The following is a 72,089-nucleotide window of genomic DNA, read 5'->3' as shown; positions in this document are numbered from 1 at the left end:
CGAAGCGGACCAAGTGGGTTGCTGGCGTGGTGACGGAAATACTGGGGCGTGTTGTGTACATTATAAAAACAGATCATGGGTATTGGAGAAGGCATAAAAACCAACTCCAGCCACGCTTGATTTCCACAAGTAATGATACAGCCACACAGGAAGTTGCTCAGCCTCAACAGTCCCAAGCTGAGCAACCATTGGTCAGGAATAGGGCACAAGGCCCTGCAGCTAGTCCTGCTCGAACGTCGGGCAGACGTTATCCGCTTAGAATTAGGACCCAAACTGATTTCTATCGGCCAACGTAAATTACCTTGTACTCCTAACTTACAGGGGAGGACTGTTATGTTCATGCATTTTACGTTGGTGTCGTTTGCCTCTTATTTGTCTAGGATTAGTAATTACCGCCAATCATTATTTTTTCGTGTGTTGTGCTTCGTATTTATACCCTGTGTTCTGTTGTATACGGGTCTTTCATTTTAACTGCACTCTGGATCGTGTCGCTGCCGCAAAGTCATACTGCTGATAATATACTGATTTCTTATTGCAACCTCGTCGTATTGAGTTATTGTTCAAGCAAGATCAAGAACATAACAAGTACAGTCGCTAAAGTAAAGCGCTAATTAACAAATGCTCGCACCTCAAAGTACCAATGAAATTGGAAGTCCTACAGACAGACGCACGTATCTTCAAGGATGCCGTAGATTTCACTCTATCGACGAATGCAGTCATCTAATCCATGAACACGAACAGTTATCGCGGAAATGGCAACCAAAACCTTTGAGTTAAATTCGCCAATCAAATCATACTCAACAACAACAACGATGGAGTTCTGTCATCGCATTGATTAGAACGCTTCACAGCTTTGTTTGCTGAATATAACGGATTAATTCTTGCATTTCTTGATGAACGACCGTAAAGTCACGAATGTGCAGAAATGAACTGCGATTCACAGACATACACAATAAAACACTGTCCAATTTCGCACTCCAATTACATAGACTAGCACATAAATCGCGCACGAAGTATAATGAGCACTGGAGTGCGACGCCTATGGCCGCTTCCTTTGAATAAAATATTATTTACGGTGGGCACCCCTATAATAAATAATTAAAGAATTGGTCACCGTCAATACTATTTTATTCATAATCCAAATTTTTCGACGGCGATATCTCCGCTTCCACTGGTTGGAATTGAACCGAATTTGGTGAACATCGTTTCTATAGACAACCTATCACGTTAATGGGGTGAACAGAAAACCTTCAAATTTTTTGTTATTTATTTTTATATAATAAGTATAAACTTTCTTCTCCTGTAGCAATGCGGCTACTGGATGGAATGTACCAAATTTGGTGTGTAGGCTTAAATTAGATAACCTAAGAATTTTATCAAGTAGCCAGTGCGATTTGAGAAAAAAAGTCTTCATTGAAGAGCCCTAATATTCATAATTCTTTTACAATCGAGGTTGATTTTTCTTGTGCGAGTACAGGTTCTCTGTACGCGCAGCCGGCCGTGCCGCACGACCGCAGCTTAGAGGGGAAAGTGCTCTTGATATTTATGAGTCAAGGCATTTCTGAATTCACTTTCACAAAACAAATTAAAGTCCACGACAGAACGATCTAGTATACAGCAGGCGACCGTCGATAAATGTGAGTCAAGTTAGTTGTGATTGTGAATTCCCTTTGACAAAGTGGATCAAAGTCCACGCCAGCGCGATGTGAATAATGCAGCGACTCTCGATATTTATATGTCAACGTATTTTCAAATTTACTTTGTCACAATGGATCTGGAGACCTTCGATAGTCACGAGTCCTGTCATTTGGGAATTCAATTTCACAAAACGAATCAAAGCCCGAAAACGCATTTTCTCGATAGCTCCCCTCTCACTCATGTCCCAGTAATAAAATGAGTGAATCGTACTTATAGGCAGCTCTATTTTATTTGTACAGAACAAACAGTGGCACTTTCGACTCGTCATGTAGAAACCTCGACATGCGAGACGATTGTGTTTAGGAAGTTGCTGTTTTGACAAAACCTATTCACAGCAACAAACATACGCCTACAAAATTGCGTCATTATGTGGAGTCCTGGTGATGAAAAGAATATGCAATCTTTTGATTTTAGCGAGGAAATAACTCGTAACATGGCAATTACGCGTTAAATGTTAATTGGATTGTTTAAAAAATATAAAAATAGGAGAGGATTACGCAGAGTTTAAATTTCGGAATATTTCGCTAGCAAAAGGAAACGGAGCTATTTTACCAAGAGCACTACACGGAATGTTGCGACCAAGCTTTGTAATATCCCATAAACATTTTGGTGTCTTAATAGAAAAGCGTGTCTGGGAGGTAATGTGAATAAAAAATGTAAAAGTGTTTCCTGTGTGTGATTGTTTGGAATAATAACGCTGACTAAATATTATTGTTAATAAATTAACCATCATGTCCCCCTTCCCTCACAGTAACACATTAAGTTACGAGCTTATATGTTAAGAATTCAATTCCGTGCCTTCAATACAGAAATTATTACGAAACTAAGAATTCCTTGACAATACCACGCCTAAGAATAATTTAAGCTTTTGTCGATTTTCATTTGGCACATTGGGTCATATAATCACCCACACTCCTGTAGACAGTTTCTGAGCAACACTCCTGTATCATGGATACGAGGATGTTCTTATCTTCGATGCTGAAGCTAGGGTTCTTCTGCATCTTTCATTGCTCTAAATTTCTATCGGCTTAATATCAAAATGGCTGGTATTTAAGTTAAGAAATAAAGTGCGAAAAACGACACAACGTTTGTACGAAAGCATGAAACAGGATGCACCGAATTTATTAGAAGCAACGCATCCCGCTCGAAGAAAGCTTGCCCTTTATTAATTCTCTCAAGAATGATTCAGAAATGGCAAAGGCCATGAATTCTGTCATCGGGAGACATTTGTTGGATAATTCTGTTTGTGTGAAAAATTATCGTTGTAACTAATTCAAAAGGTCCGAGTCACGAGTCAATTTTACTTTTAAAGTTTTGACTCAAGTCATCTCCAGTCAGTTTTACCACCACCGAGTCAAGTCCGATTCCTAGTCGAGAAAGCAACGGGTCGTGTCCTAGTCATAGTTTCGAGACTCGAGTCAAAGTCAAAGAGTTCACTGCTCATTATTGAAATCGAGACGGTGTCAGCATACTTCTGCGAAACTCTTGGCTGCTAACGAAGGCCTCGCATTCATAATATACTCATTTACTCTCTCTAAACATGTTCATTCGAACAGATAAAAACGATTTATCGTCTATGTATGGTTATGGCTCATACCGTCACGCATGACTTGTGTTCATGCTGACGAAGACTTTTGTGTCATTTCACTGGAGTTGAAGGTAGTGACAAGTGCAAGTTTCAGTTAAGTCTTTCGTTGCTTTATTTACAGCTTAATCATTTATTTGAGTATAAAACTCACTAATAAATGCATAATTATACAGTCTACTCTTCAAGCAGCCAACCGGTCCTGATCTACGAGAATTGAATTATACCATGCGGAATGTCTTGAGCCAAATGACCTGGTCAGGTCATATGGTGACTACAAGTCGAGTCAATACACAAATTGGCTCAAGTCCAGTCGAGTCATTTCCTATATACTTTTGGTTTCTGAGTTTTCGGATGTTAGTCTGAAAACCATCGGATTTTTTCCATGCTAGCGTCAAATGCATGGACAAAAATGCGTGCAGACAGGTATGTCCTCAACTGGGGATAGATTGTTTGTTGAAGAGCACGTGTCCAATACAAATCGAAATGAGTCCAATACTACTCAGCGTATATTTACTGCGCAAGTTGTGTTCATGTCTGCATGAAGAGCCGTCACATAATGACAAATATATCCCGTCGTAGTAATGGCATACATTCCCTAACTTCCCAATGCCGATAGTGGATGCGCAGTTACTTTTTAACGTACCCCACGTTCTAGCAGTAGTAATGTGATAAGAAACCAGGGATATATAGAACTCCGGGATGGCTGACTTCATTTTGACCTTTACCTAAGTAGGTCCAGAAAGTTATCTGCAATCTGCCTCGAAATATCCACTTTTCTGCAAGCTAGTGATATCGCTGTTTCTAGAATAATGATCCTCAACCTTTTGCAGAATAGTTAGTGAGTAAGCTAGACATTCTTCCCATATCACAACCTTACTGCTGTATAGCCAACCTAGTAAAGTATGACACTGCTGTATAGCCAACCAAGTAAACTATGACAACTCTGTATTTCAGTAAATCATGAATTTGTTCAATTTCTACACATCATATAATCTGCATCAGGCCATAAATAACAGTGAATATCGAATAATATCAGCGTCTTCTACCTATTTACAAGCCATTGTCGGAAACCTTGCAGCTGGAAAGGGGGGGGGGTAATAGGATTGATTAAATCAACAGTTTCAATTCGCGTTAATCGACAATTACGATGGAGTATAGGGTTGCATTTAAAACAAACATGATAAATCAAGGCCCTTGTATAAAACATCTTTTTTTAAGCCATGACGTCAAGAATATTCAATAGTGACGTCATATTGGATTGACATTGACAATTGTAAATATAGTGTAAATATAGCTCCTTTGACGAAATATCTGTGCTATTGCTGTTAAACCGACTATTTTGAGGGTTCCAGCCATCCCATATCGATATTAGTCCGCTATATCGGGTGGTAATCGTCCGTGAGCTCATACAACACGTGTTTTGGAAAGTATTTACCCAATTATGGCATAATTTTACAACTTAAAAAGAATTTTTTTCAAAAGGCCCTTGTTTAAAACACTGTTTAAAGCATGTTATAAACATGGCGTTTCAAACACCGTTTGTTTTAAATGCACCCCTACCATGGAGCATTTACAATAACGAAAAGATAGCACGGCCTGTAAGGACTCGAAATTGTGATAGCAGCATTGTCACCTTCTATGTCACTCAATGAAAGTTGATCAAGAAATCAGCACACCATTGATACTTCTCTTCAGGTTCAAATGCAGCTTCGGGGGGTAGAAGTTTGGTACATATCAATATCAATTTGAGAAGCATTTGGTAGACCCAGTTGTTGAATTCAGCTGATATTTTGTTCACCAAGAAATAGTTTCATGACCGCAGTGAAGAAATTACCACCATGGCTTAACGGTACATCATGAATGGGCCTCCTGAAGCATTTCATGCCATTTATCAGTTGAGAAATATTCAGTATCATTGTCTTGCAGATTTTCCGATTGAGCGATAGATGATTCCATGTCAAAAAACATCTCGGTGAGGAGGCACGAGATCCAAATATTCAGATTGTGGCCATCTTTGCCAAGATTTCAATGGGATGTGCCCAGTATAATATATTAGGATATCCACTGTTGACGTGATGCAAATGCTGGAACATCGCGTTTCTTTTTCCGGAATCTGCAACAAAAATGAACAAATGATGTATTTAGAGACACAAATTAACCTTAAGAATATATATATAGATGTATGCAGAGATGGTCAATAGTGAAGAACTTCTACTTCATTGCAGTACTCAAGTAGGTGCTGCGAATTTTCGAAGATACATCTTGTAAATTTGAAGCAGCCATCTCCAAACTCAAGTACCTTGCAAGCATTTCACTTTCTACAGCTACTTGAGGAAGTTCAAATACCAGTACGCCCGGGAATACGACTGGTACTTGAGTAGCAATGCTGACTACTTTAACCACATCAGGATCAATGTAAATCGCTCATTTTATAACGTATCACTAGAATCAGCCAAACTTAACTTGGGCCGACTGAGGAGAGCTCCATGCGTTATTGGGACGATTTGACGAAACCTTGCAAATTGAAAGCAATCTTCAGAGTTTTCTTTTCCTTCGTCGTACAGGCCTATAGCCTCTAGGCTGTAAGTGTTTATATGGTAAAGACAGGCCGTATCTCAGGGTCGTATCGTGTCCTGACGATTATATTGGCTTATCCATTCAAGGGAGTGGGCATCTTCATGGCTTCAGTAAGAGCAAATGGTCAACAAATGTTGTGGCCATATACTGGGAGTCAGCCATTGGCAGTTCACAACAGTGCACGTCTGTTGAAGTATAATTCCAGTACTGTAGCATTAAGGTGCCGTTCATTAACAAACAAACATATGCCTGCCTTGTTTTACTAGACATGTAACTGATGAATAGTATCTGTAACAAGAGATCGGATTCAACAGTTGTTATGGACAATTACAACTGCAACGACCTTGACGTGTTGCGTTTGTATTAGATTCAAATGTTTGGTTATCCCTAATTGAAATGCCTCTTGAATCTTGCACACCGGTAGTGTACTCAGTGGCTCCAATTCTTATTAGGAATAATCCAGCATTGATCTGGAATACCGGTAAGCCTGCAATACCAGTACTACCTGCATATTCACATATTAATCTATAGCACAAGATCTTAACTGACGAAGTCCTTCCTAACGGTCGCCTTCATAGTTCACACGGCACAGTGTAAATGTACACTTGCACTTGTACAATGTAAAGCCTTGGATGGTGACATACATTCGCGAAAAACATACCGCAAGGCGTGATTGAAATCATACTGCGGATATCAATGTTAACGTTGGAAATTATTCTACATTTCGTTATCTTCTCACGATTATCAGCGCAGCAAAACATGTTACATTAGATACTACAGAAGCAGAGATATTCCGAAGGCGAGTAAATGACCGTACCGGCATACCGGTAAATTGCTACTGAAGGAATAGGGCTAATACTGCAAACCCAGCAAACACCCGATCTCCCACGGACTTACGGGTACGTCCACAATTGTGCCCAGTCGTCCCACGTCCCACTTTTAGTGACTGAGGACTTGCTCAGTAGGTCACAAATTGACGTCCAATTATGTAACTCCAAGAGACCCCCAGAGGAAGTAACTTTAAGAGTGCTCCTATGCCAGTCACCAATGACCATTCCAGTGGATGTCATAATAGTGTGATGCCTGGATGCCACCAACACAGGAGTTGATTTGGATGTCCTTACTGGGAAATCGTTTCTATGAACTCAAATGTGCATTATTCTGCAGTCAATGCTGAATAAGTTGTGTTGAATACAGTCATGATACAAGTGAAATCTAGTGGAGTGAAGCCGTGGATGTTGATATGGTGTGACTTTCTCATCGCGTGGAACTTCACAAGCCCGGCTGTCGATCATTGCGGTCGCACAGTGCTAAAGAGGCTCGATATAATGTGCGATACAGAGACACAGTGGCTTATTTTATTGTGACATTACTGGGTCGAAAATGCCCACATCAAGGGCAAATACTCGTAATGCATGTGAAATATTCCGATATCAGAACTTGATAATCGTCATGATGGGATTGTGATGACTATTCCTATCACGGAACAACGCAGTAAGCAATCCTCTCGGCTATTTCGATAATGGAGTCGAACACGCCTGTTGCTTCAGATTCATCCAACCATAAAACCAGAAGCCTGCCTTCTTCTATTTGGCGAGCATCGCGCATGCGCCGCGCGTGTAATTCAATTTGATCACCGTATGTAGCAATGGCGGAGGGACGAATTATCACAGTAATGGTTTAGTTCATCATTGAAAACGTTAGCAGCGTGGACTGTGAGATGTCTCTATCATGAGTACCGGAAGGGTAGGGAGCTTGGTATTTGAGTGCCATATTTAATAAACAGCAATAGTCTCGATCATCATGAACTGCTGATGCGATATAATGAATTCGATTATATGATTATAGTGACACGGCTGTAATATCACCTACAGACGGAATTGATCGACCCGCTGCTAATTGGTAACTCATGCAAGCCGATAATTCTTGTAGTAGGCTACATTTGATACTATATGATAATGTATTGATCATAGAAGTCTGATTTATTGTGCTCTGTTCCATAATGTCTCACAAGCAATAACTTGCCATTTCATGTGCATCCTGTGAAAAGTTTTACAAGGATTTCCTAGGACTGCAGGACCCAATCAGCAAACCAGATGCCGCATAAAGTAATGTACCGGTATTTTATAACATATCGGTAATACTGAATTTTGAAATGTTATGTATAGGCTTACAGAAATGTGGAATGTTCCTTTATGGAATGTGAGATTGCTGAATTTGTGGATGCATGAAGATTGTAGCATCACATTAACATCCATTTTCGTATTTTTGTGTCCACAACAGTATATAACCATAACCATCTATAATAGCGTTAATAAAATAATTGAGGCTTTCAGTGAACATGTAAGAATTTTTGGCAATATTGGTTTATATTTAGGGTATTTTAGGAACAACATTATAATAGTTTGTTAGCTCATCTTCAACCTCGCTCTAATCAAAGGATACTCAAACACTATACCAATTATAAACTCTATAAACTTAACATGTTCATGGCCTGGTGCAGACGGGTTGTTGGCAATGTTACCGCAATGTTGGCACGGCCTCCATGCATACTGTTATTGCTTGATTATAACTTTCGATATTAGTATATATACACGGAAACATTGCCTACATTGTAGCAGTATCAAAAAAGTAGGCTATGGATGGGCCCTAAGGAAGGCTGATTGCTCATGGTCATCTTGCCGTCGATAAGAAAACACAACCTTATTATCAATGGATTCTTACTATATATGGATGGGACATATCTGTGTTTGTGTATACAAAGTTACTTCATTTCTACCAGGAGACTAGATATTGAACAGGCAATGTTATGTAGTTCCAAACTTCAGAGGAAGGCGCCGCAGTGGTGCATTGTTCATGGATCAAGATGTTAAATTATGTAAGTTGAAGTTACGAACTATATATGATGATTTATGATATTTCATTAATTAGCAATTTATTACCCTGAAAAAAGTGCCATCGATGATGCGGAAATATACAATTGACGGTGGTTCGCAATCGGGCTGCTAAAACGTGCTGGGTGGAACTATAATTTTATTATAAACTGCATTGTTACAGTGGCACAGAGCGTGTAATTTCATTAGGCTGTCTTGAAAATAGTCACATACTTGGCTCGAATCATAAGAATTGATACTCGTTCGAGATTTGAGTAACCATACCAATGTGCTCAGCCCTACTGATTAGTCATTGTAGTGAGTAGAATGTGCAAATGGTCCAGCTTGAACTTCATTGTCTTTTTTTTTTACAGGATATTCTAGATTCCTGGCTTGGCTTCTTGACAAATGGCTTCACTACAAACATAATAATATCTTTGATTATTTAGATCGGCAATGTCTTCAATTGATAGTGCTCAACAACGTCAAGAATACTGTACAAAGTATGTCTTGATGACTGGAACCAATAACGTTCGGAAGAACTACTGCCACATGGAACAAGCGTTGCTGTAAAATCGGTGCTGCGTCATCCTCAGGAAAAAGTCAAAAGGCATAAAACATTGAATACACTTCATGGAAACCAGAGGCTGTGAAAGTAATCATCTTTTGAACTGAAGTAGATGTAATGTTATGGATTTATACACACCTAGAGGTAACAACTTTAAAGTTGCGTTAGATCTACTCGAAATGGAAGTAGATAATGCACTTCTGGAAAGTATACAAATAATAAGTTTGAAAAAGTAGATTTGGTTGAGGTGTTGCGTAGGCATTCTTAGCGTTTAATCATAGTTGGTGGTCAAAGTACATATTGTTTGCACCGGAGTTTAAATAGTTGCAACGACTTGAATTTCTACTGCTGTACAATTAGCCATTTACTAGGCTTGTAAAATTCACTTCAAAATGAAGTAAAAAGTTCTAAAAGAAGATTTTGTGCTCTATTCTATCCCAGGGGTTCTTGAACAGGGCCCGTAGACCCTTTTGTGGTACGATATGCATCGTGGAATTAGACCTATATGCTGTGGTTCTCGTGCTATGCGAAATTTTATGTGAATTGACTATCTGATTTTAATATAGGTACCATCAGAAATTGTGTTGAAAATAAATTTTGGGCTGCTAGAAATCTTATGAGTAGCATGAAGTGTGCGATCGCTAAGGCTAAGAAACAATGCTATTACTATGGCTAAAGTTGTTGATATGTTCCAATAATAATCGAAGCCAACATCTAATTCTTAATTAATTTGACTTTGGTAATGACAGTAGCAACAGCCTACTTATCACGACTATATCAAAACCCGGATTAGGCTACACCGCTCAAATGCTCTGATACCAGATCAAATTTCAGTAGATTTTAAATACAACTGTGACACGTCAAAGGTCCACCAACTGAAATAGTATAACCCAGAGTTTGATGATTTCATGATGCATCCTATTGCATCATCTCTATAACTCATTATTTTAACAAATTATGCCCAGCACAAAAATAATTTTATTGAACTATTCAAAACTGTGATTTTTTTCGTGTCAAACGTGAATAATAAAATAGTAAATTACATTCTCGAGATGTTTGTGGAATGCCTGTCTGCAAGCTCCCGTCAAATGAGGCCTACATGGAAATTATACATTGAATATCCCTATCTTGCTGCGTCGTCAAAAATCCGGAAATTGACCTGCGACCACATTTGAATTTGAAGCCTCTGCTCTATATGATGTGACAACATTATGAACAAGGAAAAGTTGAAATATCTATCTCGTATGCGAATTCGAAGAAAATGAATACTGGCTCTACATCATATCGAAGAATGTTTTTTAGATTTAAGATAATTCCTATTTTATTGTACTTTGAGACAATACATTTGTCATTCACACGATCGTGCGTAGCTACGTCCTACATGTGCCGTGTTCTGCGATATGACGAATCTATGTTTTTACGCCTCGCAGTGGTACATAGAATCGGAATTCTAATTCTTGTTGAATACAATTTATGTACCCTAAAAGATCATCTGTTTCGACTTATCGTTACTCTATTCAGATTCGTGGCAAGCCCTAGTTGTAGTAGGTGATAGTTCCAAATAAAGGTGGTCAAAGTATTCATCGTTAGTACTGTACTAAATAGTATAAATAGCGATTTACAAGACATCAAACTACTTCCAAGTGTCGACATGGTCAAAATATGGAGACTTGAGGAATGTCGTAGTTGTATGCTTTTAAACAGAGATAAGGAAAGCAATCATGTTCAGCACTCAATTAGAAATATTTGTAGCGTCAGTAGTCTAATACAAGTAAGAGTAACGCAATGTATTTCTAGTCGGGTTCAAGCACTCAAGTAGCGATATACACGGCTTATCAAAACTATTTTAGGTAAAGTAGAAGTTCTGGAAAGTACTGAAGTATGTACTGGAGGTGTTTCCACAATATAATTTGATTGACGGGTTTCATACTCTATATCACAACGTCAGAAGCTCCCGCACTCGAGTAGACATTGTAGTATCGTCATAAATTATCACTCAGCACAAGTAGAAGTAGCGGATCACAATTAATGCATGAGGGAATATAAATTAAAGCAGCTCTGACGCAAATTTCATGTGCTATGTCAGCAGAGTGGCTCTACAAATGATTTGCTGACATTGTTGTATATGTTTCAGGCAAAACAAAGACCAAGAAGAAAACTGTTGTTGCAACCAAGTTTATTGCGAATACGCACTCGCGCTCTTAACATGATGCGGTGCAAATGATGCATCGTTTTATAATATGCAATGTAAATTTTACTTGCTCCATGCTTTTCCCTGTTTTAGTTGTATTAGCAGTTGTACTTTTTCAAAGTCATGTGACACGTTTATTTCTAATTTCATGATGCACTTCAATTGAAATGTTTGTAATGGTAATATAAAATTGACTTAGAACTTGCTGTTATATACAAAATCCCACTGACACATTTATTCGTAGTGATTTCCTGATCGATTTCTCATGTAAGCCTGAACTTTGTTTACCAGTAATAGTTCATTAGTTAATGTTGTACTTGTATTTTGCAATTGTCGTTTTACAGTAACCCAATATAAACAGTTCGATAGTTTATATGATGTTGAATTCCATGTAATTGCACCAGGTTAGGAGGGGAGTCCTGATATGGTAATCCTGAGGAATAGAACAGGTGGTAAATGACATATCCATAGGGAGTCACGTCGCGTCCACAGTAGGTCTGACGCATCCATAGAGAGTCACGTCACGTTCACAGCAGATCCAATGAGTCCATATGGAGTCGCTTCACGTCCATAGTAGACCAACTCAGGAAGTGTTTAGGACGCTTCTAGTAGTCGACAAATCCACTCCAGGGAAGTAACACTGGGCGTCCTGCGTCTTTTCCGCAGGAAGTCAACTGGACATCGGGTGTTTGCTGGGAAGTTTCAGACCACCTGAACATCTCATGACCTAGTTCACCTCTAGCTTTATATAAGAACATAAACATGGATATTATATGCCCCTACCGCTCTCAAAAACTTAAAATTACACACAGATGAAGCGGCTGATCGGAACGTGCATCAAAACTGAATGCGTGAAGCTGGACCTACTTAGGTAATACCGCGATGACGCAATTCACGCAGTCAGCCATCCCGGAGTTCTATATATCCCTGTAAGAAACATTTCGTGAAAGGAGGCAGCTGACCTTGTAAGTGCTATATATTTCTCCGCAATGATAAACCTGTATATTAGCACTCCGCTGTCTCGAATAATAAAAAGGTTTTGCCGAAACTAGAATGGTGAGTTCATTTTTTCAAATGACAATAGCGAATGTAGCGACTCGAGTCATCTGACTCGATGAAAATTAAAATGTCCTAGGAGGACGCCCAAATGTCCTCTTTTTCGCATGCCGTCCTCAGTTTTTTGCTTCGAGTGATAGCCGATTAGACAGCGAACAGTAAAAAGATCAACCTGACGAAAACTACACACACACCGCAGAATGGGGCTATGAAACCGTAATCAATGCTTTTATTTGTAGGCAGGAGATTCTGCGATCTTAGAGGTTGCATTCCCCGAGTATCCGGATCGCGCAGTCTGTAGTTTTCGGATCCGGGTTCGACACGGAAGTTACTTTCAATTGCTTCACTTCTCCGTCTGTTACGTGTAAACTTGGGCTCCATTATTCTGCAGCTTGCAAATATACTTGATCAAGTAACATTGTTGGTATGACTCGAGTCAACTTTTTCGTATGACTTGACTTGACTCGAGTCACTTTGCAAAAATGACTTGACTTGACTCGGTACTTGGAAAATGTGGATTGACTCGTGACTCGAAGCAGAATTACAAGTCAATTTCAAGTCATGAAGTAAACGGTGTCGATAAAATATCGTATTTTACGTAGGCTATATTCGGAGTGTTCGCGATACGCCGGTGTCACTTGTGAGAGCAACCAGTCATTCACTGGTTGTACGTTTCACTGATCATCGATTGTTACATCACAAATAAACCGACATCAAACGAAATGATCACGGCTTACGTTGTCGTTGCAGTAGTATATATCCAGTAAAGAATTCCAAAATATTATATCAAAATACATAGATTCCAAAAATTGTAATATTTACATGCTCCTTTGTTTTAGTTCATATAGTTATCATATAGCATAGATCACCCTAGAAGTTATGCTAAAAACCCAATAACCACCCAGGACCGTCGTTTCCTTACTAATTTTTCAGATCCTTGAAAGGGGGATGTCTTTTACCTCATCAAATTTTGCCCCTCCCCCAATTTTCTTCTGGCTACGCTCTTGAGTCGGTGAATACTGTATACGCACAAAAAACATCAATGACAAAATGTGCATACATCTTGTACCTATTCCGGTAGTTCTTTTTTAATGAAGAAGTATCACTCTGTGATGGTTTGGTTGTGGTATTTGGGAGAAGAGAGAGAAAGAGAGAGAAAGAAAGAGAGGGAGAGGAAGAGTGGGGAGAGGGTGGGAGGGAGAGGCAATGTCGATAATCATTCAAGTCCAGAATTGAGACGATTGTTTATAATTGCCTCTCATTCTTTACATGGTATAGAATGAGATACCCAATATATGCGTAGGTCTTTGAGTGTGACGTCACCCGAGCTGATTACCTACACAATTTGACACATCCAACTCGCCTAACGACACATGCCGTAAACATATTCGTTGCTTCTTGCATTACGCATTGATAGCACACCAGTCGTAGTATCCGAAAAGCTCAAATTTCTCTGGGTTATATTTCACAAAAAACTATCGTATAAATATCATATTGAGGAAATAAGTGCTAAATGCAGCAGGAGAATGAATATGCTCCGCCTCCTCACAGGTGTCACATGGGGTGCCGGTAAAGAAACTCTACTAATCGTGTACAGAACGTTTATCCGGTCACTTATTGACTATGCACTTCCCGCGTATTATTTCGCTCCTAAATGCCACCTACAGCGACTCCAGACGATACAAAACACTGCGCTAAGGCTCTGCTGTGGAGCTATGCGTAGCACACCCGTCTGCGTATTGCAAGCAGCGTGCGGCGAAATGCCCTTACACATACGACACAAGTATCTAATTACTTGGACAACAACCGTCTCTACATCCTTGTCTTAACGTAGTAGAAGACTCATCGCATGAAATATACTGCATCACAAAACCGAATTTTAAAGCTTTTAACATCATTTCACGATCGCATATTCTCGACAGCGTGACTGTCGAGACAGAACAGTGGTTAACCACACCCCCATGGACAATACCGATCCCCGTCGCAGACCTGGATCTACTTAAATACACTTCGAAATGCGAAATACTGGAAAACATCAAATCCATATGCCTAGATTTCATGTTGGAACGATATGGGGGCAGTGTGGCAATCTACACAGCAGAGTTGGATCAATTACATTATTTCAGTTCAATTACAATTACAATTACAATTACTTTCATGCATCATTCAATTACATTACAATTACAATTACTCCATGCTGAAAATATCAAATTACCATTACAATTACAATTGCTGCTGTTGAACAAGTAATTGAATAATCATAAATTCAACCGTGCTCCTTGACAACCGTAGCGTCGTAATTAACAACAATTCAAGTATTCATGTTTCATTCATGATGCGCAAATACCTGTTAATTAATAAAAAGAAAAAACGTTTTCGAACTATTCCAGTATGCAGTATGTCGTTGAAAAAAAGTATTATAATATATGCACGTGTTGGATTTGCGTATATAGTATATAATTAAAGAAATAATATTATTTTTATCGAGGGACGTAGGAATTAGGATGAGGAGTAAAAACAAAACCGTGCTTTGTCAGATAAGACGTTATATAATATCCAGTGGTCTGGTTAGTTAGCCAGACGAAGTAACGATGCAGCATCGTGATCTGAAATCGTATTGTAGATTGCCAACCCACGGATAGATGCGCAAGATGTGAGTCACGGATGAATGCACCGATACACGTACTGCAGATCCGGCTAATAGCAGCAAACTTTGTAGTCCTAGAGCTGGCGATCCAAGCGTCAAAATTTGATGCATCTGGTCTTTATCGTAAGCTATTGATGCACTAATTCCGAAAATACAAATTAAAATCTCGTCAGGGCAATGTAACTGCTCCAAAATAGCCGTTTAACGCCGACTGTTCTGAAAAGTGAGAGCGCCGCAGCAGCATGACCACAACAATGACCAATTACGCCCAGCGATTGTTCAGAACAATGCCGATTCCCAGACTTTCACGACTATTTTGGGATGGTACCATTGCCTGGAAACATACTTTTATTGCGGAATCAGTGCGATAATTAGGACCATTCATATCAAATTTCGACGCTTGGATCGCCAGCTATGGGACTATCAATTCTGCTGCTTTTAGCCGGCTCAGCAGTTCGCTTCTCGGCGTATTCAATCGTGAGTCACGTGTGGCGAATCCATCCGTTGGTTAGTAATCTAATAATTGTATACAATGGCAGCGGAGGCCAGCATAGCGGTAAAAATTAAAAAACTTCGCCTGCAAGGACGCAGTCAAGGGCTTCCGCGAATGGATCCATCAAATTCCTTGTCGACATTTAAAGAGAATGCATTATAAGTCAATTATTTTATGTTGTGCTTGTCAGGTCTCAATAGCAATTTAATGTAATTGAAATTGTAATTGAGCAAAATTTTTGTCAAATTACAATTACAATTACACAAAATAAAAATGCTTCAATTACAATTACATTACAATTACATTGAAAAATGTAATTAATTACATTCAGCTCAATTACAAATTACAATTGATCCAACTCTGCTACACAGACGGCTCCAAAAATTCCAATGGCGCTGGTTACGGGGTATATATTCCGGTACATGATATCGTAATCTCTCGTACCTGCTCACCGATATCATTAGCTTTTACAATGGAATTGAAGACGATTCAGCATGCATTATCTTGGATACTGGACCACGACACGCGAAACCACACTTACGTCATCTTCTCAGATTGCCTATCCGCATTAACGACGGTTTCTAGACCACTGAACCGACTATCAAACAACGTGATTGTATCCATATTGGAAATATTTAAACATATACATGATACCGGTATCGCTGTTGAATTTTCTTGGGTTCCAGGACACGCAGGAATTCCAGGTAACGAAAATGCAGACGAATTAGCCCGAGTAGGCTCGTCAACGCAAGATCAATCGAGCCAAACTCCAATCATTACCGTGCCAGACGCTAAAGCCGCGACGAAGAGAGTTACCCGGGAGATCTGGCAATGCGAATACTCTGCCGACGAACGGGGATCCCACTACAAGCAATTCCACAGCACACTCACCACAGGACCCGAGAAAAACGGCAGTCGCCATATCGAACGCATGATATTTCGACTACGGTCTGGACACTGTGGAGTAGCATCCCATTTATTCAGAATCGGCTGCTCGGATTCTCCGATGTGCGAAGAATGCGATGTCATCGAAACAGTTGAACACTTTTTGATATCGTGCATTAAATACGACTTTCATCGATCATTTTTAATAGCCTATTGCAATCAGTTACATAATACATATACCGTTCACCATACGCAACCTACTCTCGTTATCGCAATTGTCCGCCGCCGTCGCTGAGTTTGTGATAAGTTGTAATAAGTTCATTTAGTTACTGCTTGATTTGAATTTCCTGACGACCGTGGCGCACAAGGCCATAATTGGCGAAAAGCACCACTCATGTTTGTAATAATAATAATAATAATAATAAGAGAAGAGAAGAGAGAACAAACAACTCTCCAACCATGACTGCCAATACCCTGGCAACTATGAGACGCTGTGTAATGAAAAAATTATCAGAACAAGAACTCGCAGAAATCGAGAGCGAAATTTGTAACAAAAACACAGAAAACTCTGAGGCACTAGAACTTCAATTCGGCCAAGATGATCTGTATCCGCAACAACCACTTGACGACCTGAACATCCCAGAGGTAGAATCACAAAACACCATCGGGCACCCGAATGAACCAACATCACCTAACGTTGATGACATGGACACGGAATTAGAATTGGAGATCAAAAATCAATTTATTGACCGAATGAACTCCACATTGGATATAAATGACAGAGTGAATTTACCTGACCTATAAATTACAAAGAAACTGAAAACTGATATTGCAGTAGCGAACAAAATTTTGACAGAAACCATACTACCTGCAATAAATAACAAAAAAGGAGAAAGACCACAATGTCCCTTAACGACAATCAACAACCTCATTTACAGCACTGCGGCAGTTATCTCAGAAAGGCACTGCAAAATACCAAGACCTGTCAACAAAAAAAGGGGAAGCCATACGCCAGCTTGGCAACGCAGAATTGAAAACAAAATCGCAAAACTAAGGTGTGATGTTGCGATACTCTCAGAACTAAAAAAAGGAAAGTTTCCCGCAAAGTAAAAAATAAAGTAAAAAAAATAGAACTGGAGCACCAAACAAAACTGCAGTCAACAGAAAAAGTGACAATGTTGCAAGAGGAATTAAAAATGAGAATATGCGCGAAAGCACAACGATTGAAACGATATAAAAAACGAGAAACACAATATCGCCAGAACTTGTTATTTACTCGCAAACCTGGCCAATTTTCCCGAATGATGAAACAAAAGTAAAACCACAAAATTACCAGCAGCAAAATTCCAGCCACTGCAGAACTGGAATCATTTTGGAAGGAAATATGGGAAACCGAAAAATTGCACAACTCAAATGCAACTTGGATACAAGACCTCCACACTGACCACCTACAAACACCAGAACAACAATGGTCAGAAATCACAAAACAAGAAATCAAGGAGGCCCTAAAAAGTTCACTGAACTGGAAAGCAGCTGGTCCTGACCAGATCAAAAACTTTTGGCTAAAAAAACTAACTGCAACACATAATTACCTAGCGGCGACCTACAATGAGCTTTTATCCTCAACCAACTCGCGCGAGATCCCAGCCTGGTTCACACAAGGGATCACCTATCTTATTCCAAAAAATGAAAACACCAGGGACCCCAAGAACTACAGGCCGATAACATGCCTGACAACCATGTACAAAACACTGACCAAAATCCTGGCAAAACGAAGCTACAAACCTTCTTCCGCCCGACCAGAAAGGATGCAAGGAAGGTGCCCTTGGCTGTAAGGACCACCTGATCCTTGACAAAACCATTCTTGAAAACTGCAAGAGGAGACACACTAACCTCAGCATGACATGGATAGACTACAAAAAAGTTTTCGATTCAGTCCTCACACATGGATACTGAAAACAATGCGTATGTACAAAATGAATCCGATCATCATCAGATTTATTGAAGATTCAATGAAAAATTGGCATACCAAACTGTTGATCAAACATGACCAAGGCGAAACAGAAACCTGTACAATTCAGATACGGAATGGTATCTTTCAAGGCGACTCATTCTCACCACTTCTATTCTGCCTCAGTTTAGCTCCACTCAGTGAGTTGCTGAGAAAAAATGAAACAGGATACGTGATGAAAAAAGCAGCAAACTCTGAAGGTCAAAAGATTCATCACCTTTTGTTCATGGATGATCTGAAACTGTACGTGAAATCCGATGCAGACCTGAATAACCAAATGAAAATTGTTCATGAGTTTTCGGAAGATATAAAAATGAAATTTGGCTTGGATAAATGCTCAAAACTTACCATACGACGTGGAAGAGTCACCAGCACTGGCGACATGAACTTCAAACTGGGTGAAACCATAACAGAATTGAATGCCGAAGATCACTATAAATATCTAGGGATCTGTGAAAGCGACAACATTAAACATGCTGCAATGAAATCAAGTCTAAAAAAGGAATACATTAGCAGGCTCAAGTCAATTCTCAAAACTGAACTCAATTCCAAAAACAAAATCAATGCCATAGACAGTCTTGCAGTGCCTGTCTTGAGATATAGCTTTGGTGTGGTGAACTGGCGCAAAGATGAAATTAAAAAATTGGATACAAAGACGAGAAAATTGATGACAATGCACCACATGCATCACCCAAAATCTGATACACAAAGACTGTACATCCCCAGAAAAAAAGGTGGTCGAGGACTACAAGAAATTGAGCAAACTTTCAAAACAGAAATCATCGGCTTGTCACAGTACATCAACAACAGCGAAAACATTTACTGCATACTCATTGCACAGGAAGACAAACAGCGCAAAACAAAATCTCTGAGCTATCGTCACGACAAGTACGTCAGAGAAGTCAACATGGAAACAGCTAACCTGTACACTGCTGAAAACACTGTTGCCAAACCCACAACAATAGCAAAAGCAGCACGAGTTCAGTACAAAGGGCAATGCTCGAAATGAGAGAAACGATATGGGAATCGATGCCTCTTCATGGACAGCACAAGAAGTTAACTTCAGAGCCCCATGTAGACGAGCTTTCATGGACCTGGCTATCCAGCTCTGGCCTGAAACCGGCAAGCGAAGGATTCATTTTCGCAGCACAAGACCAATCGCTTCCTACAAAATACTATCGCAAAAGAATTCTGAAGCAAAACACAGACGGCAAATGCAGAATGTGCCACAACCAAAATGAAACTGTAGCACATCTCATGTCCGGCTGTGGTGCACTTGCAGCTACCGAATACACATGGAGACACAATAGGATTGGTAACTACATTCATCTTGAATTATGCAAACATTTTAACATCACCACTTCGACAAAAAATTGGTACGATTACAGCCCAGCACCAGTGACAGAAAACGAACAAGTAAAATTCTGTGGGATGTACCAGTTATAACAGACCGCGAAATCAGGAGCAACCGCCCGGATATAATCGTCAAACTAAAAAAGAAAAGAGAATGCTTATTCATTGAACTGGCTGTCCCAGCTGATCACAACCTACTGCAAAAAGAATCAGAAAAACACTCCAAATACGCAGACCTCAAAATGGAATGTGAGAAAATGTGGCGATGCAAAATAAACATTGTACCGATAGTCATTGGTGCTACAGGAGTCGTGAGCAAACAACTCATGAGGCATATCCAACAAATTCCGGGTAACGTTCGATTCGACATGATCCAAAAGATCACATTATTGGGCACTGTGCACATTCTTCGGAAGGCCTTGAATGCACCACTGGACTAAAATTACACTTGTGAATCACAGCATAATTTCTGTAATTTCGATTCTTCATCTTCAATCATCTCTACCTCTGCTCTGTAACCCTTGCCAATTCTTCATCTGCTGCAATTCTGTAATCTGACTTCTCCGTGTATTGCATAGGAATAACAATTTGAATGTATTACTGAAATTTTAAAAATTTACTCCAATCTCGCCATTTTCCTTTGGGGGAAGGTTGCTCCCCGGATTATGTGTGTATCTACCAGTTTTACTGTGAATAAAGAATATATTAATAATAATACTATCGCAAAAGAATTCTGAAGCAAAACACAGACGGCAAATGCAGAATGTGCCACAACCAAAATGAAACTGTAGCACATCTCATGTCCGGCTGTGGTGCACTTGCAGCTACCGAATACACATGGAGACACAATAGGATTGGTAACTACATTCATCTTGAATTATGCAAACATTTTAACATCACCACTTCGACAAAAAATTGGTACGATTACAGCTCAGCATCAGTGACAGAAAACGAACAAGTAAAATTCTGTGGGATGTACCAGTTATAACAGACCGCGAAATCAGGAGCAACCGCCCGGATATAATCGTCAAACTAAAAAAGAAAAGAGAATGCTTATTCATTGAACTGGCTGTCCCAGCTGATCACAACCTACTGCAAAAAGAATCAGAAAAACACTCCAAATACGCAGACCTCAAAATGGAATGTGAGAAAATGTGGCGATGCAAAATAAACATTGTACCGATAGTCATTGGTGCTACAGGGGTCGTGAGCAAAAAACTCATGAGGCATATCCAACAAATTCCGGGTAACGCTCGATTCGACATGATCCAAAAGATCACATTATTGGGCACTGTGCACACTCTTCGGAAGGCCTTGAATGCACCACTGGACTAAAATTACACTTGTGAATCACAGCATAATTTCTGTAATTTCGATTCTTCATCTTCAATCATCTCTACCTCTGCTCTGTAACCCTTGCCAATTCTTCATCTGCTGCAATTCTGTAATCTGACTTCTCCGTGTATTGCATAGGAATAACAATTTGAATGTATTACTGAAATTTTAAAAATTTACTCCAATCTCGCCATTTTCCTTTGGGGGAAGGTTGCTCCCCGGATTATGTGTGTGTCTACCAGTTTTACTGTGAATAAAGAATATATTAATAATAATACTATCGCAAAAGAATTCTGAAGCAAAACACAGACGGCAAATGCAGAATGTGCCACAACCAAAATGAAACTGTAGCACATCTCATGTCCGGCTGTGGTGCACTTGCAGCTACCGAATACACATGGAGACACAATAGGATTGGTAACTACATTCATCTTGAATTATGCAAACATTTTAACATCACCACTTCGACAAAAAATTGGTACGGTTACAGCTCAGCATCAGTGACAGAAAACGAACAAGTAAAATTCTGTGGGATGTACCAGTTATAACAGACCGCGAAATCAGGAGCAACCGCCCGGATATAATCGTCAAACTAAAAAAGAAAAGAGAATGCTTATTCATTGAACTGGCTGTCCCAGCTGATCACAACCTACTGCAAAAAGAATCAGAAAAACACTCCAAATACGCAGAACTCAAAATGGAATGTGAGAAAATGTGCCGATGCAAAATAAACATTGTACCGATAGTCATTGGTGCTACAGGGGTCGTGAGCAAAAAACTCATGAGGCATATCCAACAAATTCCGGGTAACGCTCGATTCGACATGATCCAAAAGATCACATTATTGGGCACTGTGCACACTCTTCGGAAGGCCTTGAATGCACCACTGGACTAAAATTACGCTTGTGAATCACAGCATAATTTCTGTAATTTCGATTCTTCATCTTCAATCATCTCTACCTCTGCTCTGTAACCCTTGCCAATTCTTCATCTGCTGCAATTCTGTAATCTGACTTCTCCGTGTATTGCATAGGAATAACAATTTGAATGTATTACTGAAATTTTAAAAATTTACTCCAATCTCGCCATTTTCCTTTGGGGGCAGGTTGCTCCCCGGATTATGTGTGTATCTACCAGTTTTACTGTGAATAAAGAATATAATAATAATAATATTCGTCGCTTCCTTATATGTTATATTTTCTTAAGTAAATTGCGCAAAACTGTGCATGCCTCTTATTTACACGCTCTTGGCCTGTGGTCACTACTGATCAATGCGAAGGGCTACCAGTTACCCCCAGCGTTTATCCATGTAACGTCGAATTTCTTCAGTTAATAATTCAGAGGACTGTATGGCCATTCCCAACCCGGACAACAAAAGTTGGAACCACCACATTCCCAAATCTTCTGAAATTTGGTACATGCATAGACGAGTTAATTTCGAACACAATAAAGTTTATTCGAGGAAAATTGGTCCCAGGGGTGATATGTTATGTCATTTTGAAAAATTGACGATTTTCTGCTCATTCAGCACTGCAGAATTCAGGTTTATCAATGTAAAATTCAAAAAAGGTTGAACAGATGTTGGATTACAGTTGAGATTTGGCACTGGGTCTTCTGAGTAGCTAGTCTATTGGTATATATTCCCATGTGGTATTAGAAGCCATGCAGTGTAGTCTTAAAGGTTAAATTGAGGCGAAACTTGATCGTCGGTCTGAAATCGGTCAAGCGTTACACAATTTAGAATGTGAATTGATCAAAACCCTATAAAAATATTCAAGCAAGTAGGGTATCATATGAAAGCTAGTTACAGAGACAATTTTCCATAGCTTTTTCATTTTGGTTTTTTGACTGTAAGGTGGTGAAATTGCAGTCTCAAGAGTACACAGTATTTGCACATGGAAATGCTTATGTATATGTATGTATAAGGGGTTTCATGGTGCTCGACTACTAAGGTCTTGTGCACCAGGCCTGGGGGAGCTAATAGTTGAATCATATACGTCTACACAATACAACAAATTCTATGACTGGATTAACCATACGCGGATCAGTCAACAGACAGTCCAAGTTAAAGCTCACACTGCTCTGTTCAGCTACATTTTTTAAATATTGTCTCTGGTGATAGTATCGAGGACACGTAAGTAGAAAATGTTCGACAGTTTCTGGTACGCTGCACGTTTCGCAGAGACCACTGTCATGACAACTCATGCGATGGAGGTGATAGTTCAATTTGCAGTGTCCAGTTTGTAGTCGCAATATAATGGATGATTCCCTCCGCGACAAATTTCGTGGACGGGGAATGCACGAGAATGGTGCGTGTAAACGTAGGTACGAAAAGTCTTGCTCGATGTCGTTCAATTCCGACATCCACTTCTCAATACATATTCCATTGGTGTGACTTCATTTCGGCAAGTGACATGATGATTTCGTTTTCGTCGTTGGATCCAGGTGTGCTAGAGGCGAGTTTCGCGAGTTCGTCTGCCCTTTCATTGCCACGTATTCCTGTGTGAGCGGGAATCCAAATGAACGTCACTTGTACTCCCTTTGTTGCCAGGTCTCTGCAGAGTAAGATAATAGTTTCAGTTAAACTATTCGACTTGCCATTATTTTTGATGAACATCAATGCGCTTTGACTGTCGGAGAATATCGCTAACTGTTTGGACGGCATACGTGCGTTGCTCGCCCAGTTTAAACTTAACATAATTGCATATAATTCCGAGGAAAATATCGATTGTTTGGCGTTACGCGTGGCCCAATGAGAATATTGAAGTTCTTCGACCCAAAATGCTGCACCACCGCGCGTATTTGTTTTCGAACCGTCGGTGTATACTTTCGTATAGGTAGTAGGTACGATAGCGCGTCGCAATGTAACGTTCACATTCCTGACGTATGTATTCAGGATGGTGTGCCCCGCAGGTGATACGCGTCTATTTCATATCGACGGCAAGCTGTTCATTCACCCAAGGCGGCACTGTACTCGGTTTGCTAGACTGTAAAATAATATTTTGGATAGACGCGGATCTGGTTTTCATATGAAACGTAATAAACTGATGCGATTCGGAATAGAATTCGTGCCAAGATTCTCGAGTTAGTGATATGCAGGGGTGGTTTGGAGTTGCCATAATAATACTGCGATACTTATAACACGCTTGAAGCTGTCTTATGTGAATTGGTGGTTCACCGCAGGAATGCTGCAAGGCGTAGACTGGCGTGCTCATCATAGCCCCACAGCAGATTCTCAGAGCTGCGTTCTGAATTTTCTGTATTGCTTGTATGATATGGAGTGGCGAAAATAAATAAGCTTCACAGCCATACTCAATGACGGATCTAATGAGTGCTCTATATACAGCTAGAAGGCAAGGTTTGCTCGCACCCCATGATGTCCCGCTTAATAACCTCAGAATGTTCATCCTTTGAATAAATTTCTCCACGACCGCATCCTTGTGAAGTCGGTAGGATAGGCGCGAATCAAAGATGATTCCAAGATATTTATGTTGTTTATTGATTGAAAGTGGTGTACCTCCTATCTGAAGGTTTACTTGTGGTAGGTTCCTACGCTTGGAGAATATCACTACAGCTGATTTATGCACATTGACACGAAGTCCCCATTTCGTTGTCCACTTGAGCACTTCATCCAAGGATTTTTGGATATTTTTCGCCGATGCGGTAATGTTCAGTCCTGTTTCCCACAAACATGCGTCGTCGGCAAACAGATTCATTGTGCTGTTCACTGCTGTGGGGAGATCATTAATCATGACGCTAAATAAAGTCGGACTTAGCACACTACCCTGGGGAGTGCCATTTTCTAGAATGTATGTATCGGATAGACTTTGTCCTACGCGTACTTGGAAAGTGCGATTGCTGATAAATGAATATATCCATTTCAGGATGTTGCCGGATATTCCAAGCTTGTGAAGCTTATAGATCACACCTTCTCGCCATACCAAGTCATACGCTTTCTGGAAGTCAAGAAATACTGCTATTGTTGAGCGTTTGTTCCAAATTCCTTTGTATATTTCATCATGAAGAGTCATGATGCAGTCTGTTGTCGATCTTCGAGCCCGGAAACCACTTTGCACAGGACTAATCAGGTTTTTGCTCTCCAGAAACCAATGCAGGCGATTCGCTATCATTCTCTCCATTACTTTGCACCAGTTTTGGGATCAAATCACTACCTTCGAGTCACGAGTCATCTCGAGTCATTGCACATTTTGACTCGAGTCAAGTCAAGTCAATCGATTTTCGAAGGTGACTCGAGTCAAGTCAAGTCACCTGTTTTTTGGAGGTGACTCGAGTCAAGTCGAGTCAAGTCAAGTCAAGTCACGAGTCAAGTCACAATTCAAGTCAAATTGAATTTCGAAGTATGAGTGATGATTCAAAGTCATTACATTTTGCTAGGTATGTAAAAGACAGATTAATTGGCCATTTATCTTGAGTCAAATAACTAATATAAAGTTTAATAAACATGCAAAAAGACGTTGCATAGCCCACGCACTGTCACACACGTAGAACTGCTATTAGAATACGTGAGTAGCTGTACAGTTAGCCTACATGCTACAGTCAGTTGTTATCAGCCAAAATATAGGACGGAATACGAAGCCCCGAGAAGTTGAAACAAATTGATTTGGTAGGATTGCCACATACCCATCTGCACATCCCTAAGAATATAAACGCACAGACTATATTTGTTCGATTTAAATCATACAAGAGTGTTGGCAAAACTGAGCAATGCGCAACGTAAGCATTGAGCCGCCTAAGAAACAGAGACACATTGCTATTAGATTAATCTACTACTGGTACGACAACGTAAACTGTGATTGTTTCGTTTTCGGTCAATTTATTTGTGATGTAGCAATGGAGGATCAGTGTAACGTACGATCAGTGAATGACTGGTTGCTCTCACAAGTGACACCAGCGTATCTTGAACAATTCGAACATACACACGATACATTGATATATTCGACACTGTTTACTATTAATGACTTGAAATTGACTCGTAAATTTTGCTCCGAGTCACGAGTCAATGCAGATTTCTGAAGCTCCGAGTCAAGTCAAGTCAAGTCAAGTCATTTTTGCAAAGTGACTCGAGTCAAGTCAAGTCATACGAAAAAGTTGACTCGAGTCTGACTCGAGTCAAGTCATGACTCGAGTCATCCCAACACTGCTTTGCACGTGGTGTTCGTTAACGATATGGGTCGATATGACGCTGGGTCGGACCTGGCTTTGCCGTCTTTAAGCAATGGGATGATTATCGCGTGCCGCCAGTGATCCGGGCAATGCCCATCTTTCCAATATCTATTGAAGATTGACAACAGATAATTTCGACTGCGTTGGTTAAGATTTCTTATCATCTGATAGCAAATTTCATCGGGTCCTGGAGCTGTACTTTTTCCTCGATTTAATGCTCTTTCCCGCTCATTCATGGTGAATGGCTTATTAATACCGTCGTCTGTTGTATTTTCTGCTTGCATAATTGGCACAATGTATTCGTTTTTGAACTCTTGTCGTCTGACCATGAACTGCAAATCTAGATTTTGGTCGCTACTGACCGACGCAAATTGTCCAGCAAGCGCGTTTGCTTTATCGGCGTTTTCTGTTAAATTAATGCCTTGGGACTTGAGGCTATTTATGACGTTCCATGTACGGTTCCCCATCATTGATCGTACTGTTCGCCAAACCTTTGTTTATTTCGAATTGCTATTCGGCGATTAACAGAAATTTTCCCAGTGTGATTTTCTGGCAGCTAGAATTGTTTTTCTTGTTTCTGCACGCTGCTTCTTGAACGCGATCACTGAATCCATGTGAAATGATAGTTTCATTTTCAGAAACGCCGCTCGTTTGCGACGAACTGCTCTGGAGCAGGATTCGTTCCACCAAGGAACACAGCTCTTACTGTGGGGTTTTGATACAGGAATGCATGTTTGTGCCGCTTGTATGATTGCTTGGACCGCATGTTCAATAGTATTATCACCCTTTTGAAGTCCTGACATTAATTTGTGTTCAGCAATTCGCCTGTACCTGTCCCAATCCGCTTTGTGGAATGACCATGAGCGAAAGTGATTTTCTGGTTTAGCGATTGGTATATTGATCGTGTTGAATATGACAAAGTGATGGCTTCCTAGTAAGTGGTCCGTGACCGTGGTTTCTATTTTGAGTGCGATATCCTTTGATACAATGCATAAGTCTAACAGAGATGTGGCACCAAAATCCGACGCGATGTTGATGCGAGTGCCTGCCGTGACGTTGGTAATCACAAAATCATTGCTGTCGATCACTTCGTAAAGGTTCCGCCCATATCTGCTTGTGCTGCTGCTACCCCATAATGGATGATGCGCATTAAAATCGCCTACAATAATTGATTTCGAAAACAGAGAGTTCATGCATGCTTCTAGAGTGGCCTTAGAAAGTGATCGATTTGGTGGAGCGTAAATGTTCATGATGTTGATCCCTTCAACCTTGATAAGCTGTGCTTCTATCGGGTCCAATCCGGTCAGTTCAATTTTCTCGTATTGTACCCTTTCCTTGATAAATAAGCAGACCCCACCCCCATATATGTCTCGGTCTTTTCGAATGAGTTTATATCCCCAGATTTTCGGCTGGTAACGGGACACCAAGTGTGACTCTTGTAATGCTATTATCTGCGGCTCTTCCGCTAATTCTTCTAAAAAATGTTTCAGCTCATTGATCTTTCTATATATGCCGCGGCAATTCCATTGCATTATTGTGAAGAACGTCCTTTGTCCCTATCCGACTTTTTTATGACATCTTGTACGTCTTTCGCGAGGAGTGGACCCCCACCGTCAGTCACATTCGTGGTATTCTCGATTGTTGGCTCGCTCGTTTGTTGACTGTTATGCGATTCCATACACTCTAAATTATCCATCTTGTTTCCTCCACTAAAGGTCAGATCGATTGCACCTCCAATATCGACTTGAGGAGTCGTCATCATGGCATTGAGTTGGTTAACTTGGTTGCCGTTACTCTGATTGAATGCGTGATTATTTGTCACCGAGATACCAAGATTTTCCCCCGCTGATTTTTCTATGATTGTTTCAATGTCGATTCGTTTTTTTTTCTACAAAGCTTGTTAGCGTGTTTTTCATTACTTCGGCAATGAAATTGAAGAAACCGGAAATTGGGATAGTGATATGATCCCCTGTCTTCTGCACTATTGAGCTTTGTTGCTGAGATACTCTTTGGCGATACTGGTTTTCATCTGGTAGGCCTGGTAGGGCGTTTTTATTCGACACTTCTGGAGAAATGTCCGCAATTCTATACAAGGTAGCGTTCGGTTTCGGCAATGGTGGGAATTCACTGAGAGGTGGTACTACCGGATCACTAGCTTCGTTTTGCAACGTATTCCGCGCAGTCCAATAGTCTACCTTGGTGTTCGCCATTATTTTCTGAATCCTAATTTCCTGTTGATACCTTGGGCAACCAGTGTATCTAGCAGAGTGAGAATTGCCGCAATTAACGCAGTGGAGAACACTACTGTCACACTTGGCAAGGGTGTGGCGGTTTCTGCATTTAGAGCAACGCTGCGCGCTTCGACAATGCTTCGATTTATGACCGAAGCGATTGCAATTATAGCACCTCGTGGGCGGTTGATTGTATACGCGAGGCCTAAATCGTAATGTATACGCGAGGCCTAAATCGTAAGAATCCTATCTTAACCACGGCTGGCAAGATTGTCGACGAGAAGCACAAAAGCACTGATTTACCGGGTATAGTTTCTCCATCAGCGCGCTAGGAGAATCTACGCGCGAACGTAACATGTTGGTTTGCCAACGAATGCAATATCTCCTCATCCGACATTTCTAGTGGCACGTTTGTAATAACTCCCTTCACTTCTACTGGTCTGGTATTGTATAATTCCGTTCGCACCTCTATCGGATTTGTGCTCGATCCGAGATCGGTGCATGACAGTAACTTCGAAACTTGGTCACTAGTCGCACATTTTGCACATATATATCTCCAGACGGAAGGACTTTCACATCCTTGTAATTACCGCCTAGAACTGCGTATAACGATTTATTTATAGTCAACGGATTGTATTGCCGAATGCGCTTTTTTACACTCTTTATAATCACTGACTCATCAATACCAAATCTTGTAGAATTCCCCGTCGCTACCTCCTTCGAGGAAGGCCTAGGAAGGTCTGAATCTGCGGAGCGCTTCTGCGCCCCGCCACTACCTGACATAACGTGACTGTTTTATATCACACCAATATGCGATACAACTATTGTATACAGAGCTACAGAACGCTTCAGCTGATATAAGCCTACTGCTACGCAACTGTCGACTACGCGGCTAGTCGTTAATTAGGCGTGTCACTATACGAGATCACAATGAGACGTCCTATCTCGACAGCGCTCAACACACGAATGATGTTGGAAATGCTTAAGTTTAAGTTTGGAATATGGTAGACCGATGGTTCCCTTACTTTTTTAACACACCTTGTTAAGCTCAACTTATATTCATCACTACCCCTGAAGACAATATGTCAAGTTTCAACAACCCATTTGAAACCAAGAGCTGTTCCTTAGGTATATATTAATGAGAATAGCTACCTATTGCTCCTGCCGTTTACCCGTCTGTTGCTAAATTTCTCAACTTTTTGAATGTTGATGCGTGGACTAAAACCATATGCTGCATCATCTGGACAGGAAATTCGTTTACTTTGAAGCTTGCTCGTTAATACGCCACGATTACGCTGCCTACGTACCTCGCATGCGTAAACTAGATTCAAAATAAAGTCAATGCAGCAAAGTATAAGAAGCAATAAAAGTCACAAGAAAGCACTCACTTTCCATATAGTTTAGTACAAACATTATTTGTTGCCATTTTCACATTACGCATTATGCGGTCTGTGTTTCAATTGTTACGTGATACATTTTCAACTCCCTAATTTGTAAAACAAGTCAATCAGTGTTCGCGATTACTACATGACTCATCATATCTATCACCCATAAAAGGATGAACGGGCATGTTAAAAAAGGAATCCGAAGGCTTAAATTCAAAGAAGGTTTTGAGCACTAAATATTTGTATAGTGGGGTCAAAGGTAAACCTTTTACTTTGAGCCAAGCATATCACCGAGGCTAAGGATTTTAATTAAAGTCGGTCTTATGACAAAAACACGAAGACAGACATAACTATTTAAGCGGCACATTGCTCAGAAAGTAGCGACCAAGACAATGAGCTTTTAACCATTTCAAATATATTTCAGTGTAGTGGTTCTCGAACCAGGGGGAAAGCATCTGAAGGGACGCGATTTCACCCCAGCTCATTGTTTTTGCTTTATATTGTCCGAATTTCATATGTCAGAATTCTCTTATCAATAGCCATCACCTTCCACCCCTTTAAAATATCCGTTGGGATTGCTATAGCATTCTAGTTGCTCTTTTTTAATATTTTGTGATATCATGATAATAGGGGCCCGAAATATTTCACTATCATAAAGGGACGTGTTTTTGAACCACTGTTTTAGTGTCTTAATAGTAGAACGTGGATACGGGTTTAAAGAGAGTTGAAAATGTATCATGTTTTATATTATTTCGAATTATGACAGCAAATTGATATCTTTTTAAGTAACCGTCACTTTCTCATTACCTAACATCAACACATTCACCGAGCAGCATTTATTAACAATGTAATTTAGAAATAAAATAAAATTACGCTGCAGAATTTAGCTAAAAAAATTACACTCAGTCCGCCAACGTATTTTCTACTACTCATTTGGCCCACGGAGAAAAATAATTGCCCACCCCTGCTGTAAGACGTCCATAAAACCACTAACACCGGCTTCCGTGAGCCTATAGCGATCGGAAAACAGTTCATCAGTGAGGTATTCCACAGGATTATCAAAATCTGTAAGGTACCTGCGTACTTGCTGTAGTCTGTTTCCATTCACTTGCATGTAATATTCTAACATATCTCTGCCAATATCCATATTATCTGAAAGGAATGAACCACATACCGTACACCTATCTTAACAGTTCATACCGAGCGAGCGCCCACTGCACAGTTGCGAATAATGCTAGACATGTTGAGAAAAGACTCAGAACTGGAGAAAGTTCGAAAATGTCTTCGAATACGTAACCTCCACTCCAATGGAGTTGAACCCAGCCTTTACTCCGTTGAGCAAGACTTGAGTTTGAGTTTGCAGTGTGTCTCTGAATACGGGCCAGGGATTTCTATAACTTTCTAGAAATGCCTGATACTGGCCTAAATCTTCGCAAGTGAAATGGTGTCAGTTACATTAAAAATAGTCGATAGATATATTATATGGTCTGTATCCACAGAAGAAAGCCTATCCTTCACACATTATAAACTGGAAAATTTTGGTGCGGTAGGTTTTTCTCAAGTCATAACCCTAGTTTACACCAGAATTGGATCAATTACATTAATTCAGTTCAATTAATATTACAATTACAATTACTCCCTTGCATGTTTCAATTACATTACAATTACAATTGCTTAATGCTAAAAATATCAAATTACAATTACAATTACAATTACTGTTAAACATGTAATTGATTTGGTAGAGAGGCGCTCTTTGCTTACCGTAGCGACACTATTCATGTTTCATTCATGATACGTAGAATACCATTTAATTAAAAAAAATGGAACGTATTCGAACTATTTCCAATCATGAGTGCTGAAAACTACAAACACAGAAACAATTTTCATGCGACTATTAACAATCAAAAGTTCGAGCGACTGGCAACGATTAACAGCGAATAGGCTGCAAGAAAGTCACTGAAATATAATCAAACGAATACTCAGAGCTGAGTAGGGCAAATGAAAATTAATTGGTTATGCGTCAGCGATAAGGATGATATCGAGAAATTGTGTAAAATTAAAATAAATGCAAAGAGAAAGAAGTTCCTGATAACAACGAATTACAAAATTTTGGTTCGTATTTACATTTTCACTTGCTCAAAACCTGTTAGGTTGCATTTGATGAACATTAGGGTGCGTAAATATTCTGGCCCCAGAGAATTTGGCTAAGATTGGAGATAAGACTGCGGGATAACATCTCTACAATTGCGTGAACAAGTTTGACACAACCTTGGTTAAAAACTTGAATTTCTTTTTGCATTTGTTGCAGCAAGCTGGTTAGAGATTTTAAAAACAACTCCGACCGTATAGTGTAGCAAATGATTCAGCACAGGTTTCAGAAGAGATTATTTGTTGTTCATCCATTTTTGAAATATTAAGATTTAGTTCAGCCCACTGGTTCTCAAACTATTTTAGACACGCCCCCTTTATGACAGTGAAATTATTCGTGCCCCTCCTTATCGTGATGTCATATAATGAAACCAGAATGTTAACAATCCTTACAGATAGTGTGATGGTATGGACGGTTATGACTTTTGATGAGAGAATTCTCCAATATGAAAGTCGGACCGTACACAGAGCAATAACTATGAAATGGAGGTAAATCGCGCCAAGCGCGGACATTTTTTTCACTTTACCAGAGCTTCCCAGTTTGAGAACGACTGGTTTAGCCTATATTGTGATTCACTGAATTTTCTGCTGCTACTGAAGTATCGAAAACAGTTTAGCATGGCTGAATTATCTAGTTAACGAGTCACGCATAGAACACCGATGTAAATAGACTAATTACTTTATGTTGTAATTGTCAGGTTTCAATAACAATGGAATTGAAAATGTAATTAGGTATTTTTTTAACAAATTACAATTACACAAAATACGAATGCTTCAATTACAATTACAATTACATGAAAGAATGTAATAATTACATTCAACTCAATTACAAATTACAATTGATCGAACTCTGGTTTACACTGTAGACCAGGGGTGTCTAACAGACGATTCCACCCGGCCCGCGAAGCCATTCTGAGTAGATTGGAAAATGCACCCCGCACATTTCTAACAAATTTTGATTTTCTTTAGAAGGAAATATACTTCCTTCAAACCCCCAAATGCAGGAAATGTCGAGCATGTTCATGGGCAACATATAACCATCCGATAATGGTATTGCAGTTTCACTCAACTAATCATTAAGTCGGCGATATTGAGACCCAATTCCGAGCAGGCAAAAAATGCACAATGAATTTTTAGTTTTACGGAAGAAATTCCCGAAGAGTTGTTGTTCACAGTGGCGAAAACGCCAGTGCAAAGCCGTTATATGCAGGTTAAATGATGAACATTATAGTTACACAGAAATATATTTCAATTATCCGGGACCGCACTATCGCAGTGCTGTATAATTTCTGATTGAAAGGTTCCCGGCCTCCAGAGAAATCCTTATTCCGATTGCGTGATAGCCGAATAATGAGCCAAATTCCAACGACCGCGTTTTCGGTTAATATCTCTATTTTTTCATCATAATGCATACGAAACTTATGTCACCGTTCGAGCCACTCAAGCCACTCGTATTTTGTTTGCAAATTCCATTATTTGCGAACAACGGTGTTGCTATAATAGAACCCCTATGGTTAGTATATTAAAATGCTTAAAGTGAAAAACAAGGCCATGGATTTCGAGGTAACATTATGGAATCATTTGACTGCTTGGGCCCGCGAGTGATCTGAAGGTTTGAATCCGGCCCGTGACGCTCGTTGAGTTTGACACTCCTGCTGTACACTATGCGGCCACAAGGAATATTTCGACACCATATAAAAATACATTATTGCCTCGATTAATGGCGGTTCGAATCAGAGGCGAAATCAATTATACCAGGACCCTGCGTCTAAATGCCCGTATCAGATAGCGTTTGATTGGTCGCTGCGACTCACGCCATTCTAATGCGGTTGGTCATTGAAAATCATGACATCATGCACGTTTCAGTGTGTCGATGCGATATTGTCTGCACACTAGATGAGTCAGACGTTCACACAGCAGGAAGTAGATTAGCTAGTGGTTTGTTCGTACTTTTGCAGCAAACGTATGGAATGTTCGAACGCAGCCGCGGTGGCGATTGTCGGCGGTGCGATCGAAATGATGTCCGTCGAACGTGCTCGCTGTTGCAGAGTAGTCAGACGGTACAGGAACCACAAACAAGTCGACACGCTTACAACCAACATAGTAGCGCATACCGACGATCAAGTTGCCGGAGCTTACGAGTCGTACGAAGCTCAATTTCGTAAACGTATTCCGAAGATGTTTCCACCAAGGCTTCCAAGACATTACAAGAACGTTCAACGTACCAACAAGTCGACGTATCCGCTGGCTCTTCCCACGCAAAATCAACTTCAATACACATCATCACGATAGTCATACCTGTTTTCCAATACTTGATGAGACCTATCGCATTTTAAACGTTGAATAGAGCGACAGTGTCCTTTTCCAAATATGTATTAGGTTTTATTAATAATTTCTTTGCTTCAAAACACCACAAGATTGCAATACAGCGAAAAGATAGGAAACGACTCTGAGTAGATAGTCTTTGAAATAAACCATTCTGGATGCGATGTAAAGAAGGGGCATGTACACTGAAGGGAAAGTTATAGGAGATGACATGAATGAGGTGACAAGTGTGTGAAGGCAAGGTTGAGATGTCAGATCCAGTGATTTGAATCGCTACAGTTTACAGCGCAATAGTTAGCAGAGTGGAGAATTCAGTTCGGTTTATCTAGCATCAGTAGCAAGAGCAATTAACGCATGGTATCTACTTCCTATTGTTGGTGAAAATTTGTTGCGAGAAACCCGATCTAAATAGAGAGAAGTAAGGCGAAATGGCTGACTCAGCATTGTTAAAATAGCGATGGAATGAATGTTGCGTTCGTGGTTGCGAATCGGATAGGATTTCCTCCAAATAGCCTTTGTTGCTATAGTCGCGGTCGATATGGGCCTAGAACATTGTGTGTTCCGGAGTTTTTGTGTTGAACAAGCTGCGTGTCAGCGATCAGCAGATAAACGTGAGTGGATGCGGCAAACGGGGTAAATGAAAATATCTCACTGAACTTGATACAAGTTATTTTAATTTCAGAAATTGTACATGGTTAGCATTAGTTTTCTTGAGTATCAGGTTCGGATTAGCTCAAAGTGCTCCTGCGTACTGGAGTTAGTGCTAGCAATCGTGAAAATAGCAGGTTTGTGTGCATATAAATACTGCTATACGCCTATAACCGATACTTTGCTTATAGTGACTGCTCCGATGGTGGTCGGGCAGTGCCCCGGAAAATGGAAAACAAGCAACGAATCAAACTACGCCACTCCAGTGGATTCGAGTTGCACTTGGACGGCTGGAAAAAGCGGGGGCCAACTTTATCGTATCAAAATGAACGTCTACAACTTGACGAAATTTAGGGAATGCGGGGAATTAAGTTGGTTGTTAAATGATATTATCGACTTTTCCTGACTTTCTCGCTTTAGAGCCATTTACACACACGCGAGACGGATGGAACATTACGTTTCGATTTTCTCAGTGCAGCAGGCAATCCGTGAAATGTGCGGTTACCAGTGGAACTACATTTCCAGAGGGTTTTTTCGTTCAAGTAGGAGAGATAGAAAGTATAGTCGCATCACTTTCCTGTGCAGTAAGTAGTAGCCTAACCCAAAACGCTATCTTCCTGTCTAGGCACCACCGAAACACAGACCAATAGCACGGTGCCATTGCCTCAACAACACAGTTCACTTCCATACGGGGCCATCATTGGAGGTGTAGCGGGTCTGATTGTATTAATTGTGTTGGCAATCATTGCATTTCAGTACAAAAGGTGAGTACGATGTTGGACTGCAGGTAGATAATAATCGCTTGTTGAGTCCTGTAGTAGTCTGACGGAAAAGTAGATTTCATCGCCATAACGCGAAGACTTGTGCAAAAATAGCGATTTGGTCAGTCGGCAATTCTTATTTGAGTATTTCCAGGCAAATAGTTGCGCGATACGACGCGGTTTGTTAGTCGTAAATTGCAGACAGATAACGCTGCGCGATTTCTGTGCAAGGATTTTTTTGAGTCATTTTAGCTATAATTTGAAGGCGCTGAATCCGAATCCGAAATGTAGTGTTGACCAGTGTAATACTTTTTCGGGGCACTCAAGTAGTTCTTGGGTACTTGCAGTACTTATTGAAGTGGTTGTGTTTCCAGAGTATACTTTCACTTCTATCTGACAGTATTTTGTATGAGCTATCTCCTTTTGCAAATTGGATTTTGAAAGTAGAAGGTAGTTTAACGGTATATTATTGAACAGCCGCCACGAGTTCAATAATCATTACATCCCCGGGATCACAGTAAGTGAATATAGTGCGGAAGATTCTGCCAATACGTCCTGCAGCGTATGTGATTATAGTTATTTTACGCCAGACGAGAATGTTAACCTTGCGATTTCGTATGTGGTCACCTCAGAGTCACTGCTAAAAAGTATGCGACTCATCCTTAACCACATTAGCTTTTCAGACCTTTGGTTTGTCAATTGAAGTAGATCAAACGGCCATGTTATTATTATAACGAGAACTGTCGAGGCGTAGGATCACGTCCAACTTACGATATACAACAGCTTTTCATATAATGTGACTAGAATTGATGACGATATTGATTGATATACTTGACTGGGCGTGTTGAAAGACAATTGTTAGCAGCGGAAGGCATTTTGCTTATTCTTTATATCATAGTGAGAGAATGATCCAGCAGACTCATGCATGTCGTGACACCATATGAAGAAGTGATTCATGTGGCGGCGATTATTTCGTTTGGATTTTCACTTGTCTCTTGTGTTGGGCGATTCGTTCAGGCTCGAGTTTGTGACCACGAAACGTTACTCGTCCATCCACACGGCCACTCAAGTATGGTATAATATATAATGAGTAGATTGCGCGGCGACATCAATGACAATACAATAATATAATATAAATATATATAACAATAATCATTGTTCAATATATGAAATCAATTCTTTCTCGCAGGAAAAAAGAAGAAGAAAGTCGATCCGTCGACGACGCGCACCAAACCAACGACAACCCGCTCTATGACATGGCAGTGAGACCCGACCTTGTGACGTCACACGCGCTCCAGCTCGATGATGGGGCGGAGAACGCGTACGATCTGGCGGACGATGCTCGATCGCCCCCGGTGGCAGACACGTACGAGCAGGTCGTACGCGCAGTTCCGCAAGGTGGTGACGTGTACGCGACCGTTCAGAAAGGGGCCGTCGGAAAGAAGACGCGACCATGATGACGTCACAAATGTACGGTGATAGGGTTGTCGTTTTTGTGTTTTCTTTTTTCACGAGATATATATTTCATTTTCAAGCCGTACGGATTTATCGCTCGCGCTCCACTTTCGCATTTCAAATCTTGGTTTTTGTCGGTCGGGCGCTTTTTAAACGAATGTACAACCGCATAATAGAGACCACGGCCGCATTTCATGACGATGGTCGTCAGATACGTCACGCTTTAAATAGGTAGCTTAAAAAGGAAAGTTTTTGGAACAAGGTTCTTCAGAACGTGGCCGCGAAGCCACATTTAGCGTTATCTACGTCCTTGCAAAATGAATGACTTGTAAAAGCCATTAAGTTTTAATGGTGTTTATAGGATGCAATGCGTGGCCAAGTCCTGGTACATGATTCAACATCCCTGGCTATATTTGCACCATGCTTAGTTGATGGATTGGCAAACAGACTGCCGTTGTTTGCAGTGGGATTTGCATGGATTCCGCAAGCCGTGATACAACAGATTTTTCATGTTGCGTGAACAACGAATAGGCCCTGCCCGACAGTCAAGGCCAGAACGAACATATTTGGAAGGGTGTAATTGGATGTATGTGATTATGTTCTGGCCAAACACGAAATGGGCTCGATCGCGTGGTCTAGTGCTCAAAGTATCTATGTCTTTTTTAACCATACTGCACATAACACCGCAAGGGCTCGCCTCTGTGTTAAGTTTCCAGTAGCAGATTTCATGTGAGTATTTGTCGCCCAACAAAAAAGCCGATTTTCACATATGATTACGATTTTTTTCTTGGGGGGGGGGGGGGGGGGTAGGAGGATCTCATGGTTCTTAATAATATTATATCAGGGGCTCTTAACCATTACTAACCTGCGAAACAAAGACATTTGAATGCTGCATGTCAAAGGCAATCAAAAGGTCTAAAACAGCAGGTCCCAACTTATTTTGGTGTCGGAGTCGCATTTCGAATACACTCATTAGGTACAACAAAAATTATAAAGCATGTAAGCACGTACCAACGAATAGCAGCAAGAGAAAAATACACAAATCGATTAAATGTCCAACTCGGCATTGGCTTCGAACTTCAAGAAGTGTGTCAAAGCAAGGCGTGATGGCAGAGAATGCAGTAGGCCTATAGGCACGCAGTAGCTGCTTGAGGTCGATCGCGATATTGATTTTTGATTCTGACCATTTCACTAAAAAGTGCTTCAGATACATAATTTGATCACAATAGAGACACGTTTTTCTGGGCATTGGTTATCAAGTTGGGATACTTGGCCTCTGGAACTAAACTCCACCATTTAAGTATGTCTTCACTTTTAATTGTTTGAACCAGATAAATGACTGTATGTCTAGCAACTCAAGTCGACAATTACTAGGGGCAGTGGCCACATTATATGCAATAGCATTTGAAAATATTTTTATCATGGGCAAGAGAGCATTCATTCCGTCAATGCGGCGGTTGAACCCATCAATGCAATTGCTGATACGCTTGTTGCATGCATCAAATGATCCATCGGTTTGATCGTCAGACACCGTTGGAAAATGTGTTGTAACGCCATCTGCACTTAAGTCTGGTGATGAGCTGACTAAAATTTGAGTACCGATCCGAATGCATTTGAGTGTGAGTATACTTTTTGGCGTGAGTTGAGTAACGAAATCGTTGCTGAGTATAAAGAATCGCTCCCTACTCGACAGCATGGGAATTGATCTCCACCCTTAATTATAAACTCCAGACTCCAAGATAAGCAAGGGTAATTTTTTAATACGAAATCTTTTTTTGTTATTATTGATTTTTAGTATTTTTGTGGGATTTTCAAGCGCCAATGGGAGCCGCAAGAAGGCTAGCTGGGAGCCGCATGCGACTCTCGGAGCCACGGTTGGGAATCTCTAGTCTGAGAGATATTTTCTTTATTTGCATACATTAGCATACCATGGGCTTTTTTTATTGGCATCACACAAAAAGAAGATGACAAGAATCTGAAAAAATTGACCATGTTAAATTAAGCTACCACAGCTCCTTTGGTTCCAAGTAGTGACGACTTGAAATCGATTTACACAAAATAGGTTGAATGATTCCCTGGGCACTTGAGCAGGACTATGAATGATCACTGTTCATCTGATTAGATTTTTATCTGCCCAGACACACACACAATGTACAATGCGAGGTACAAGACACACAACACGATGTAATGAACAGATATGGGGATGCTGAACGACCAACCAGTTGGCGTCTCTTAAAATTGTATCCACCTCGACCTAGTGCCCGATGTCGCAGTCTTCTCCGAAGTTAATCTTCCTTCCTCGATCCTTTTTAGAAGCTATTTCTTGTTGTTTTTCTTTCTTTATTTGGTCTTTTTCTCTGGGATATTTTGTCCCCGTAAGAGCAGTGACACGGGGGACCAGGAGCCTGGGCCGCCTGCGTTGTTACGTAGATGGCGCCAATGCTCACCACTACGCTATCCACGATATGCAAATGTAACAACCGTTGTAAATGACGATTTCCATATTACTGGAGGCCAGAGTTGGATCAATTACATTATTTCAGTTCAATTACAATTACAATTACAATTACTTTCATGAATGTTTCAATTACATTACAATTACAATTACTCCATGCTAAAAATATCAAATTACAATTACAATTACAAATACTCCTTGCATGCTTCAATTACATTACAATTACATTTACAATTGCTGCTGTTGAACATGTAATTTACTAATCATAAATTCAACCGTGCTCCTTGACAACCGTAGCGTCGTATTTAACAACAATTCAAGTCTAGTTCAGATTGTGTAGTAATAAATGCGTTTATGTGCGTACATAGTATGCTATGCGAGATGTCATTGTGGCGTAATATAAGCGTGTTTTGAATGCTCGGTAATTATGGCCCACGTAATTGGAAATGTAAAATGTGATTTACCTAATTTCCTATGGGTTAGGATTAAGGATAGGGTGCAGTATGTCGTTGAAAAAGTATTATAATATATGCACGTGTTGGATTTGCGTCTATAGTATATAATTAAAGAAATAATATTATTTTTATCGAGGGACATAGGAATTAAGACGAGGAGTGAAAACAAAACCGTGCTTTGTCAGATAAGACGTTACATAATATCCAGTGGTCTGGTTAGTAAGCCAGACGAAATAACGATGCAGCATCGTGATCTGAAATCGTATTGTAGATTGCCAACCCACTGATAGATGCGCAAGATGTGAGTCACGGATGAATGCACCGACAAACATACTGCAGAGCCGGCTAAAAGCAGCAAACTTTGTAGTCCTAGAGCTGGCGATCCATGCGTCCAAATTTGATGCATCTGGTCTTTATCGTAAGCTATTGATGTACTAATTCCGAAAATACAAAATATAATCTCGTCAGGGCAATGTAACTGCACCAAAATAGCCGTTTAAGGCCGACTGTTCTGAAAAGTGAGAGCGCTGCAGCAGCATGACCACAACAATTACCAACTACGCCCAGCGATTGTTCAGAACAATGCCGATTCCCAGACTTTCACGACTATTTTGGGATGGTACCATTGCCTGGAAATATACTTTTATTGCGGAATCAGTGCGACACTAGCTTTCGATTAGTACCATACATATCAAATTTCGACGCTTGGATCGTTAGCTATGGGAATATCAATTCTGCTGGTTTTAGCCGGCTCAGCAGTTCGCTTCTCGGCGTATTCAATCGTGAGTCACGTGTTGCGAATCCATCTGTTGGTTAGTAATCTAAAGATTGTATACAATGGCAGCCGAGGCCAGTATAGCGGTAAAAATAAAAAAAAACTTCGCCCGCAAGGGTGCCGTCAAAGGCTTCCGCGAATGGATCCACCAAATTCCTTGTCGACATTTAAAGAGAATGCATTAAAAGTCAATTGTTTTATGTTGTGCTTGTCAGATCTCAATAGCAATTTAATGTAATTGAAATTGTAATTGAGCAAAATTTGTGTCAAATTACAATTACAATTACAATTACACAAAATAAAAATGCTTCAATTACAATTACATTACAATTACATTGAAAAATGTAATTAATTACATTCAATTACAATTACAAATTACAATTGATCCAACTCTGCTGGAGGCATCGTTGAACTGTTATAGATATTGCACATATTGTGTGTTCGTTGTTTACTATACTAGTGAAAAGGATATTCTGGAACCACGATAGATAACCAATAACCATGTCCCCTGGTATGAATGAGTATGACTCATTTTGAAAGTGTTTAGGTTTCTCGGGTAGGTTCGAGTTAATGTTTTTGATACTGTGGTATATTGGTGTAAATCTCACTGCTCTCATGTTAGTACAATGCGTCGGGCTCTTTGTAGGAATAGCGTGTGGTCCGTAGTGATTTAACAAATATATTCTGGTAACAGACCTCGTAACGCACCGAAGAAAAATGGCGTCGCAGTAGATGATGATTAATGATTACATGATTTTATAGTAGAACAATAGTTTTATATATCCCTGAGTTCTCATCGCAGGTTAACAGTCGACAAAATATGTCAAATCTCGAAATTTTTTGCGCGTAAATTTACATCAGGGCTGTTTTCTGCGGGTTTTCATCAATGCAATGGCTTATAATAATTCATGTAAAATAAATTGCGGGTACTTTCAGATCAGTAATTCCCCGTTTAAACCCTCCCGTTGCGCTAGTTCGGGTTATTTTCGAAAAAATGTTTCGAACTAGGCATTTGTATTCAGCAGAGCACAACATGTGGAAACCGAAGAGTCACCGTATACCCAACACAATTAACTTCCCCGCATTGCCAATCGCATAAGTGAATTCTTGGTGCGTACTTCGGGATCGAACCATATGGCACGAGTCTGTACCCGATGGTTATTATAGCAATCTTCATTCGATCCCACATATAGCACATAGTATTGTCATAGCGTTAATAAGTCGAGTGGTGCTCGACAGTCGTTAAGATATGGGTGGCGCCAGACATAAGCCATTTCTGAAAAGGGAACACGAGGTTGAAAGGTGAAGAACCACTATGCGTCAGAGCAGTAAATGCCGTCACTATATTCATCTCCACCACTGTGTAAATTAAGTGATATTATGTTGTGCTGTAAGTAGATTATTTAGAAAATAGTGAAAAATATTCATAGAGTCGATGCATGCGATGGTATGCCTGTGAAAGGGGGATTTTTATATCGGAAACTCGTCATGAGTAGGGCGGTTTTTTTACCTTAAAATATAAAATTTTGACCTAAAAAATCAAAATTTTGACTTTTTTGGACCTAAACAAACTGAATTTAGACCAAACTTTCACCTAACGTAAGCAAATTAGGTGTTTTCCCACATAATGTTAAAATTGTACCACTTATCTTCATTTCTGGTTGAAACTGACTGTTCTACCGAAGCAGTTTGGCCTGAAAAAAACGTTTTTGGGTTAGAAACATGCAACTTTTTACATGAAAAAAAACAACATTTTAATGAAATCTAGCCCTATGAAGAATTTCAGTGGTTACAATACGCATTATGGTAGAAATAATAAAAAAAATTGTAGTACCACGAGATATACTTTCCTACATTCTTGGGTGGAAAGTGCATGTCCTTACTCAGAAGCTTGCCAGGGACGTTCAACAGCAGCAGTTGTTGGCTGACAATACTCAAGTTGTGCGTACACTGCTGGTGACACACCGTGTTGCTTCATTCTGACAATGCTGTCTACATCACAATTTTTCATCATGCGCTTCTTAATATAAGAATGATGCAATGTCCAAGAAGTCTTTCTTCAGTTAGGATATTGCGGTACGTTGGCCATAACACCATGTCTACTTATTGGTTTCCTTTGACCGTTTATGATTCACAATGAGCAGACTATTAGCCATTTACAACGGAAGGCCTATAAAGTAGGCTACAAGCTGTAAAATATCAAATGATAAGTTCACCGACAGTGGAAAATCTGCAATACAAACGAAATGCAGAGGTCAAAAAAATTTTTGACTTTATGAACAATTTTGACAAATTTTGACCTAACGCTACAATTTTGACAGAATTTTAACAAATTTTGACCTGTCAAAAAAAACGCCCCAGTCATGAGCAAAAGTTTATTGTAAATGTCACCACGAATATCGTTATTTACGAGAAATCTGCTTCTATGCGTTGTTTTCAAATGGACCACAGTTAAAGATCGTGATTCACATATAACTGTGAGATATGAGTGAGCGTGCAACATTTCAACATCATCGTGCGCAAATGCATTGGTGACATGCACAGCCATACTCGTAGTCTGGTCAGAGCCCTGTTCTTAGTTTTGCCTATTAGGATTTTTATAATCCCAGCTAGTTGTGGATATAGTAACGAGGATCCCAACGAACCTCGAACATTTCGAAGTGATAGGACCAGGGCTTATGGCAGTCGGAGTCAAACCGAAACCACTGGTGCTCTAACAGGATGTTTTAAATCAATAAAATCATCGGTATTGGTAGAACATACAATAAACTGTTCACTACAGTTGATATTAAATTCGTTTGGCGCGTATGCTGGACTGGACGCGTACCCATCATTGCATGATTCTGATTCGATAAAGTCATTACATTGTCCATGTGAGGATTGAGCATACATTTTGGTACCGATTAATTAAATCCGGTCTTTAGCAGTGAATGAGCAAAGAAAAGCTATTTTGCACTCGAGTATATGACATTTAGGGCTGGGCACAATGATTCGAGTACTCGAATCTGAATCGAGTATTAATTTTAATGATTCGAGTCGAGTAGTAAAAGACGATTTTTTCGAGTACTGAAATTATACGATCCTCGCGACTGAAAGTTAATTAACTAACGAGAATTCTAATTTTGATAATATTTTCCACTGAGGAAGCCTTGAAACCTTGATTGGCCGTGTCGTAGCATAATAGACATAGCACAAAGCTACGATCGTGACTGGAAATAACACATTTCTGAAGTCATGATCGTTCCACGACATTGTCAAGAAGTGCAATGAAGTCGGTATGGTCGAAAAATTACCAAAGTATATTTAATGTGACGGGTAGCAGGCATTATGTTCTGCGTGGTGGCATAAAAGGTAGATATTTGAAATTCGGCATAGTACATTCTGTTGTGACATCATAATGAGTGATACTCGAATACTCGACTCGACTCGAAGCATTTTACGTGATTCAGAATCGAATCACTCAGGTACTCGATTTTGCCCAGCCCTAATGACATTGTTAGTTGCTTAATATATTTCTGAACATCACTCTATGAGTATAAACAAACTTGCGTATAATATATGATTGTTTGTATAGCGTCTAAGATTCCTGTCTCAGGGGAATCTTCAATACTTGTGTAACGTGCATGTGAAGTCGAAAGTGAGACGATCAAATTCGCCTTGCTAAATAGCGAGCGAACAGGTTACCAGATTGAAAGTTACTATAGAGTATGATACTATACCATCAACGATCCTAAATGTTAGTATGGTCATGGTCGTGGTAATTAGATGTGGCAGTCACGATGAGGTTTATTGCAACAGCAATATCAAATACATAAAGTGACAAAGTGCAGAAAAGCAGAAAAGTGCAATAGAAATCAACAATGATTGTTAAATCAATCCCGATCATTTTTATAGCGATTTCGACTTGGCGAATTTCCAGGCCGTTCATTAAGTAAATGTCATGTCCAATGTGTGAAGGCTTTGCATGGTCCTTGGTCATTGACCATATTCACATGATGTAATTTAATGAACAGGGTGAAAGCGAATTTCGTGCATTTATCTCAGATGTCTGTGGCAATGTTATACACTGCAGACCAGCAATTCTTATAGCGTAACATATGTAAACCACGTCGCTCATATCAAGGCATCGGATCAATCATAAAAATTTTGATGGCAATTGTGAGTTTTGATATCTGTGCAAATTTAATTCTTGTCCAAATAATAAAGAATCCGTCGACTATTTTCGGGCAAAATAATTGAAGACTCCACTTCATATTTTAGCTTCTGTAGCACCACGGGAGCCATGTAATCCGATTATATTGTTTACACACTAATTAGCGGGTAAGACCAGATCAGAATCACCATAATCAGTATTATTGCCATCAGATACACTCAAAAGAAAATTTAGTGTACGGTATCTTTGTGCAGCGGCAGTACCATTATCGATGATCGTCTCGTGAGATGTGGTTATTGCTAGTTGAAAACTATTACCAATACCCCGCCTAGTCGACCTGACGGCCGGCGCGGCAATTTCTGTCAGAACTCGAGGGTTCTTCGACAATCGAACGTGTGCTTATCTACTTTGCATGTAAAGCCGATTTTACGCTTAGGGGTACTGAATTCAGCGTAATATATGAAGGCCGTATATGCCAGCGCTACAAACGCCTTTGGTCTGACCCAGCCGGCGATCAAATCGACAACTATCGTATCTTATCCGTAATTCTAAAAATGCTTCAGTCGTAGATATCCTGCTCGAAAGATTGAATTCTCCATTCTCTTGCAATAATAATTATACTAAATATAATTAACACAACCCCTTCAGTTCTTCACGCCGAACGCTGGTAAGTTGAATAATGGTCGCATGCGTCGCTGAACGGGGATTAACGGGGACGTGTGTTTTTTCACGTAAATATTCCTGACAAAAATGTTGCACATCCTTGAGATGTAATATATAATTATTTGGTTTATTCAATATAATATGAAAACGGGTGTTCTGATTAATTCCGATTTTGATTAGTTTTTATAATCCTTACTATGGGGCACTTGAGGTAGGAAGTATTATTTTAAAACGCAACAATATTACAATATTATTTATAAATTTGATAACTTCGAATAGACTTGAACGATAAACTGGTGACGGCGACACTTGAGGTACGCCCAATTCATGTACGAGTACGTAAAAATCTTTGAACGCACATGCATATCTGTATGTTTATTTGAGTAGCTCCTAACTGGGTTTCGCTGAGCCAGTCTAGAGGATTCGGCGGAAGTCATGATCAATCTCCCCTCTAATTTTTCACGAGGCTGCGCGCACTCACTAACTCACCGCGCGGTTCCCTGGACAATAGTGCGTAACGACTTAGAAAAAGTTCAAAACTTTGGCTTTCTTGTTCACGGCACACGTGCTGTGCTTCGTGATTTTGAAAGCATTACGCGGCCGCGCACGCGCGCAGCTGAGAAAGAACAGTGGTCATGATACACACACTGGCAGCATATTAACGAGGAAAGGAAAGGACGTAGTTTATTTTTGTCCTTGATGTTTTTGCGGCATATACACCGACTCGTGAATCATGATATTATACATACACACGATCTGCGTATATGCATATCATGAGTGCATAATGTGCATATGCCGCAGGACAAGGACGGTGCAGATATAGCCTATTTCGGCTTTCTATGTCTTGCACAACCTCTCCATGCTATCCCAGTAATGCATGAGCGCCAAGCTTGGATGTCACGGATACCAGTGTTACCAATCAGGTCTTTGGTCTGCCCCGGCCGAAGATCGAACCCACGACCTACCGACCGAGAAGCCGGACGCTTTACCACTACGCTATCTCGTCGAGCTCGGCAATCAGGAGATGGAATCACTCCAAACAACTTTTCATCGGTGAACTCATTGGAGCGGAAGAGAGAATTCGATTTCGACCCGGTCATTGCAGGCTAAACAAACACTTGCACAAAATCGTCTTACACGAAAGTGGTATTTGTGCGGAATGCGGTGTGCCGGAAACTGTGGACCATTTCGTGCTGTTCTGTGATAAATATTCCGTAGAACGGGCTCATCTAATCAAAGTCGCGCAAAAAGTATCCAAGACCTTACACAGTGTTTTCTCGCACAGTAAATCAGGGAACGATTCATCCGTTAATCGACTTTGTTTTATTGACCGGAAGAGACATATGATTTCAAGAATAAGCAGTAAACACGGTTCTGGTGCACAAATCCTTAACAGCTAAGCACCACTCATCACAAATACTCACCCACGCAAACACCGGAATCATATGATTCATGTTGACACGCCAGTCTTGTTCATCATCGGCAGGAAAGAACTAGGCGCGATTAGCAGTCGAATTGTGACTTTTGTGTCGGTACGTCGTGGGCAATGGCGTACGCAGCGATGCTAATTTCGGAATTAAAACCCTTTCGAAATGCCGATTCTTTCTCCAATATATATTAGCTAATTTCCAATTCATCAATTCGTATCACGCTGTGACGAGGACCTTTTAAAGGTAAAGTCTCGCATTTCTGAATCGTCTACTATAAGGTTATAGCTGCTGTTACACACTGATTCACAGTAGGTGCACTCATACTCTTTTTGTTTTGTGACCGTTCTTGTTCTTTCAGCACTGTTGTTGGTGCACCGAATATTTCGTGCACAAGTATTCTATGGTAATGGATAAGATGTCTAGTACATGTGACATGTGGAAGTGCGGTTCGCCATGTTATGAGACACTGGTTAAGGTAGTTTGATATACAAATACATTCCTGTTTCCAATCGATTGGGAGTTCAGTGAACAGCTGTTGCGATATATTTCCACGCACTGGCACAGGTGTGTGTTCTTCGTGCCCGCAAAGACGTTAGTTCAAAGACTCCCCGGAGTTACTTTTACCGCTAAAAGTAATTTACCCACGAGTACAACATTTAACAAGTCTCCCCTTTTGCACTTTGAGGAAGGTACCGGGTTTAGGGTTTGAGAGCGAGGAGTAGGTCAGGCGTTACCAAAATTGTACTTTCGAGTTTGAAGACGTACTGACTTTAACGCTAAACTGAAAATAAAGTCACGTGACACCACGTGGCTCAGTAAAATAAGGAGGTGATTAGTTACGAAGTAGGCTAGTTCTACTTCTTCGAACTATTCAAGTAGATATTCCCTATTTGCGGGTGGTTAAGATATTAAACTACTTTCATTTCTAGTTAAACACTATTTACGGTAAAACCACTTACTTCGGACTTCAATTCAGACTTTGAAAAGAAGGAAGTCGTTTCGGGATAAGTTTGCTTCACTGGAACTTCGTTGATTACATTACAAACGTTTTTTTCACTCTGTGTAATTATAACACGTACTGGAAATCACTTCTTCGACTTGTAATTAGGTAGAAATTTACGGCGTTGCTTCTATTTCTACTAGAGTAGCGACGAATGGTATTTTTAACTAGGGATGGTGTGAACCTCTGAAAGGTTCAGTTTCGTGTGAACGTGAACCTTTTTGGAAGGTTCTGTGTGAACGCGAGCGTGAACCTCATGGCGTCACGTGACGTCGTATTGCTAATTCCAACACTAGACTTCAGCCTATATTAATGTACACGATGCCAAGCGACGACTCGAGCCACATAATGCCACAATGCTGAAGTCCATATTGACGTTTCAAACGTCGCCAAATGTATCAACTAGGGCAATCAAATGATATAATAATCCCATGAAATCGATATCTTTCGTTGCTTTGCCAACAATTTCGACGACGACTTGAAAAGGTACATAAGCTTCCGCCTTTACGGTCCAGGTCAGACCGGATTGATTAAACCCATTTTTATTATACAATTAACATTTGAATTCAAGATTGACCCCGTACGCCTGCTAGATTTTTATATCAGACAACAATATAAATTTCATTGATTGGTAATTGATTTCATTGATAAGCATCATTCGCTGACTACCTACATTTAGCGTATTTCGCTACTGATGTTGTGTGATTGCGGGTAAAGCTCACAGCAGCGACGAGTAACTAAATATTCACAAACGCTGGATATTTCGAGCAGACTTTTGTAACAAAGCAAGTAGCATTTTTGAGATTGTCAGTGGACCTGCTCATTTAGTGTTTATCTTCTTCACGCTTCCAGCGCCAAGAATATACTAGCCTGCAGTTGAAATGCATTAAATTTCGACCAAAGATGTTATAATGAAGTGAAAATTGTAATATATGAAAAAGTTCCATATTGCAGAAGCTACCAAGGTTCGTTTGTGAACGTCAACCTCTAAATTTCTGAGGTTCACATACAGAACGCGAACGCGAACCTCGCGTTCACATCATTACTAACCTTAATTATCTCTGGTATAATATTCCTGTACCCTTATGCGTAACGCCGGTAGGTGCACCGTGCACAAGCATCCCATTGCGAAAATACAGTCAATTTGTGGTGTTGCATTCGCATTGAACGAATGTGGCTTTGCTCCGTGTGAAATTCCGTTGTTTGGCTTTATCTGTCCTTGAGCGATAAATGCCAAATGTTGGATAATTTCCAGATATACTGAAGCAATGTTTTGAGTGAGTAACTCTCAACTCATTAGTCGACAATAGTTGTCTCTCAAATTTGAAACAAACACTTTTCCCGCGCCGAGCATTGAAGCTCTCTTTATTTATTTCATGGAAAACGCATGCGGGATATTGGCGAGTACATTGTAATTGTTCGAACCCTTCGATCTGTTTCCGATGATCAGGTACCTAGTTGCAGCGAATTAATTCAAGCATTCATTTGTGGTACTATAGTGAAGGTATTTGCCGCTAAATGAAAACTTAGATATTCGCTGTTTCAATCGCAATTACAATAGACTGCTGGTTATACTAGTATTGTGTCACGGAGATTACATCATATTACTGTGTACTTGCCTAGTACAGTGGTTCCTAACCTTTTTTTCCCGATTCCCCACTTCCGATTTATTCCGATCCTTCATTCCCCACCTAAAATCTCTATATCCATATCTACCATTTAAAGTGCTAGGCTACCTCGAATATAATTTTGCAAGACTTTGCTTAGCAAATAGTACGTGCTATTGGTGATTGTTAAGATCCCCGGAATTGATCAGTACACAATAAAAGTAATGCAGCTGTGAACTGGTAACCGTAAACGCACCTCCGTAAATAGATGTAGGCCTATCTACCCGGCGCGCAGCCAACAGAAAAATATGAGGGGTTAAAAGTTATCCAAATGTTGCGGGGTAGCATCAATTTACATACGCAAATGCCGAATAATACATGGGTCAGATAAACTTCGTAATGTTGACAAACTCATGCGTGCGATATATATATAAGCCGCCGTAAACTACACTTTCGCACAATACTAAAAGAACTTAAAACAGTGGTTCCCAAACCGTGGGGAATTACGGGATTTCTGGTGGGGAATAGTCTCAACTTTGAAAAACTTTTACATTAACATTCCCCTTTATTAGATGTCGTTTTGAAATGCCGACCGAATATTACATAGCTTATTCAGTGACGTGCGGTGAGGTTCATGGCTGGTGAGGCACGCCGCTACTGCTATTACTATCTCTTCAAGTAGGCCTTCCGGTATAAATTATTCGAAGAACATCAAAAAAGCATCCTCAGTTACATTTTTTCAGCGAAAAAACACTGGATTTGCCGAATTTCGAAAGAAAATGCACTAGGTCAAGTCAAAATACGCTGGATCTATTGTTTAGGAGTGGAACCACTGACCACAAACAACAACGCAGGCTTTGTAGGTATATGGCTATGGCTATCACATACCACAATAAGGGGTTAAAGGGATTGCAGTCGAACAGAGCATGTAGGACACGAACAACGACAATGATGCATATGCAAGTAGCTATCACATACCACAATTTAACGTAGCTATGTATATGTATGCAAAATACATAACAGCTACATAAGTAAGGGAATGTATTGGCTTCGCATTACGCATTGGCCGTCGCTTCTTATATAATTCCTACTAGACTGTTGGATTCCGAAATCGATAGCACGTTTCAAAATGTTTCTATTGTCCAATTGTTAGCGAATAGTGCATGGAGCAGATTCGTTTGTGCGTCACCTAGACATTGTTTCTCTACTATGGCATTGTCTGTAATAGAGGCGAAGGTCACCTTCCTTGGCGATTTTTGGGGGTTCTGGTGCCCTGACACTGTTAATATTTAGATTTCCGGAATCAGTATGAACATAGCGTTTCATTGATACCAGTTATTAAGAATTCCGAGCTATTTATGATCAATTGCATTGTTGCAGATGAGGCACGACCCGCCCGTGCCTCACCTGAGCCTCACCTCTCTTTTCCCGGTGTATTTTTGATGATAATGATGTAAATTGATGATGTTGGATGAAAAAATGTTCAATTTGAGTTATTTATGAACGTGGATGTGCAACATCAATATATTCATCGACTCATGGAGGGGCTTCACAATTTTCACTTACTCAACCAGACGACAGGTGAGGCACTGCCTCACCTGCCCCATTGGACCGCACGTCACTGAGCTTATTTGCATTCAGCGATTCATATCATCAGTGCCTCCAATTAGCGAGAATCGCCTGGATAGCGACACGCGAACTCCAGAAATGATTTTATTCATTTCTGCACCATCATCGGTCACGACACGTAGTGGTAGAAAAATTCTGATACGTTGTAATAAGAACTCATATTGCTGAATATGAATTCAAGGGAGATTGCAGAGTCGCTAATTGATAGCACATCCGGACTCATTGCAAATGAGATTACATATTTATGTTATTTCAAGTTATTTTAAGTCAGTGGTTCCCAACCTTTTTGTCTTCATTCCTCACTTCAGATTCATGCCGAGTCTTCATTCCCCACTACCCAAAACTATCGTCGTATTCCCTTTTAACTTTTGTCATTGCGGTGCAGCTATTTACTTGTTTGAATACACAATACACACAACACACACCAGTACCCAAGACAATCGCCTATAATGGCAACACAAAACGTAATGTGAACCGATACCGCTAACCCTAAAAATCTAGCGAAAGCGATATTTCACGTGGTACTGGTCGGGATGGATGCGTTTGTGACTCCATCATTGGTTATCTACAGTTAAAAATGAGTTTTTGTGAACAACACGCAATACAATTTTCGTTATACATAAATTAGAGAGCAGTTAACTGGTAACGGTAATCGCGCATGTGTCTCCGTAAATATGTAGCCTATATCCTGTATATAATGTATAACAAATGCGTCTATTTCCCACCAGAAACCATTGAATTCCCCACCATTTGGGAACCACTGATCTAAATGATATTGCACGTAATATTTTTAGCTAATATTAATGAGCAAGCATGAAAACGTTTTTCGTGACGATTATGAGAGAGAATTGAAAGGCATCAAACGGAGCTTAAAGGGTGCGAGTATTTCGCACATTGCAACATCTGTAATTGTGACATTAACCTGGAGGCCTTAGGAAAAACCGCTATTTCAACTCACATTAATACCCAAAAACACAAGAAGTGTGTCATAATGATTAATTCGAGCCAGTCGATGAATAATTTTTTTCACAAGTCGATCAGCACCAACGACCCTAGACTACAAAGGAGCTGCTACTGAGGGTATCTGGGCATTCCATACTGTCAAACACCAGCAATCGTTCCTCACCAACGATTGAACATCGCAATTGTTCAAAACAATATTCCCCGATTCCAACATCGCAAAGCAGTTTGCTTCGGCCAGGACCAAGACTACAAGCACTGTTACTGAAGTTCTTGCTCCATATGCTAAAAAAGATTTTGTCTGAACTTGGTGTAGCTGTAGAGCCCCTTCCCATCTCTGTTGGTGCCTTTGATCACAACGAAGTGAAGGAGTTTGGTTTATCTCCCTATGGGGGGTCCAGGACCAACGTGTTTTTTTTGGGGGGGGGCTGGCTGACGAAGTGTCCTGAGTGAAGGTAAACCTAGACATGAGCTGTCGTGCGATCCATGAAGCACTTTCCAATAACAAGGAGTTGCTGGAGCAGATTATTTTTGACAAAAAGTATGTAATGTGATAGGCCACGGCTCGTATAAGTTTGCAGGAAAACGCTTTTTAATGCCAATCTAATTTTTCGACTGTCCTTATTTTTGTGTCTATGTCGATAACAACCCTGCTTATAGGGATAGTGCGAGCCCCTAGAGCAAGGGTGGGCAAACTACGGCCCGCGGGCCGCATGCGGCCCGCAACACCGTTCTGTACGGCCCGCGAGAGTCTAAAGAAACCTTTTTAAATATTGATAAAATGCGTACTAAATATCGAAATAATGCAGGGACTTGAATAAACTATTTCTTATAGTTTCTTATAGTTTCATATTTCACCGTGATAGTTCTAAGAAAGTGGTTCTCAAACTGGGGGGCGTGAAAGCATCAGAAGTGGGGCGCAAAGCTGAGCTCAACTGAAAATTTTTTTAGCGCTCCGCGCGATTTAACAGTCATTTTTTAATTTTTCCTCTGTATTTAGCCATAATTTCACATTTACAAATCTTTCGTCCATAGCCGTAACCTACCATGCCATCAAACTATCCGTTAGGTCATCATCATCATTGGTTTATTAGCAATTTTATCAGTTCAATACACCACAAAAATGCGATACAATGAAAAGACAGGAAGATGTCGAAGCGACAAGGAGTAGTCTATGGAATCTGACACCCACCTTGGCCTAGGCGATGTAAAGAGGAGGCATGCACACTGAATGAAAGTAAAGAAGATAGTATAGAAGAAGAATGCGACAAGAAATAGGGCGGCATGTCATGGGAAGCGAGATCGATAGGTCAGTCGTGGTCCGGTAATCTTGAGGATGGACTGTATTTATTTAGTAGTAATTGCTTGTATTTCGACTTGAATGTGGACATGCTCGTCGACTGTCGGATGGCCGGCGGGATACTGTTCCACACATCAGGTCCGGCATATTTGATGGAGCGATGATCTTTTCGGTCGATCATATGATATTTGGACGACGTGGACGCGCGTGTGTTGTACTTGTGCGCTTTTGATTCAGAGGTAAAGAAGTCATTGAAATATTCGGGGCAACGACCGCAGTGAAACTGATACATAGCAACCTGGTTGCGTTTTGTGATATGACGATAAGGGGGCGCGAAATCTTTCCCCATCATAAGGGGAGGGGGGCGTGTCTTAAAAAATTTGAAAACCACTGTTCTAAGGTAGATACTTTCTATATTTCTTTTTATGTTTAATTTCAGGTGCGACAGCCCGATCTCAAGGCCCACACGGTTTGAAAGGTTTCAACTGCTAAACATCACAGAAATCCTGGACGAGATTGACATAATTTGGATAACGAGTGGGATTTCAGATTGGCCACTCCAGTTTAAATTATTTCAGTGATGTGCTTATAAAAAGCGATTAGCGCGTGTCTTAGGTAAATTCGTTCTCTGTATGCGTGAATTGTAGCATTTATATTTTATCTACACATAGTATAAGCGTGTTTGAAGCTAACATGTAAGCCGTTTTCATGTCCAGGTTTCGTTGGCAGAGTGACCATATATTGGTTTCTGTGAGCATTGTGTGTCTTGGAACTGAAACAAAAGTGAAATTAGTAAATCTATGAACAAATTTCAATCCCGTTCCAAGAATCGGGACAACCGATCTTCCTCTCTATAGTTTTCATAATTGGTTATTGAGGTCGACCAGCCTATGAAATCTCGCGTGTATGATATCATCAAAGCAATGTTTGGTGTGATTTAAATAAACACAAATATTATCTCCATGTCCTCACTATATAATCAAATACCAATATTGCGTTTCGGTTTATAATCCCATTTTATATAGTGCGGCCCGCGAATGAATTCAGATGTTGAATGTGGCCCGCGAGCTCAAACGTTTGCCCACCCCTGCCCTAGAGGTTCTGGTTTGTGTGAACGCGGGCCTTTTTTAAAGTTCTGTGTGAACGCGAACCTGAACATATGACGTCACGTGACGTCATGATCCCATTTCTAACCCTACCTTTCCGTAAAGTAATATATTATTGTAGCCCACATGATAACTAGTGACGACTCGGGCCTCATTATGCCACAATGCTGAAGTACATGCTTACTTTTTAAAGGCCAGCTAATGTATCAAATGGAACAATCAAATCCTATTATAATACTTCTACAAAACCAATATCTTCTGTCGTTTTCCCAACAATTTCAACGAGGACGCTGCTCGACCGGACAGATATATTCGTAAGAGTGGGGGAGGCGAGTGGCGCAGTGTATAAATCGACTGCGCTGCGACACCAATGGTGGTTGGTTTGAACCCTTGTTCGGGCTAGTTTAGATGAAGGTTCATCTGGGATCCTCATTGCTGATCCCGCTGACTAACAGTGTATTGAAAGAGCCCTGAAACACAGTAAGCCACGCTGCAAAAAGTCGGCATCCGAGACCCGAATTTGAATGCCTGTGAGAGTGAAATGAAGAGTGAAGAATGAAATGAAAGTGAACGATTGCGAAGCGCTTGAAGAAAGATGCAAATGTCAGCGATACCGAAAGATGCAAAAAAAAGACAATGACACTGAACTGTATAATATCCATGTGGTGATGCACATGGCGTGACAAGGCTATAAGCGTCACTGAAATGCATTGAATTCATAATAATAATAATAATAATAATTCGCAAGAGTGAAACAAAGGTTTCTTGACTTGCGCCAGATATTATCTCGAAAGAAGTTATACAGTAGCCAACTCCCACAATCGGGTATTCAATATAAAATCAAGATAAATCCGGTACGCCTGATCGATTTTTACATCAGGCATCGATGCTTTCTTCATATCAATTTCGTTAACGTAGATAATTGATTGGTTGACTAAGCACAATTCGCTGACCCCGTACATGCAGTGTGTTTCGTTCTTATGTTATTGAGTAATTGCTTGGCAAGTTGCATGCTTGTTTAGTGCTGAGATTCATTCCATGCTGCTAGCGCCTTGCCTAGAGTGGTCCCAAGTTTAAAAGCAAATAATTTCAACCAAAGACGTGAATGACGTGAAATATTGTAATAGATGAAAAAGGTTCACAGTGCAGAATCTGACAAGGTTCGTTTGGGAACGTGAACCTCTAAATTTCTGAGGTTCACACACAGAACACGAACCTGAACCTCACGTTCACAACATCCATAGTAGCTTACCATCTCGTCTCCGATTTTCCATTCTTGAGTGTCGATAACTACCAGATCGACCTGGGCCGCTCATTTCACCGTCGCTATCCCCGCCGCCATAAGACGTCGCGGTAAATAAATTGTAAATGTAGCCGAAATCGATTTGTGAAACGTGTGAAAACTTACCGATCGCAAGCAATCCACACAGCAAAGCCAATCGGATGAGAATCATAACTGCTTTTCAAAGTTTATTCTACGTTGTAATCAAATTTTTCACCGTATAGCTCCTTTGTGCACAGAAGTGAAAGCAATTATGCTACGTTCATCGACAATACGAATTTATATAGCGTTGGGGCCGTGCATCGTCACATGTAAACCGGGTATAATTAGACTAAAGATGGCAATTGATGTCCGGCAAAGATGCTAAAATCGAAAAGTATTTCATTTGGTATCTTCGATTACCGAATATTCCTCAGCTATAGCCCATATTTAGAAACCGGAAACAAGTCACTTGTCGAACACTCACGTGCCCGGGGCAATACAGTTGCTTCATGTGATTATGATGACAGACAGGTTGGTGAAAATAGTGTCATTTTTAAATTTGATGCATTTTTCGTGTCTATATTTTGTAAGGTAAGCAAACATTTTTATGAAATAATATTATTTCTTGACGTCGAGTCGTAACCTTTCTATCAGAAAGGGATAAATCACCACTACCTCGAAGTACATAGTAATAGAAATTTAAGTAATCTTGAACGTTGTAGACAAGGTGATTGCCTAAAAAGAATACCAAATCATTTTCTATTATTATTAAAATGTAGTCGTGAATAATATTATGACTGTAATTGAACGAGATTGAATACTATTCCGCTGAAATTGCGCAGTTAAGTGTATTGCTGAATTGTTGTGTTTTTGCTATCATAAGTATATCATAATCAGCCAATTGCGACAATACTCGGTGGATGTCGCGACGCCAATATCCTATTTGAATTCTACTTATAACTTTCGTGTTGGTTCCACATTAACTAATAATGAAAGACACTAACAGAGCTAGCTCATGTTGTGTTATAACCTGAAAGTGACAATTCGATTCGTGTACTTGTACATAAAAACTTACCACCGACTGATCACAAGAACCATGCACTTCCTAATAATCCATGGATTAATCGCAAATCCATGGCATATTTACTTGACTTGTTAGCCTCGAATATTCTAATTGGGATTTTATGGACTCCGCACGGTTAGTCGTAGGACGCCTAGGAGTTTCAAGGACACCAGTTGAGGAAGTAGAAATAAGCGATATACTTCACTGCGTATATTTACGACGTAATAATATTCAAGCCCGCTCCATCACAGTTATATTAGTAATCATGGATACATTTTAATAACACTGGAAAATGATTTGATGGACTTTTGAGGCAATTGCCGTGTCTAGAACGTTCATGATCACGTACTTAAACTCATAATACCGTGTATTTCAAAATAGTGGTGATTCATCCGTTCATAACAGCAAGCTAGGAGTCAACGCCAACAATTAATATTTTGTCTTTAAAAGTTACCATACCTCACAAAATATGGACATGGAAAATACATCAATTCCTAAAATGACACTATATTTACTAACCAGTCTGTCGTCATACTCTTATGAATCAATTGTATTGCCCCAGGCCATGTGAGTACTGGGCACGTGCCTTGTTGCCGGGTTCTAAATATGGGCTAGCCGAGGAACAATTGGTAATTTAAGATACAAAAATACAATACCTTAAGATTTTAGTATCTTTTCCGGACTTCCCTTGCCACCTTTAGTCTAATTATACCCGATACGCGATGTGATGATGCATGCCAAAGCTATATAAATTCGAGTTGTCGATGAACCAAGCATAATCGTTTCCACATCTGTGCACAAAGGAGCTACGGTGAAAGATTTGATTACAACTCAACGCGGAATAAACTTCAAAAATCCGATATGATTCTCATCCGATCGGCTGTGTTATGTGGGTTGCTTGCGATCGGTAAGTTATCACACGTTTCACAAACCGTATTATAATTACACCACTATCTTCTTATGTTTACAGCGACGTCTTATGGTGGAGGAATGACTGGAGGAGACGGTGATAACGTCGGGGAAATGAGCGGCCCAGGTCGATCTGGTACTTTTCCAAACTACAGAATGCGAAATCGGAGAGTAGGTGGGCACGATGAGGGAAAGCTACAATAAATGTCCACGATTACGTCATATACATAGCGTATATTTTATTTAACTCGTCGTTAGTTCCCTATGCGACCATGTTGTTGTTGTTTGTGGTAGGCTATCCAAGAAGCTTGTCGATTACTATGGTCATCTACACCAGGCCAATTTGTCTTCATTTTATTTTGTAAATGCCGACTTGTAGCACGACCCACTTCTAGGCTTTTATAAGACACCGCTTACACGGATGATACGGCGAGGAGGAGCCTAGATATACCTCAAACACTTTGGTAGAAATTCTGAAGCCTAACTCGGTCGGACTCGAACCCGCAACCCATTGGTGTTGTAGCTGTGGATTATACCACTGGGCTATCTCGCCAGTCTATGCGACCATGTCGTTCGCATATCCAGAATTGTGGCAAGGACATGAATTCGCAACTCATCCGCGGCCTTAATAGAACGCCACGTGAATATAATGATGTTTTTAGTGCATACTATAATAGCCATTTCGGGGTTAAGAGGAAATTTCAGCAATCATTCATCGCGAAGGTCCACAAAATGCAGTTTTGAACAGTGGGCTTGAGCATCAATAAAAGTTTAAAACGAATTTTACGGGCCGTAAACATTATATAAATCAAAATCAACGCAATGCAATTAGGTCTTCGACATAATGATGGAACTCAAAGCAAAGAATTGGAACTCTAATTTGTTGAGAACTTTGTTGTTGTATTTTCGATATTACATTTGTTATGCGCAGTTCTATTTTGAAGTTTCTGCAAGGCAACGTCATGTTATAACCATCAGCTCTATTTCGCCTGTTGGGGTTTCTATTGGAAGTAATGCGACTTCGGTATATGACTCGTTCTATCCAGTTGAAGCTAAATTCTAATGTCGAATTTCATTAAATTTGATTTCGGATATCTCCAGCTTTCGCATATTACTGGTCTTCAACTAGTTCTAGTTCAACTAGTTTGGTACAGCAGTGATAATTAAAGATCGATCGAAAGGAATCCATGAAATATGTATAAATAAAGTCAGTGTTCAAGCTGTGTATAAAATTACCGGCGGATAACATTCCCGAATATCGAGTGATATATTTACGATTCATTAGGACATGCGTCACTGGGTCACGAGAAAGCTAACGACGAAGATGATGACGACAATGATGACAGAAAGCGAGGACCTGGACGATTTAGCCCGGGAATGGGAAATCGAAGACGCGGCGGGCCAGGTTAACACTCCATTTCATTACAGACAACATGTCTGCAAAACTAGGGATATGTTACTATAGATTGCAAATTGAATTTCAGGACCGCAGCGTCGCCCTGGGCCAGGTCGGGGAGACAGCAACGGTGATGATGACGATGATAGTCGACAACCAGGTGCATTCGACGGTAATCCGAACTATGGACGTGGACAAGGTAAAATTATAACCGACTAATGTTGCTATTACACGTACGTATCTCGCAGTGTGGTAGAATAGGTCATAAAATGTTATGATCCGAAATAAAGTAACACCCTTTTCCAGGTATTCAAGGACGCCCAAACCAAGCCGGTAGAGGAATGCAAAATCGCAGAAGCCCAGACTCATTTGGACCTCCCGGTAAATACATCTAGTTATCCATCTTCGCATTTGGATCGTACTTAAATTAATCGTTCGTAGGTCAACGACGCGGACCAAAGCAAAGAACGGGCCCCAGAAGACGCCAATCAATGCCGCGTGGATTTTCCGCATCCATCATGAGAAGACGAGGTAGGAGTAACTGTGATACGCGAAACAAATTTATTATTTACCATTTGCTGTCCTGTCAATGATTGAAGATAGCATCACCATGCTGGATTTGTTCCCACCAAATACGCGTTCTAATATCATTGGACACGTGACGGTCATATGTATGTGTACTAAGTTTGTCCTCAAATCAGCCACTAGTTTACTTTTCTGTAGCTAGACTATTTGCACGCTGACATACACTTATTGTATAACCATGGTATTTCAAAATTTATCAGTGCATCGTAGAGATGCGAATATTGCCTAGATTTTAGTACATAACTCTTTCAAAGTGTAAGCCTATTACTATGTAAATTACGAATTGTTCTTTTATTTTAAGAGGATTTCATGCGAATTAGTTATATGGCTTGATAACTGAAGTATATAATGAAATAAGCAACTATTCTCGAAAACTATTGACAAAAACTCCGAATATATGTATTTCAAACTCAAGCAATGTTGAACATAGTTAGATGTGATGGTGCTATGCGAGTCATCACTTAAAACTCAAGACCATATCGACCCACTGTGATTTGCAACTACGTGCAATATTATATAGCTAGATATTGACCAGTTCCAGCGACTAAGGATATGATTTCTAATATAAATCTTGCTGCCTCGATAATGTGTTGGCTTGATGTTCGTTTGCACAGGTCGATTTTCGGAAAGTAAATTTGCATCACCAGTGAATCAGCGAAATGTGCAAGACTTACAACATAGGCACTATATGTAATCAGCATACTTAAAAGTCAAACCACTAATAATGTCGCCTATTTCCAGCATCCATGCGCCGACGACAAAGATCTCAAATGAGATTTAACCGTATGCGAGGACTCGTTCGTCGGTTTGCGAAACGAGTTTCCGATAAGAGACGAGGAAGGCGTGGAGGAAAGAATAATACTGATGATGAAGATGAAGAAGACAAGAAAATGCGAATTGGGAAGTTCTTCTGCAAAGTCAAAGCCATGCTTGACGACAAAGGTAAAATAATACTGTAAAACAATACAGTGACGAGACAAATCAGTGATGAGGTTTCTCCCAAACTATTTTCCGACAAACCGTTTCATCTTTGTACTTTCAATGCCAAATCTAGGTTTTCACGGTCGTGAGTAGATACTAGAATATTAGGTATTCTGTATAATATGAGACTCCACAGCTGAATTTACGTTTTCCAAACTTCCATTATCGGCATCTTCTTTTCTCAACTCTTAGGATATTTCCTAAGGGAATTTGAAGCCGTTGCGATTAACCGAGAGTAAAAACTTAAGAGTGGCTTTGTCTTATTGCAGGCCTTTAAAATAGAGTTGGTAATGGTTATTTTTACGACAGTATACTATCATGGAAAAGGTAGAAATAATGATACTATAGAACCCACTCTAACAAACTTATACTGTCAATAGATATCGAGAATGCACTGCATTTTCATCTACATATCAGATAATAGCCAGGCCTATATAGCCTATATATCTTAGTTTGAACATCCTTAATACCATTTTCATCGAACAGATAATGAAGATAAAAACAAGAACAAATCTTGTGACGGTAAAAAGATGATGGAAGAAGGTGAGCAGACTATTTCTATTTCTGAGGGATTTTGAGGATGTGTTATTCCTACGTAAAAGAGTTTATATAAAGCTGCTATCTGGAATATCCCTATATCTGATGAATGTGTATAGCTACATAGGCCTGTCCTCATTTTAGGAAGCATGAAAAGACGAATGGGTGGCAAAGGCGGAAAGGGAAAGAAGTCAAATGGCACCGAAGAAAATGATGATGATGATGACAATGACAAGAAAGGAATGCGTGGACCTCGGGGTAAGGATTTCCATTTCAGAGTCAAAAGCAGTATTACAGCTATTTCATTTACATTGAATTCCTTCCTTCTTTTAACGGGTTGTAACATACTCGGCAGCAGGCAGTCATGTATAAGGAAAATCTACATAAAAATTCGTTATACGTCTTCTATCTTTGTCCGCGTTAAGAATATTATTGTTTATTTCCCGCTAGAATTGTACTTGAGTCCTGACCATGCATTCATTAAATCGTTCAGATCACATGCACGAGTTATGGGATAGTAGTAACATGATGTAACCATCGTGAAAGTTCATTTGATACATCACGATTCACCAATAAACAAGTTCCATAATCCAAATCCTAATCGCAGACGTGATGCTAGATAATCGTGATATAAACCATACAAACAAACGACAATCGTAAAATCGTCGCATTTCACATCAAACGTGATCCGTACGTTAGCTCATCGTCTACTGGGGAACGTTTGGAAAATCTCTCACGCTCCGACCTTGTCGGTTTAGATAAGGCCGACATGTTCATGCAATCAATTCAGTTTACATTCATGTTCAATGAACATTATTCATACATATGACGGTACAATAAAACTATAAACAAGGATGACCTCTTCTTAGGCGGCTACGGCAAAGGACCCGGGGGTAGAGGTGGAAAAGGAAAGGGCGGTAAATCGAACGGCACCTCCGACGACGACGACGATGACAAACGACCAATGAGAGGATCGGGAGGTAATGAGAAATGAATCTTTCATTTATCCAGGCTTTTCAAAAATATCCCAGAAAATTGTTTTTGTTGAAGTCTTTAAATTTACTCTACGTGACATATATAGGCAAATGTTGACTTCGTCTCCTATATTCACGATTGCATTAGCTGTGGTCACTAAGGACGTATTCTTCTACTTTTTCAAAGTTCTCAATTAGGATTTGCTTACTTGCACCTACATACTCAATTTGCCTAGTTTCCGGACTGCTTCCTCTTCAACTAAACAGTTTTCTGGCATCACTACTCAATTTTTAAACGTTCAATTTGGAAAAGTAGAAAACAGTGTTAAATTAAGTTTAGTTCCCTTTTAAGCGTGAAATAGTCGCAATGTGCGTTTGAAGTAGACCGTTTACCTAACACACAACTGAATATATTTTCGAGATTCGAGAATGTACTTAAATTATAGTTTCGGTCATCAGTCATTGTAAATTAGTCGTTAAGCTTAAGATACATCTTGCAATTTTGAATGTAGACTTACTCCCGATTAACTGCCAAAGTTTGCAACGCTTGACATAATCTACGTCTTGAATCTCATTGAATACTTTTCCTACCTTTTCAGCTGAATTAATTTTGAGGTCTCTTGAAAATTAATATCATTCTGTCTACAATTCAACAGAAGTTGACGACGTTACTGCTACTTCAAATCGGGTAGCGACTAGGACTACTTTTACTATCTCTTTACAATGTGTCTAATTACTTTAGAAGATCGTCCCGGAAGAGGACCAGGAGGCCGAGAGGGAATGCCAGGAAAAGGGATGAAACATAACGGTACGAGCGATGATGATGCCAACAAGCCATCGGGAAAAGGGCCAGGAAGTAATATTAGATGCAAATTATATATCATGTTCATCATATATATTTATTTCTCTGTTCATTCTGCTACAGGAGGACGTGGCGTTAATGATGATGAAAAGCGAAGCGGTCCCATTCGAGAGAGGCAAGGTCCCCCCTTCAATAGAAGAGGTAATGATTTTAGTATACAACCTTAATATACCGATTCAACAATGGGCTTTGCCTAAGCAGGATCCCAACCTTCCGGTACTAAGCGACCTATAAGAATGGCTATTCGCAAAAGTCGTGGCAGTCTTCTCAGACAGGCACTTAAAACCATGCTGAAGTGGAAATCGGATGATGATGAAGATGAGGAAGAGTCCAAGTCATTGGAAAAAATGGTCCAAAGCATTCTAGACATACTAGATGAAAACGGTGGGATTTTATTGGATTGAGTATGGTCTATGGAAAACTTCTAATAATTAATTGTATAGATGACGATGATGAGACCACTGAAGATTCTGAAGATGATGAAATAGATGTGGATGATATTTCAGGTATATTGAATTATAATTTTCTTCTTCGTCTGACGCTAATGCACTCCTTCCATATTATCCGAAGTATTCACTAACTAGTGCCTTACACACTCCTTGCAAGGCAATATAAGCAGCCTTTAAAGTGTTTATTTACGGATTCTTTCTGCTGCAAACATTCTAAAATTGTCGCCCATTTCCCTCGAAATGTTTAAGAGGAATCTGATTTAATTATATTCGATGTTGTTGTTTATGTTCTTATCACGTTCCTTTTAAATTATTCACTTCAATGTATCATATCCAACTTCCAACTTCCAACAATTTTCATAGATTCTCCAGAGCCGGGGGCCTATGATACTGTGAATGATTCCGCAAATGCAGAAACCGGAATGGGTGACGATACAACCGATGGCAGTGATTAACGAAATCATTTGAATGTGAACAGACGTTAACAAGCTCTTGCAATTTCACTGGCTAAATTTTATGTCAAATCTGTTTGCTGCTGTGAATAAATACCACTTATTAATTATTATGATTAACAGTAAACACAGGCTATGAAAGGGTTCCTCATTGGAACCGTAGAAGTCGTAAAACTAGAACGGTACGGTATCTATGGAGGCTTCACATCATACAAATATATGGAAACTGGCGGACTGCTTTATATTGATAAAACACTGGACCACGTTGCGTCGTCGCAATTGTACAGTGTACAATGCATCGCCTTGCATGCATAAACTCGTGCTAAACTGCTCTGACTGTACGCATCCTGGAAACTTGAACTGCTATGCAACAATGGTGGATTAACGCATTTTTATGTCGATGTGGGAAATATGCTACAGGTGTTAAACCCGCTCAGACGCCAACCCACCACACGCCAAACGCCGCGCTGCGGATGGTCTCTACTTGGCATTTGGCGTGTGGACGGGTTGAAATGCAGAGTGACGGTTGAATTGCTACATGATGTTTGGCGTCCAGCAATTTACGACGCCCCGTAGCAGCACGGCGTTTGGGATTTCGGGACGCCGTGATAGATATCTGGCGCGTGAACTGAACCTGATTTTTGTATTTCATTCTAATTGAAAATTTGACTCTTATTTCAACATATCTAATTTGGTTTAATATACAATGCATTTTCGAATCCTCCTACCAATGCCTAGTAACGATACATGGCTTTCGACGTCTACCGTATGAAGCCGCTGATGTATTGAATAAATTGATGTTTTGGCGTTTGCAGTATGGAAATCAAAACGCCACTGGCTGCATCTAATTTGTACACCAGTCACCCAACAAATAACTGTGTTTCCGAAATCAGTAATTATAACACAATCTCGAAAAAAACATGACTTTCGCTACTGTCTACCAGAGATGAGCATGGATTAGGATTAGGTTTTGAAAAAACAGGATTTGTGAAATTTTGTCGGATTTGGATTAGACATTTTTTCCGGAACGGATTAGGATTTGGATTGGATTGAACTATTTTCTGGGAGATTGAAATGTCGTGTGGCGAATGGCGACAAACTTTATTCAGATCAGTTATTAATGTACTTATGGTTACTAAATTATCTTGAATCAAGTGAATCGTTGGTTGTGAAACAAAATTTTCGAATCCCTCCATTGCATAAATTAGTATTTTTTCTGATTTTCCAGTTGGAATCGGATTAGGATTGGACATGGACTTGAATATGAAAAAGTTATGGATTAGGATTTGGATTTGAAGGTTCGGATTTGGATTGGATTAGGACATAGAAATTTCAAATCCGCTCATCTCTGCTGTCTACTGGGTAACAACAATCCTTCTGTGTCCGGCTGTCACATCCGTCACATGCATCCTATAAAAGACTTCGAACATCATTTTTGATGCAGGCGTTCAACGAATTTTGAATTGTCCTAGCACCGGAGTAGCCTATATGATTGTTTGTTGTTAATTATTATATTTCTAAACGGGGTTCAGTGAGTGTAATCAAACTCGCGCGTAACATAACGTTTGTTTATATAGCGTCGAATGTTTCCGTCTCTGGGTAATCTTCAGTGCTTTTGTTAAGCGCATGTTAAGTCGAAAGTTAGACGATCTAATTCAGAGGTCTCAAACACGCGGCCCGCCAGAGCCTTTTGTGCGGCCCGCGGCGACATTTTAGATTTTTCTTAATTTGACAATATATAAATGACACATATATCTTTTCAGGTTATAAAGTGAAAATTCCCCCTTAAATTGCTCCGAAAGCCTGAAACTATTCGTTAAACTTTACTATCACATCAATTGCAAACGCTACCATGCAGTGGAATATTCACTATTCCGCCACATTTCCAATTCACTATGACAAAACCTTACCCTTAGACGACTCGCGACTGAAATTTATGAGTTGGACTTGGACGTGACCTTTTTTAGAATTACTCAGACTCGGGCTAACTCGATAGCAAAATGAAAATGACTCGAACGGACTCGGAGTGACTCGGAAGGCCTTGAATTTGTTGGAACCATGGACGCAACAAACTAATCGCGTATCAGGGGATTGGTAATAGATCAGAAGGTCGCAGATTGGTATTTCGCTAACTAAGCAAGTAGTTATGGCAACCATTGGCAATCTGTTAGTTACATCTTTGGTCGCTAAACCAAGTTATTAAGGCCACTTAAAGTTATCGAGTACCGTTGTGGTACGGTCCAACGACGATGTAACAACAATGGGCCGTTCGGCGTTCCGACATTTCAATCACTAGGACACATTCATTAGCATATTTATATTATATGTATATTTTTTCTGCTCCCATATATTTGAAGATATCTGGTCATGAGATTAATAGCCTACTTATCAGAAGTATATCCAAATCCTGGATTGGAATTACAATGCCCAACTTAAAAATGTTTTGATATCAGATCAGTCTCTATTATCAGTCTGTTGAATTCAAAATATTCATAGTGAGCTGCAAAATTATAACCTGGTAGCTTTTATGATGGCATCATTCATTTGTCCGCCCATATGGCGTCTATATCTTATAATTAATATATATCAAGTACAACAACAATTCTATTCAAACAGTAATAAATGTGATGATTCTTTTCGTGCCAGGCCTAAATTGATACAAGAGTAAATCACATTTTGACGATGTGTGTTTATTGTCAGTCTGTTGGATCCGCTCACTTTCCATAGGAGAATTCATTCCCGCCAAAAAAGGCCTAGTTGGAAAGACATAGAATATCCCTTTAAATGCTGCGGCCCGCGGCGTCGTCAAAACTGGAAAACTGGCCCGCGAGCACATTTGAGTTTGAGACCTCTGATCTAATTCGTCATGCTGAATAGCGACCGCACAGGTTGTTGTCATCAGATTGAAGGTTACTGAAGTGTATAATACCATCGCTAACGTGCCTAGATGTTTGTATCTGGACACGGACAATTACGATGCAATGGGTGTCGATGTGGCTCACTAGAACAGCAATATTTGATACATAAAACTACCAAATTGTGTTAGTGAAGTATTGTGCAGCAAAAGTCAAGTGCAATTCAAATCAACAATGATTAATAATAATTTCATCCCAAACATTTCATTGAGCTTAGCATGATCAGGTAATATAACTTTATGGGCAGTGTGAAAGCGAATTTCACGCATTTATCTCTGGTTTTAATGAGACTATTTTATACACTGCATCAGCAAATCTTGAATTGTAAACGTATTAACCACTTCGTTCTTATTAAGTGTCATCAGATCAATAATAAAGTTTTTGATCCCAACTGTAAGTCTCGATATCTGTACCAAATTCTTGTTAATACACCAAAGAATCCGTCGTCTCTTTTCGGGCGTAATCCGATTATTTTGCTCACAGACTAATAAGCGGGTGAGGCCAAATTGTAAAGATCACCATAATCAGTATTATTGCAGTCGGATACAATCAGGAAAAAGTTAAGTGTACGCTATTTTTGTGCAGCCGCAGTACCACAATCAATGCTCGTCTCGTGAAATGTGGTTATTGCTAGTTGAAAACTATTACCAATACCCCGCCAAGTCGGCTTGACGGTCGGCGCGGCAATTTCTGACAGAACTCGAGGGTTCTTTATAGATAAAGCTGATCGTGTGACTCTCTCATTCGTATTTGATACGGATAATGGATGGGGGAGTACTCAATTCAGCGAAATATGGAAGTTGATTAGGGACTACCTTCAATATAAATTAGCTTATTTGCAATTCAATAATTCGTATCGCGCAGTTGCAAGGCACTTTCGAAGGTGAAGCCTCGCATTTCTGAATTGGTCTCATAAATTAGTAGTTACAGCGAATAAATGTGGCAGCTGCTATTCCCTTTTTAATATTTTTGTTGTGTATCCGATTTTATTCTTTCGATACTGTTGTTGTTGCACGTTTTATTTTGTTCACCGGTGTTCTATGTTAATATATTAGATGCGTAGTTTAGATGTAAGATGTGATCGGGTGATCGCCTTCGTTTCCTTGTATCGGCGATCGCCGATCGGGTATATATCAGGACATGGGTTCGCCTGGTTAGTGAAGGTTAAGATCCACTAGTGTAGTTAGTTTGTAGCTGATCGGGAGTTCAGTGAGCAGTTATTACGATATGTTGCGAGATACCACGCTGGTGCGTTGTTCCACATGTACGGAGTGACGTTTGTTCAGAAACTCACCGGGCAATACTTTTACTCATACATTTGTGACGGCCTCGAGTCTGTGACCGAAGAGTAGGTCAGGCATTACCAAAAATGAATATCGATTTCAGACATGCACTGGATTTCACATAAAACTGTAAAGGAATTCACGTGACACGACATGTGACTGGCAAAATCCCGAGGTGGTCAATGGCAAAGTACTTCTACCTTTTCGGAATATCCAACTATAGCTTTTGCCTAATGTCACGGTTTACTCCAGTGGTTAAGTTTTTAAATTATTTAACTTTCCACTGGAGCAGTACTTACTTGTTGCAATTTGAATTGGAAGGATTTTGGAAAGTAGAAAGTAGTTTTAAGACAATGTTAAATCACTCGTATAAGTGAAATTCTCATAAGAATCGCGTGAAATGACCCCTCTGGGTATAATCAAACTTGCGTATAAAATTACGTTTGTTTATTTAGCCTCGAAGATTTCCGTCTCTGGGTAATCTTCAATAGACCTACTTGTGTAAAGGGCATGTTAAGTCGAAAGTTAGACGATCGTACAGATTGTTGTCAACTGATTGAAGTTTACTCAAGTGTATGGTACCATCGCCAACGTGCCTATATTAGCCTGGTCAATTGGTCATGCACAATCACGATGCAATGTGTGCCGATGTGGTTCACTGGTACATTTGATACATAAAATGACCAGATTGTATTATCAAAGTATCGTGGAACAGAAGTCGATTGCAATTGAAATCATCGATGATTAATAATTCCATCCCAACCACTTCATATAGCGATTTCGACCTGGCGAATTTCTAGGCTGCTCCTATGGATATAGTCTTGTCCGATGTGTGAAAGCTAAGCATTAGGGATGGTGTGAACCTCAGAAAGGTTCTGGTTCGTGTGAACGCGAACCTTTTTGAAAGGTTCTGTGTGAACGCGAACGTGAACCTCATGACGTCACGTGACGTCATATTGCTAATTCCAACCCTAAATTTCAGTGAAGTGATAGCCTATATTATTGTACACGATACCTAGCGACGCCTCGCGCCACGTAATGACACTATGCTGAAGTACATATTGACGTTTTAAACGTCGCCAAATGTATCAACTGGGGCAATCAACTGATATAATAATCCCATAAAGTAAACATCTTTCGTCTCTGTGCCTACAATTTCAACAAGGACTTGCAAAGGAATATAAGCTTACACGGTAACGGTCCAGGCCAGACTGGACAATGTATTCGGAGTCTGAGTATTGCGACGTTGATATTGAGCAGAGTGTAAGACGGGGGGTTTCTATACTTGCTGCCGATATCACCCCATTAAAAAGTTGGAGCAGTACCCAACACCACAATCGCACGGATTTTGTTTATATGATACAATATACATATGAAGTCAACATTGACCCCGTACACCTATTAGATTTTTTACATCAGACAACGATATCAATTCCGTTGATTGATTGAAAAAGCATCATTCGTTGACTACAGCTGACTACTACTGATTTTTTATGCTGCCAGCGCCATGCATAGAGTGGCCAGCAGTTGAAATGCAATAAATTTCAATCAAAGACGATATGCAGAACATTCCAAGGTTCTTTTGTGAACGTGAACCTCTAAATACCCGAGGTTCATGCACAGAACGCGAACTTGAACCTCATGTTCACACCATCTCTACTAAGCATGGTCTGGTGATATAAATTCATGGGCAGGGTGAAAGCGAATGTCATGCATTTATCTCCGATCCCTATGATGGGACTGCATAAAACTATTCTATACACAGCAGAGCATCAAATCTTATAACATGTACACCAACACGCTCTTTTCAAGTGTCATCAGATCAATCACAAAGTTTTTGATGCCGATCGTGAGTCTCGATATATATGCAAAATTTAATTCTTATTAAAACGCCGAAGTATCCATTGGCTCTTTTCGAGCAAGGTAATTGAAGATGCCACCTCATATTTAGGCTTTTATAGCATCACGGGAGCAAAGTAATCCGATTATATTGCTTACAGACTAATAAGCGGGCAAGGCCAAATTAGAAGGATCACCATAATCAGTATTATTGCCATCAGATACACTCAGGAGAAATTTCGTCGTACATTATCTTTGTGCAGCGGCAGTACCATGATCAATGATCGTTTCGTGAGATGTGGTTATTGCTAGTTGAAAACTATTACCAATACCCCGCCAAGTCGGCCTGATGGTCGGCGCGGCAATTTCTGACAGAACTCGAGAGTTCTTCATCAATGATACCGATCGTGTGCCTATCTGCTTTATATGTAATACGGATTTTCCGCGAGGAGTAGTGAACTCAGCGTAATGCGTAGGCCGACTATGCTAGCGTTACAAACTCGCTTTCGGTCTGACACATCCGGGGTTCAAAGTGACAGTTTATCGATTGAGAAGTCGATCGCACCAGCACGTTATCTTGTCCGTAAATCTAAAAAACACTCCACTCTGGAATATCTAGAAGGAGTTGCAGACTTCACTGCTCGAAAGATTCAAATCTCGATTCTCTTTTGGGAATTAGCAAAACCCCTTTATGCCTAACTCTGGTAAGTTGATTGATGGCCGTATGCTTCACTGGACATATCTGATTACCACTTCTTGTACAGGTAGGTGTTTTTCGCGTATATATATTCCAGACAATATTTTGCATGTGTCTAGAAGTGGGCCGTGCTACAAGTCGGCAGCTACGGAATAAAAATGAAGAAAATTGGCCTCGTTTAAATGACCATATAGTAGTCGACAAACACCATGAATATCTCAAAAACAAGCAGGGGTAATTGTCAGCAACTGGTAGAGAATTGGAAAGAACATTGTATAGGAACAATTCTATCACAAAATATGACGGCAGTGGCATGATATTATCGGGGCAAAGAGAGCGCTTAAGCTCAATGTACTATTTTTTATGGTACACGAAATCCTTCTGTTGACACAAACTTGCTTGACGTACTTTAATAATAGTCGACTCCAAAGCACCCAAATGAAAGTTTGATCGGCCTCTCCCAACACAGCGAAAGCTGTCGTCTCGACAATTTTCCCCACAAAAATAGATTATCCAAAGAGTTTTTGCCATTGGCAGAATTTATGGCCTTCGCCTGTTCTGAGTCAAGGGTGAGCTTTTCTCCGAGCGTGATACGCTTAATCTAATAAATCTATGGACATTTTTATTATGTAAATGTTAAATAATTTTCAGACATCCTGAAGCAATGTGTTGCGCGAGTTACTGTCAACTTATTAATCCACAATAGTTGTCTCTCAAATTCGAAACAAACATTTTTATTGCTAAGAGCATTTAAGTTTGAAGCTCTCTCTCTATGCATTTCACGGAATGCTCAACTTTAGCGGCGTGTGGGATGTGACTAGGTTACAATAATAATTTGAAGGAATTGAGATGGTTCGAACTATTTCCGATGGGTGAAGTTGCTAGTTGCAGTGAGTTAATTCAAAGATAAGTCTTTCTTCGTGGTACTGTACATCATG

General features: G+C 40.1%; 1 protein-coding gene, 2 long non-coding RNA genes and 3 other non-coding genes across 9 annotated transcripts; all 6 read left to right on the top strand.

The window, feature by feature from the left end:
- Window positions 1-6,713: 6,713 nt before the first annotated feature.
- On the top strand, window positions 6,714-11,868 carry LOC145438126 (uncharacterized). 2 transcript variants are annotated; one of them, XR_013914839.1, is made up of 3 exons: window positions 6,714-8,741; window positions 9,186-9,346; window positions 11,439-11,868. It is a non-coding gene; the product is annotated as an uncharacterized LOC145438126 (long non-coding RNA). The 2 variants fall into 2 exon arrangements; XR_013914840.1 differs by having other exon boundaries at window positions 9,186-9,391.
- A 22,255-nt stretch (window positions 11,869-34,123) lies between these two features.
- On the top strand, window positions 34,124-64,524 carry LOC145436985 (uncharacterized). Of its 3 annotated transcripts, none has more exons than XM_080314168.1 (20): window positions 34,124-35,159; window positions 35,231-35,333; window positions 35,388-35,567; window positions 35,617-35,754; window positions 35,822-35,960; window positions 54,279-54,376; window positions 58,243-58,356; window positions 59,467-59,586; window positions 59,666-59,776; window positions 59,884-59,958; window positions 60,019-60,108; window positions 60,904-61,104; window positions 61,630-61,686; window positions 61,825-61,938; window positions 62,550-62,660; window positions 63,400-63,510; window positions 63,580-63,657; window positions 63,718-63,900; window positions 63,960-64,022; window positions 64,329-64,524. In XM_080314168.1, exons 2-20 carry the CDS (start codon window positions 35,240-35,242, stop codon window positions 64,418-64,420), a joined length of 2,169 nt encoding a protein of 722 aa, XP_080170294.1. In that variant the 5' UTR covers window positions 34,124-35,159; window positions 35,231-35,239; the 3' UTR covers window positions 64,421-64,524. The 3 variants fall into 3 exon arrangements, with proteins under 3 accessions (XP_080170294.1, XP_080170293.1, XP_080170295.1); XM_080314167.1 differs by having other exon boundaries at window positions 63,397-63,510; XM_080314169.1 differs by lacking the exons at window positions 34,124-35,159; window positions 35,231-35,333; window positions 35,388-35,567; ... (1 more) ...; window positions 35,822-35,960; window positions 54,279-54,376 and adding an exon at window positions 57,950-58,179 and having other exon boundaries at window positions 63,397-63,510.
- Window positions 35,841-38,182, top strand: LOC145436986 (uncharacterized). The gene is made up of 2 exons (XR_013914521.1): window positions 35,841-35,971; window positions 37,161-38,182. It is a non-coding gene; the product is annotated as an uncharacterized LOC145436986 (long non-coding RNA).
- On the top strand, window positions 45,493-45,628 carry LOC145438400 (U4 spliceosomal RNA). The gene has a single exon (XR_013914933.1). It is a non-coding gene; the product is annotated as a U4 spliceosomal RNA (small nuclear RNA).
- A 3,381-nt stretch (window positions 64,525-67,905) lies between the features above and the next one.
- On the top strand, window positions 67,906-68,041 carry LOC145438404 (U4 spliceosomal RNA). The gene has a single exon (XR_013914936.1). It is a non-coding gene; the product is annotated as a U4 spliceosomal RNA (small nuclear RNA).
- Window positions 68,042-70,705: 2,664 nt separating this feature from the next.
- LOC145438411 (U4 spliceosomal RNA) lies at window positions 70,706-70,841 on the top strand. Its single transcript, XR_013914940.1, has one exon. It is a non-coding gene; the product is annotated as a U4 spliceosomal RNA (small nuclear RNA).
- The last annotated feature ends 1,248 nt before the right edge of the window (window positions 70,842-72,089 follow it).

This window comes from Botryllus schlosseri, chromosome 4 (genome assembly GCF_051294905.1).
Source record: "Botryllus schlosseri isolate E-star chromosome 4, Bs_hap1, whole genome shotgun sequence".
NCBI classification, from domain to species: domain Eukaryota; kingdom Metazoa; phylum Chordata; class Ascidiacea; order Stolidobranchia; family Styelidae; genus Botryllus; species Botryllus schlosseri.
Note: the sequence above shows the minus strand (reverse complement) of the source record. Positions and strands in the feature narration are given on the sequence as shown.

What these genes read in the sequence shown, in the direction of transcription:
- LOC145436985 (XM_080314167.1), top strand. Translation starts at nt 35,240, where the DNA reads ATGGTTAGCATTAGTTTTCTTGAGTATCAGGTTCGGATTAGCTCAAAG. An exon ending in TCGAAGACGCGGCGGGCCAG is followed by an intron (nt 59,587 to 59,665) that starts GTTAACACTCCA and finishes ATTGAATTTCAG; the next exon opens with GACCGCAGCGTCGCCCTGGG. An exon ending in ATCGGGAAAAGGGCCAGGAA is followed by an intron (nt 63,511 to 63,579) that starts GTAATATTAGAT and finishes ATTCTGCTACAG; the next exon opens with GAGGACGTGGCGTTAATGAT.